The sequence below is a fragment of the Nicotiana sylvestris genome, chromosome 2, assembly GCF_000393655.2.
Source record: "Nicotiana sylvestris chromosome 2, ASM39365v2, whole genome shotgun sequence".
NCBI classification, from domain to species: Eukaryota; Viridiplantae; Streptophyta; class Magnoliopsida; order Solanales; family Solanaceae; genus Nicotiana; species Nicotiana sylvestris.
Genome location: NC_091058.1, coordinates 198329487 through 198401575, shown reverse-complemented (window position 1 = coordinate 198401575; position 72089 = coordinate 198329487). Strand labels below are relative to the sequence as shown.

The following is a 72089-nucleotide window of genomic DNA, read 5'->3' as shown; positions in this document are numbered from 1 at the left end:
GAAAAAACGGTAATTTCTAGACTTTTGACACATCTAATACCTAAGGAGGCTAAATAGAAGTTAGAGAAGCAAGAGCACAAGGATTTCATCATTCAATCCTCACTCAATACTCGAGTTTAGATCGTTCTATGTTTTCCTTTAACTTAAACTTATTTGTGATGAATTACTCCATATTTATGGAGTAGTTCTCTTTAGGTTTGATGGATTTAGTGTCTTGATATTTGTTTGTGGATTATAACTCTAGTTTATGTATTGAATCGTTTTGGATGTTTCAATTATTGCATCTATATTCACTAGTTCATGTAATCGAGAGAGGCATAACTTGTGAGGTTGAAACTTAATAGAGAGAAGAGTTTTTGCTAAATGTGTGAACAAATAATTGAGTGAATTCAAGAGACTCACTTAATATTTGAAGTGAATTATCTAGAGTTAGATTCGAAATAATTGTCTTGCACATATCCTATCAACCCTTATTTTCTCCCATAGACGTCTTTTCTTGCTCATTACTTGCGTCGATTGTCATTTGTAAATAGTTTAGACACTTAGTTAATTTTAGTTTTTAAGATTATAAATCTAAATTGTTGATAATCTTGGATAGCAATCTAGTTACAAACTTCGACAATATTGTTTAACTCAATCCTTGAGGATACGATATTATATTATATTATATTCGACTAGCGAGCATATTTAAGTGTTTATTTTGCGCTCGTCAGGAAGATCATGAGCAACACCTGAGGATCGTGCTTCATGCCTTGAGAGAAAAGAAGTTCTATGCAAATTTTTTAAAGTGTGAATTCTGGCTTGATTTGGTGCATTTTTGGGTCATGTGGTGTCGAGTGAGGGGATCAAGGTAGATTCGAAGAAGATTATAGCAGTGCAGAGTTGGCCCAGACCATCTTAACCTATTGAGATCTGGAGTTTCCTTGTGCTACCCCTTAGGATTGGTATTGTTTGATTCAATTGTGCTAAGTGAAATCCGTATACGCAAGGTGACGAATGGGTACACGGATTGTATGTGGTATTTGACCGGTTTAGACTACTTAGATTATTTTCATGCTTTAATTGAAATACCATATCACATCCTAAACTCTCCTAGTTAATCTATTCTTACTTTTATTAGTCTATCCTTACATGTCTTAAATGATTTCGTTAACACTTGTTCTACCTCCTAATTGATAAATTGCTCTCATGCTTTAGTTGAACTTATTGCCTCTTTTGTTATTACATGCTATCTCTTCATTATTGATTATCATTATTTGAAGTCATTATACATGTTACCTCTTTCATTGTTGATTGTCATTATTTGAAGTCATTATACATGTAATCTCTTTCTTTGTTGATTATCATTAGTTGAAATCATTGTTCATGTTATCTCTTTCATTGTTGATTATAATTATTTGAAGTTATTATTGATGTTATTTCTTTCATTATTGATTTCCATTATTTGAAGTCATTACTACACGTTATCTCTTCCATTGTGAATTATTCTTATTTAACATCATGGTTATACATTGTTTCTCATTGTTGAATTATTTGTGTTGAAGTTGTGAAAGTCATTATCACGTTGAGGCGAGATTGTGATTGTTGAAACATCTTCCTTTATGAACATTTTATATTCGTCGTTGTTGTTGATATTCTTGTACCCACTGTGGTAGAGTCGTGGGCTATTGTTGTGGAAATATTAATATTGTGGATTATTGACAAATTGTGATATGTGGGCACTTGTGGTACAAGTTGTTATTGTAATGTGATATTGACGTGCATGCGGTGGTATAAGGCTTGGGGTTAATGTACATGGGGTTAAGGTGGGACTTATGTGTGTGTTGCTTGCAGGGGAACTACCCAAAGTCATGCGGCGTCATAAGGGGGCTAAAGTGCGTATCGCTATTTTGAAAAAAAAATTCAAAAACTATTTCAAATATAAGGCTCACACATCGGTATAAGGAAAGATTGTGATTGAAATTGTGTAATGTGAAAACGAGACGTTACCTTAGTGGTGATTCTTATTGTACACGAGGCGGTACCTCGCTATGTTATTTTGTTGTTCATCTCATGCTGCAAAGAGCTTTTGACAGGAGTATTCTTGTTGTTTTGTTCTTCTTTGTTCTAGCAGTTGTTGTCCGTATATGATCATTTTGGTTCTCGTCAGTTGCTTCTTTTATGTATTCTCATGTTTAATTTCTGATATTAGTTTATGTTATTATCTTGTTTTTTATTAGTTATTTATTCACTTCCATTAATTATCCTTATTACTTTTCCATACTGTTTATTTATATCCTAGTAGGTCTCTTGACCTGGCCACGTCACTACTATCGAGGTTAGGCTTGACACTTACTGGGTACCACTATGGTATATTCATACTACGGTTCTACAAAATTTTTATGCAAATGTAGGTACGTCTGCCCATGCCGGATGCTAGAGTTGATTTGAGTTGCAGCTATGAAGACTTCAAGTTATACCTGCTCTACGTCCGCAGGCCTCGGAGTCACCTTCCTTATTTTGCTTCCTGTTGTATTTCTTTCGGACAATGATGTATTAAATATCATAGTTTTGTTCTATAGAGCTAATGACTCTGTTCCACAGTTCTTGAGGATTGTATGGTTGAGATTTTGTTTTTTAGAAGTTTATATTAGTTATTCAGCTTTGAATTAATAGATATTTAATGATAAGTGTATGTGGATTAGATATTCAACTCTAAGTTACTATATTATTTGTTTATGACGTATCTTTGAGTTGCATTTGGGAGAAATACCAGAAAATACCAAAAAAATCAATTTTTATGGAGATAAGGTAGTGGGATCCACAGGGGTTTGCGAGAATGTTGAACAAACATGTAGCAACTCAACTAATTTTTGTTAGAAATTTACCGCCTCTTCTAGAGACTTCTAGTGTGGCCCACATATTAGATAATAAACTATTTACCTTGTCTCCCAAGTAAATAATATATTAGATAATATTATGTAGTTATGCATACATGGTAGTTTCTTTGATGGAAGGAAACTATTAATTATGAGTCCCTAAGGTAACCGTATTCTATGGAAGAAGTTCTTAAGGCTAAAATATTTGCCTAAAAGTCCCTAGCCTACCTATAAATACGCCTGTAACTCTATCAGCCTGGAATCCAATAATAGGTAGAGGCTAGAAAGATCTCTAGGTTTTTTGCTAAAGATTTCAAGGGCGATTCCTTGCAACGCTTGAACAATATGGTTGAAGGTATGTTCCTATTAATATTCCGTTGTGCTAGCTCTGTGTGTGTATTCGAATTTCAACATGTGGTATCAGAGCTTACCTTTAGCTGTGGGTTCAATGTCTAGTTTTGTTGACGGTAGTTAAAAATATAATTTACCATCCTATACTATCACATTTCTGCAACAACTAGTTCGTAATATGGAATCAAACTTTTGTCGATAGATTAACCTTTAACTTTGGTTATGAGAATATTTTTGTTAACTGCCTTATGTATGAACTTTTGATTTCACGTTTTAAGAACAAGGGGGGGGGGGAATCTTTGCTTATTCTGGTGATCCAAGATAGATCCAGATGATTTATTTGGTGGGTGCTTCCGTCAGTTATGATCGATCTATACATGTTTTAGTTGTTCTCTTTTCTATAATAGCAGTTACTTGGTTACAATATGTCTTATATAATAAATATTGACAATTAATTGAATTGTCATATTAGTTCACTATTTTGAATTGCAAAGTATTAGATCTGTTGTAAGAATATTTCCTATAAGTTTGGATGAACTTTGTGCATTTGTATGACAATTAGAGATCAATTAACGTAATTTAAATAGAAGAGGTTGGTAAACCCACGTGATTAGACAATGAAACAATTGATGTTGTCTCTATAGTTATCATAAGAGCTTTTGATGCTTGTGTATTTGCATATTTGGCTATAAGGAAATAATTTTGACATTTAAATTATGGAAGCGTTTTGTTTTTGCTTGCCATAAGTTCTTGTTTACATATGGTTATCATGTGTTTGGTGTTTAGCGAGATCGTGCACTCCATATTATATTAGTATTAAAGTTTAACAAGTTATATATTGAAAACATTATATTTTGATGAAATATGTTGCTATTGTTTCGCTGCCTCTTTTACTTGATTCTTATAAATTCTGAATTAATTATAAGAATCATATTCTAGCGTTGGGATTCTGATAAGCATTATGCTTATGTAACGTGTATATCCATAATGATTCTGATCAACATTCAGTTTAGTTGAATGTATTGATAAATCATTGCGTGATGTCATTTTTTGACATGGCTTTTATTTGATGTACTTAGTAGTATCTACTGCATCTTATGTACTTGATATAAAAGGAACTAAGTTATTTTATCACATAAAGCTTGGTGATTAAAATTAAAATTATAGTGACATCTATTTAGTCCAGTTATCTTATTGAAATGGTAACTCGGCCCTAAAGGAAAGTAATCATTTTTATGAGATTAATTGGAATGCGATAGTAAACCTTTAAGTTAAAAATTATCTTATGCCCACAGGTACATGTTAATTTCTATATATTTTGGTTTACTAGTCTAATAAAGTAAAGTAATAACTTTGCATGCGTTGCAACCTCTGCCCACATGAGGGTCTAGAATATACTTAGAATTGGTATTTTATGCGATTCACCTTTGTTGGATTATACTTTATAGCTTATGTATGTTTATTCTTATTTTGCAGTCTTTACAGCTTTTCCTATTGCTATTTTTAATGAGAATGCTCGAATTCCAATGCTTTCTGGTGACAATTGAGCTGAATGGAAGGAGAAAGTACTTCTCACTTTAGGGTGCTCTGATCTGAACCTGGCACTCCGTGTGGAAGAACTATCTATTGTAGACATGAGATTTTTGACTCTTCTCGAGATTTTTCATATTTTAGCACGTAAATATTTAATTTAGGCCTAATATAGTTATTTCAACTCGTTTTTACTCTGTTACTTTATTTTATTACAAGAAAATTAAAAATTACAAAAAAATAGTTTCATTGATGTTGTGTAGTCATTTTTAATCTTGAAAATACCAAAAATAGTTTTGTTTTAATGGTCAGTCTTATTTTAATAGTTATTTTACTTAAGTAGAATTAATTAATAAATGAGATCGCATTTTTAATCTCGTTCGCGGGAAAAAAATAGAACTTGGGCTCGAGCAACTCATTTTTAGGCTTAATTTTTGGACCTAGTCCATAATTACCAAGCCCATAATTCCTAGGCCCATACCCCTAACCTAATCCCTACCTCTATATAATAGTACCTGCACCTAAAATATAGACCAAGAAAAAACAAAGAATAAAAGACCATCGTCTCTAATGACAAAAACAGAGAAGAGGAGCTAACCTAAAATTGAGAGCTTAAAGCGGCCACCCGGCTTTTCTAATAAAAAAGGAGCTCTCTCACCGTGACTTCCTTAATAGAAACGACAACATTTGGTTGTTTGGTAATTAGCGGAAAAGAAAAACACAAAGGGAACTAAGAGAAAGCTTTTGCTCTCATCAGTTTGGCTACAACCAATTCTAAGCCGTTTGAGATCGCCGACGAGTTTTGATTCCGGTGCTGTTTCGAGCTTTATTCTTCAATATAAACTTTGAGCCACTTCATAAGACTTTCCAGGTTTTTCTTCTAATTTTACTTTCAATATTTTGCAAATTTATGATTTGCTCTATATTTGAAAAGTGTTATGATTTCCTGGATTTGACCTGGCTAATTCTTGATTTTGGTTTATTAAATTATGTCCATAAATCTCATTTTTCTCTATTTTGATTGCTAGTTAATCAATGCCAAGTCAAAAAGTTTGTATCTTTCTTGCACTTTCAACTTAAGAAATTCTGGTTTCGGTTTGTTGGCCAAATTGCAAACGATTTGCAATATAATTTTTGCTTGTTGCTTTTATTTCTTCTTGGTGGTGGGCTAATTATGAATTAGGATGCATTGACTTAATTGGGTTCTAAGTGCAAGGATCAAATTAATTGGTTTTATATAATAATGGTATCATGCATTTCGCTTTGCGCCACCAAGTCCAATAAAGCCGTAATATATGTTCATGTATTGGTGGAGCTCATTTTCACAATTAACTGAGACTTGTGCACCCTCTCGATTCTGGGTTGCTCCAAGATTAGTCCTTGCTATTGAAGATGGTTTTCGCGATAATATCTTGTCCATAACTCATGGCCTTTACAATAATCTCAAATTAGCTTTTAAGAAAAATAATTATGAATATTCATAGCTTAATATAGGCGCGATTAAATAAATCATCGTTACTATGAGTACGGTTCTCGTGGCATGACCACGATACATAATCCCTAATTCGGGTGCGCATTTATGTGACACAAATCTAAATTTCAACAATGTTGGATAAAATATATTGCGGACCACGAGTGAATTTATGTGACGTGGTTGAAGACATGTTTTAGATGACATTGAACCTTTCCTAAAAAAATAATTAAATAAAAGCGATTAAAAAGTTAAAATTGAACCATAGGTCGAAACATGTATTAAAATCAGATAATTAAGCCGAATATAACAGTTGAGCGACCGTGCTAGAACCACGGATCTCGGGAGTGCCTAATACCTTCTCCTAGGTTAACAGAATTCCTTACCCGGATTTCTGGTTCGCGGATTGTAATACAGAGTCAATCTTTTCCTCGATTCGGGATTTCAACCGGTGACTTGGGACACCATAAATTATCCCAAGTGGCGACTCTAAATTTTTAATAAATTAATCCCGTTTCGATTGTCACTTTAAGTTGAAAAAAAACTCCCTATTTATACTCCCTTCTCGGGGGTGTAGTGAAAAAAGGAGGTGTGACAGCTCTGGCGACTCTGCTGGGGAACGAACCCAGAATCTCTGGTTTAGGGTTCAAGAATTCGAGCTTAGATGAATTGTTACATTTGGTTTTATCTGTTATCTGATTTTATTACATGTTTGAGCCTAATGTGCTAAATGTTGCTTTTTACCGCTTTGATATTATCTGAAATGTATATAAATTGCTACGAAACCCTTCTCTTCTCATCTTCGGGGATGTGCACGCTGGTCGTGACTCCCTATTCTGTTAGTGTCATACCTTGAAATAAGAAAGAGGCTCGGACAAGTTACTAAGCCGGATGGCCTTTTGGTTCCCGGTACATATCCCCCTCCTCGGCTCAAGTTGTCCGCTCGGGTACACAGTCTAGAACACATACCTAGGTTTTGAACCTAGAATAACTTAGCCTCATGCCGGATCCCTAGTAGGAACGTTTGTTTGCATCATGTGCATTTGACTTTAGAGACTCAACACAGGAGTTGGGTCTGTCTAGGACAGGTGTACCCGAAATGAAAAGACTACCCTGATGCATCTTACGTGCTACTTGCGTATCTGTCTATTTCGGCGTGCATGCTGACTGGCTTCTAGAATAAGTAAAGAAAATGAAAAAAAAAGTGAAAATCAAAAAAAAAAGAAAAGAAAAGAGAGTGAGAGGTACGTATTTGAATTACCCTGAAATTCTGTTGAAAGTTTGAAGAAAAAAGAAAAGTCATTTCAAAATAAGTCATATTTTCTTTTGTTCCGTCAAAACTGGGCAAACTATGCGGGTCCGATTCTTACCGGATGTGAGATACGTAGGCAAACCTCATCCGTTCCGACCCATAATTTTCAAAAAATCCAAACATATTTTCCTTTACTTCCTCTCTAGAAAAGTCTTTTTTTTGAGACCCCAATTTTCAAAAAATCCAAAAATATTTTCCATTACTTGCTTATTTAGAAAGCCTTTCTTTTAGACCCTAATTATTTTTTTTAAAAAATTATACAAAAATATTTTCTCTTAATTTCTTCCAAAAATCCAAAAATATTTTCATTCTTCTTTCAAAATTGAAAAGAAAATTAAAAATTCAAAAATATTTCCTTTTTAGAAGCATTTCTTTCATAAATTCAAAATAAAATTCTAAAAATATTTTCTTTCTTCTTTAGAAGTTTTTCTTTCGAAATTCCAGAAAAAAAAATCTTTCTTCTTTAGAAGTCTTTCTTTGCAAAAATGCTGAAGAAATATCAAAATCCAAAAATATTCCCTTTCTTCTTTATAACTATTTCTTTCGAAAAATAAAATAAAAAATTCAAAAACAAAAAAGTTAGTTTATTTACTTTATTCATGATCTCCCCGAACTACGCACTGATTCATGTTCCCACATGATATGTAGGCAACCCATATCAGGTTCGATCAACCATTAAAAAGAAAAATGAAAAATGAAAAATGAAAAACAAAATGAAAAATGTTGATAATAATAAGGACCGACTGAGTCCATTCTAACATGTTTTGTTTTGAATTGTGAAGAAAGTTGAGGTGGTCGGTTTGTGGTAAGCTAGAAACACAAGATCTGGGGAAAAATGATAACTGACATCGAAGCTGTTACAAGTGCTCAAGAGACTCAGGGTCAGAGGGTTCAACAAGAGTCTACTGTGTTTGAGAAAAATAGAATGCTGAAACAGCAAATAACCGAAATGTGTCAAGCATGGGCCAGTGGTCAAGGACAACCTCGTCATGAGTCACAATTTGCTACACAACAAGAGCAATACCACTCTTCTGAGTACCACTCGTACTCGTTTGATCTTCCTACAAACATTGAGAAGCCTTCCCGAAAGATGGTACAGGAAGAAATAACCCAAAGAGTGAAAAGCTTAGAACAACGGTTGAAAAACATGCAAGGGTTGGCAAGTCAAAAGAGTGTTGCCTTCAAAGATCTATGTATGTTCCCCGATATCCACTTGCCGCCTGGTTTCAAGACTCTCAAATTTGAAAAGTATGATGGACATGGAGATCCCATAGCTCACCTGAAAAGGTATTGCAATCAACTGAGAGGTGCAGGAAGAAATGAAGAATTGTTGATGGATTATTTTGGGGAAAACCTTACGGGAGTAGCCTCCGAATGGTTTATGGATCAAGACACGTTTCACTGGTATGTCTGGGATGACATGGCACAGGCCTTTGTCAAACAGTTCCAATACAACATCGACATTGCCCCAGACCGCATTTCCCTTTCAAACCTGAAGAAGAAACCAACTGAAAGTTTCAGGGAATATGTCATTAAATGGAGAGAGCAAGCAGCTCGAGTTAAGCCACCCATGGATGACCACGAGCTAATCACTGTCTTCCTTCAAGCGCAAGAGCCATATTACTTTCAAAACATGATGTTCGCAGTTGGCAAATCCTTCTCGGAAGCAATCAAAATGGGAGAAATGGTAGAGAATGGTCTTAAGACAGGCAAAATTATAAGTCAAGCAGTTCTTAAAGCCGCAACTCAGGCTGTCCAGGTTGAATCTGATAATTTTAGTGACACAAATGAGAAGGATGAAGAAATCATGATGACAACAGGGTCGAGAAGAGGTCACAAAAGAGCACCTCAAAGGTATGCGCAACCTCATCAGGTTTTCCATGACTCCCTTGAGCACTAGTATCTACCTCAGAACTCACAATAACTTATTGCTCCACCTCAGTATGTCATCCAACCACCAAAACACCCCAGAAGGCAAGCACGAGCATCACAAAATCTCTATCAGCCTCCACAAAATTTTCAAGTGCCTTATAACCCACATCCCTGCCCGGGGTATAGAAGGGAACAAACGTTGAAAGATAATTTTACACCAATAGGAGAGTCCTATGCAAGCTTATTTGAGAAGTTAAAGAGTCATGACATGATTGCACCCATTCCTCCAAATCATGTGGACCCACGTGCAAGGAGCTTTGACCTATCTAAAAGGTGTGAATACCATTGTAATGCCCATGGGCACAATGTTGAAAGTTGTCGGGATTTGAAAAGAGAAATAGAAAGGATGATGCAGGAAAACCTGATTGTGATCCAAGGTAGTGACATCCAGAATATCGCGCAGAATCCTTTACCTACACATCATGATGCACACTTTGTGGGGATGATGCCTGGTGACATGGAGTATGAGAATCCTCTCGGGAACTTGCTAACTAAAGTTAATGATGTTGAAATTGGAGAAGGCTTTGCTGATTCTGATGAGCAAATTTGTGGCTAAATGCCAAGCCTAACAATTGAAAAGTCATTCCCTCCGCACTAGGAAGGAATCTTGGTAGTTTTTTCTATTATTTGGGTTATTTTATGGTTGTGATCCAGATTTTATTTGCTTTATTAAATCAAACCCTTCTATCTCTCCATTATATTTGTGTGAGTCTTATCTGTTTATTCCATTGCTATTTTCATTATTCGGGTTATTTTAGGGTTGTAACTCGTATTTTAGGTTGCTTGTTTAGTTGTAAAACCCTTTCATCCTTTACTCAATAAAATACTGTTTGTCCTTTTGTGTTATTCTGTTCCTAGTTCTTTTCTCACTAGTTCTAATGACATGACATGCATGCGGAAATTTTGGCCAGATCTTAGGAACTGATTTAATCTGGAATTAGATAACTAAAAAAAGTAGTTTTGAGTATGAATAAAGAGTTGGAATACTTTGGAACTAAGGTCGAGTAAAATTCACCTTCAAATCATTATGAAGATCGGGCCTGATGATGTTTAATCAATTGATGTTTGTTGGAGAGTTTGTCACTAAGGGATGAAAAAATGTCTTGTGACCATGGCACACCAAGAAGACAGACATGTTCGTCAATGCTGTGATCATGAAAAGATACCATGTTTGACGTTCTTGAGGTTGGGAGGCCCTTTTTCTGTTACCCAAACACTTTATATCCTTTGCTACCCCTTTTAAGTCTGTGTTATTTTTCTTTGATTACCCTCTTTTGGAATCAAGTTTAGAGGCCAAAAAAAAGTCCATGCCCCAAGAGTACAAACTGGGGCAGCTTTTAGAAAGCTCAAGTGTAAAAAAGAAGAAAAGAATTGTCAAAGGTCCATGCCCTCAAAAATAGAAGCTGGGGCAAACAAAAAAAGAAAAAGAAAAGAAAAAAAAAGAGAAAAAAAAACAGAAAGAAAGATAAAAACCAGTTTAGGCCAGATGTTTGAACTACGTTCGACCTGACTCCTTAAAAAAAGGATACGTAGGCAGCCTCACGGTCTGGTCCAACCAAATAAGAATTCAAAAAAAAAAATCCAAAAAATCCCTAATAGCTGAAACTGGGGCAGAGATTTTTATTTTACTTGTAAAAGAGTCGGTTCCAAGAGTTGTAAGTCCATAACCCCTCATTTTGAGTTTACTTTGAGCCTTCATGCCGACCTTTCTTTCCAACCCTATCCAAAATCCTTCCAAATAAAGACCTCCCGATATGTCTTCAAGAATGCCAAGAGAAGCATGCAATGAGCAATGGTTGTCACATGACGTAGAACACCGTCGAGTTTCTCACAAAAAGGGAAAGAAAAAGAAAAGAAAAATGAGAGAGTCTTATTAGTGAAAACCCTCACGGGCACTGTAAGACGACGGTAAGCAGAGATGAATAAATGAGAGAGACTTGTTGGTGAAAACCCCTCGGGGCACCACTAGTCGAAAGTGAGTCGCGAAGCTGATGCAAAGAATTGGCACGAATAAGCCCGACTTCAAAGCTCATAAGAATGACAAAATGGAAGATTGGATTAGTTTGATAGATCAGGCCGTTGAGTCCAAAATGCATGTCATGACCATTAAGGCTAGTTATTGAAAAAAAAAAAGAATAAAACTCTTCCTTCTGTCCTTTCGACAGGGGCATTTCTTGTTAATATTGTTTCTTTATAGCATTGTGTCCTTCCCTCTAAGTCAGTCCTTGTCAAAACAAGCAAGAAAAGATTTCAAAATCTGCTACCAGCTTTTCAATTGCACAAAGTAAATTTGGCCAGCACACTCGGTTGTTACTGTTAACATGCCTTGAGGATTCATGCAAAGGCTCCCCCCAAAAGACTCTCATCATCCTACTTGGCACAAGTAAAGACACCTCGTGATTCTCTCTGACGGACAAATTGCTCAAAAGTAGGAAGTCGTTTCAAGATATCAGAAAATGTCACCTAAGAAAATATCTCTAGTTGAGATAAGGCTGATTGAGCCACAAATACAAATAGTACTGGATGTGAAACAATCAGGGTTAATGCAGAGCAAAAGTCTCTTGAGATCGACTCGAGCAGAAGCCAAGCTGCCCAAGACTCAAGGCCACAAAATTGACCACCATTTTCAAAACTGACAAATTTTTCTTTGCGTGAAACAGGAACAAAGCAGTGCAAGGAAAGTGGTTCAAAAAAAAAAAAGAAGAAGAAAAAAATATAAAATAAAGGAAAGAGAAGAAAAAGAAAAAAAGAGAAGAGACTACAAAGGGAAGTTTCTCAAATCTTTGCCTTTATTTGTCTTGCTATGTGCATAAAACCTTGCCATTGATCTTTACATTTTCCTCCTAGGATAAAAAGTCCTAGTCTGATGGATTTTCCTCCCAATATAAATCTTAGTCTGATGAATCTTTCTCCTAAGATAACAAAAAAGAAGACCTAGTCTGATGAATTTTCTCCTAGGATCGAAATCTTAGTCTGATGAATCTTTCTCCTAAGATAGAAAACCTAGTCTGATGAACTTTCTCCTAGGATAACGTCTTAGTCTGATGAATTTTTCTCCTAAGATAGAAAACCTAGTCTGATAAACTTTCTCCTAGGATAAAATCTTAGTCTGATGAATTTTTCTCCTAAGATAGAAAACCTAGTATGATGAATTTTCTCCTAGGATCAAAATCTTAGTCTGATGAATTTTTCTCCTAAGATAGAAAACCTAGTCTGATGAATTTTCTCCTATGATAAACGTCTTAGTCAGATGAATCTTTCTCCTAAGATACCAAAAACAAAAAAAAAAAGAGAAAAAAGGACCTAGTCTGACGAATTTTCTCTTAGGATAACGTCTTAGTCTGATGAATCTTTCTCCTAAGATAGAAAACCTAGTCTGGCGAATTTTCTCCTGGGATATTTTGAAAAAAAAGGGAAGTTTGGATTTGAAAAAAAAAGGGGTCAATTTTTAGTTTTCTTGAGTTATCAATGTTTAGTTTTCTTGAAAAAGGGGTTTTTACTTTAGTCAAGCTTAGTTTATTGTTTTTCGCAAGCTCAATCACATTTAGGAGACGTACATCCTAGTGTAGTCTTTAGTTTACTCATCATTGCATCAATAATATAAGTGGTTTACAATATTGCTAACAACTCACAAATCTTCCTAGTGCAAACTGGGGCAGAAAATTTCGTTTGTTTTGTTGGTTTTGATTGCAGGCACTCACATAGAAAACAAGGGAACATAGAAAGTTTTAGCAGTCAGGCGCCCACCTGGAGAACAAGGGAAAACGGTTCAAGTTTCAAAGGAAGACATGTCAAGTTCAGCAATCAGGCGCCCACCTGGAGAACAAGGGGAGACAACTCAAGTTTCAAGGGAAAGCAGTTTCGAAGGAAGACAACTCAAGTTTCAAGGGAAAGCAGTTTCGAAGGAAGACAACTCAAGTTTCAAGGGAAAGTAGTTTCGAAGGAAGACAACTCAAGTTTCAAGGGAAAATGGTTCAAGGTGCAAGGGAAAACAGTGTCAAGTAACAAGAGAAGACGGTTCAAGTTCAGCAATCAGGCACCCGCCTGGGAAATAAGATAATTCAATTCAGAATGCAATTCAGGTCAGTAACAAGAGAAGCTCGCGTCAAGAAAGCGAGTCAGCAGTCCGAGATGATCAACAAAAGTGAGTCACAATCCAAAATAAAAAGAAAAAAACAAAAGAAAGATAAGAATTGAATCCAAATGCAGAAGTTAATGAAAGATGTGAGCTGCTCAAGACATGGCTGAGGTAACAAGCTCTGCATGTCCCGTCTTGATTTGAAAAAGCTGAAGAAGATTGAACCAACACCTGCAGCTAACAAGCATCAAGATTTAGATCAGAGTCCGCATGAAGAACCAACCAAGACTCAATATCAAGCTTCAGAAGACTCGTAGATAGGAATCTTGTAACTCGTAGCTGATAGACTTAGTTAGTCTTTTTCATTTTTGATTTTGATGTAATAACGGAACCGCGGACCGGAACCTCGACAGCACCTCAATCGGCTCTCCACCTCGGCATACTCCATCACCTTATTCACTTCTGAACTACATGTGGCCTGATTCCTTTATAGTCAAGGATATGTAGGCAGCTCAAATACCAGGGCTCGGTCACATTCTCCTTTCTCTTAGTTTTTGGTCTCCTTAAATAAGGGTCAGGTAAAAAAAAACCCTGTCTAGTCGTTCTTTGTCTGAAAACTCTTCGTGTTTTTAGTCAAAGAGGGGCAGCTGTAGACATGTGATTTTTGACCCTCCCCGAGATTTTTTATATTTTAGCATGTAAATATTTAATTTAGGCCTAATATAGCTATTTCAACTCGTTTTTACTCTGTTACTTTATTTTATTATAAGAAAATTAAAAATTACAAAAAATAGTTTCATTGATGATGTGTGGTCATTTTTAATCTTGAAAATACCAAAAATAGTTTTGTTTTAACGATCAGTCTTATTTTAATAGTTATTTTACTTAAGTAGGATTAATTAATAAATAAGATCGCATTTTTAATCTCGTTCGCGGGGAAAAAATAGAACTTGGGCTCAAACAACCCATTTTTAGGCTTAATTTTTGGACCTAGTCCATAATTACCAAGCCCATAATTCCTAGGCCCATACCCCTAACCTAATACCTACCCTATATAATAGTACCTGCAACTAAAATATAGACCAAGAAAAAACAAAGAAACAGCAGATACCAAAAGGGAATAAGAGACCATCGTCTCTAATGACAAAAACAGAGAAGAGGAGCTAACCTAAAATTGAGAGCTTAAAGCGGCCACCCGACTTTTCTAATTAAAAAGGAGCTCTCTCACCGTGACTTCCTTAATAGAAACAACAACATTTGGTTGTTTGGTAATTAACGGAAAAGGAAAACACAAAGAGAACTAAGAGAAAGCTTTTGCTCTCATCAGTTTGGCTACAGCCAATTCTAAGCCGTTTGAGTTCGTCGGCGAGTTTTGATTCCGGTGCTGGTTCGAGCTTTATTCTTCAATATAAACTTTGAGCCACTTCATAAGACTTTCGAGGTTTTTCTTCTAATTTCACTTTCAATATTTGCAGATTTATGATTTGCTCTATATTTGAAAAGTGTTATGATTTCCTGGATTTGACCTGGCTAATTCTTGATTTTGGTTTATTAAATTATGTCCATAAATCTCATTTTTCTGTATTTTGATTGCTAGTTACTCAATGCCAAGTCAAAAAGTTTGTTTCTTTCTTGCACTTTCAACTTAAGAAATTCTGGTTTCGGTTTGTTGGCCAAATTGCAAACGATTTGCTTTATAATTTTTGCTTGTTGCTTTTATTTCTTCTTAGTGGTGGGCTAATTATGAATTAGGATGCAATGACTTAAATGGGTTCTGAGTGCAAGGATCAAATTAATTTGTTTTATATAATAATGGTATAATGCATTTCGCTTTGCGCCACCAAGTCCAATAAAGCCGTAATATATGTTCATGTATTGGTGGAGCTCATTTTCACAATTAACTGAGACCTTGTGCACCCTCTCGATTCTGGGTTGCTCCAAGATTAGTCCTTGCTATTGAAGATGGTTTTCGCGATAATATCTTGTCCATAACTCACAGCCTTTACAATAATCTCAAATTAGCTTTTAAGAAAAATAATTATGAATATTCGTAGCTTGATTTAGGCGCGATTAAATAAATCATCGTGATTATGAGTACGGTTCTCGTGGCATGGCCACGATACATAATCCCTAATTCGGGTGCGCATTTATGTAACCTAAATCCAAATCTCAACAATGTTGGATAAAATATGTTGCGGACCACGGGTGCATTTATGTGACGTGGTTGAAGACATGTTTTAGATGACGTTGAAACTTTCCTTAAAAAATAATTAAATAAAAGCGATTAAAAAGTTAAAATTGAACCATAGGTCGAAACATGTATTAAAATCAGATAATTAAGCCGAATATAACAGTTGAGCGACCGTGCTAGAACCACAGGACTCGGGAGTGCCTAACACCTTCTCCCAGGTTAACAGAATTCCTTACCCGGATTCTGGTTCGTGGATTGTAATACAAAGTCAATCTTTTCCTCGATTCGGGATTTGAATCGGTGACTTGGGATACCATAAATTATCCCAAGTGGCGACTCTGAATTTTTAATAAATTAATCCCGTTTCGATTGTCACTTTAAGTTGGAAAAAACTCCCTATTTACACTCCCTTCTCGGCGGTGTAGTGAAAAAAGGAGGTATGACAGCTCTAGCAACTCTGCTGGGGAACGAACCCAGAATCTCTGGTTCAGGGTTCAAGAATTCGAGCTTAGATGAATTGTTACATTTGGTTTTATCTATTATTTGATTTTATTACATGTTTGAGCCTAATGTGCTAAATGTTGCTTTTTACCGCTTTGATATTATCTGAACTATATATAAATTGCTACGAAACCCTTCTCTTCTCATCTTCGGGGATATGCACGCTGGTCGTGACTCCCTATTCTGTTAGTGTCATACCTTGAAATAAGAAAGAGGCTCGGACAAGTTACTAAGTCGGATGGCCTTTTGGTTCCCGGTACGTAGCCCCCTCCTCGGCTCGAGTTGTCCGCTCGGGTACACAGTCTAGAACACATACCCAGGTTTTGAACCTAGAATAACTCAGCCTCATGCCGGATCCCTAGTAGGAACGTTTGTTTGCATCATGTGCATTTGACTTTAGAGACTCAACACAGGGGTTGGGTCTGTCTAGGATAAGTGTACCCGAAATGAAAAGACTCTTCTGATGCATCTTACGTGCTACTTGCGTATCTGTCTATTTTGGCTTGCATGCTGACTGACTTCTAGAATAGGGAAAGAAAATGAAAAAAAAGTGAAAATAAAAAAAAAAGAAAAGAAAAGAGAATGAGAGGTAGGTATTTGAATTACCCTGAAATTCTGTTGAAAGTTTGAAAAAAAAAGAAAAGTCATTTCAAAATAAGTCATATTTTCTTTTGTTCCGTCAAAACTGGGCGAACTACGCGGGTCTGATTCTCACCAGATGTGAGATACGTAGGCAAACCTCATCGGTTCCGACCCATAATTTTCAAAAAATCCAAAAATATTTTCCTTTACTTCCTCTCTAGAAAAGTTTTTTTTTGAGACCCCAATTTTCAAAAAATCCAAAAATATTTTCCATTACTTGCTTATTTAGAAAGCCTTTCTTTTAGACCCTAATTGTTTTTTTTAAAAAAATGATACAAAAATATTTTCTCTTAATTTCTTCCAAAAATCCAAAAATATTTTCATTCTTCTTTCAAAATTGAAAAGAAAATTAAAAATTCAAAAATATTTTCTTTTTTTAGAAGCATTTCTTTCATAAATTCAAAATAAAATTCCAAAAATATTTTCTTTCGAAATTCCAGAAAAAAAATCTTTCTTCTTTAGAAGTCTTTCTTTGCAAAAATGCTGAAGAAAAATCAAAATCCAAAAATATTCCCTTTCTTCTTTATAACTATTTATTTCGAAAAATAAAATAAAAAATTCAAAAACAAAAAAGTTAGTTTATTTACTTTATTCATGATCTCCCTGAACTACGCAAGATCTGATTCATGTTCCCACATGATATGTAGGCAACCCACATCAGGTTCGATCAACCATTAAAAAGAAAAATGAAAAATGAAAAATGAAAAACAAAATGAAAAATATTGATAATAATAAGGACCGACTGAGTCCATTCTAACATGTTTTGTTTTGAATTGTGAAGAAAGTTGAGGTAGTCGGTTTGTGGTAAGCTAGAAACACAAGATCTGGGGAAAAATGATAACTGACATCGAAGTTGTTACAAGTGCTCAAGAGACTCAGGGTCAGAGGGTTCAACAAAAGTCTAATGTGTTTGAGAAAAATAGAATGCTGAAACAACAAATAACCGAAATGTGTCAAGCATGGGCCAGTGGTCAAGGACAGCCTCGTCATGAGTCACAATTTGCTACACAACAAGAGCAATACCACTCTCCTGAGTACCACTCGTTCTCGTTTGATCTTCCTGCAAACATTGAGAAGCCTGCCCGAAAGATGGTACAGGAAGAAATGACCCAAAGAGTGAAAAGCTTAGAACAACGGTTGAAAAATATGCAAGGGTTGGCAGGTCAAAAGAGTGTTGCCTTCAAAGATCTATGTATGTTCCCCGATATCCACTTGCCGCCTGGTTTCAAGACTCCCAAATTTGAAAAGTATAATGGACATGGAGATCCCATAGCTCACCTGAAAAGGTATTGTAATCAACTGAGAGGTGCAGGAAGAAATGAAGAATTGTTGATGGCTTATTTTGGGGAAAGCCTTACGGAGTAGCCTCCGAATGGTTTATGGATCAAGACACGTCTCACTGGTATGTCTGGGATGACATGGCACAGGCCTTTGTCAAACAGTTCCAATACAACATCGACATTGCCCCAGACCGCATTTCCCTTTCAAACCTGAAGAAGAAACCAACTAAAAGTTTCAGGGAATATGTCATTAAATGGAGAGAGCAAGCAGCTCGAGTTAAGCCACCCATGGATGACCACGAGCTAATCACTGTCTTCCTTCAAGCGCAAGAGCCAGATTACTTTCAAAACATGATGTTCGCAGTTGGCAAATCCTTCTCGGAAGCAATCAAAATGGGAGAAATGGTAGAGAATGGTCTTAAGACAGGCAAAATTATAAGTCAAGCAGTTCTTAAAGCCGCAACTCAGGCTGTCCAGGTTGAATCTGATAATTTTAGTGACACAAATGAGAAGGATGAAGAAATCATGATGACAACATGGTCGAGAAGAGGTCACAGGAGAGCACCTCAAAGGTATGTGCAACCTCATCAGGTTTTCCATGACTCCCTTGAGCACTCCTATCCACCTCAAAACTCACAATACCCTATTGCTCCACGTCAATATGTCATCCAACCACCAAAACACCCCAGAAGGCGAACACGAGCATCACAAAATCTCTACCAGCCTCCATAAAATTGTCAAGTGCCCTATAACCCACATCCCTGCCAGGGGTATAGAAGGGAACAAACGTTGAAAGATAATTTTACACCAATAGGAGAGTCCTATGCAAGCTTATTTGAGAAGTTAAAGAGTCATGACATGATTGCACCCATTCCTCCAAATCGTGTAGACCCACGTGCAAGGAGCTTTGGCCTATCTAAAAGGTGTGAACACCATTTCAATGCCTAGGGGCACAATGTTGAAAGTTGTCGGGATTTGAAAAGAGAAATATAAAGGATGATCCAGGAAAACCTGATTGTGATCCAAGGCAGTGACATCCTGAATATCGCACAAAATCCTTTACCTGCACATCATGATGCACACTTTGTGGGGATGATGCCTGGTGACATGGAGTATGAGAATCCTCTCGGGAACTTGCTAACTGAAGTTAATGATGTTCAAATTGGAGAAGGCTCTGCTGATTCTGATGAGCAAATTTGTGGCTAAATGCCAAGCCTATCAATTGAAAAGTCATTCCCTCTGCACTAGGAAGGAATCTTGGTAGCTTGTTTTGATGTTTTTTCTATTATCTGGGTTATTTCAGGGTTGTGATCCAGATTTTATTTGCTTTATTGAGTCAAACCCTTCTATCCCTCCATTCTGTTTGTGTGAGTCTTGTCTGTCTATTCCATTGGTATTTTCATTATTCGGGTTATTTTAGGGTTGTAACTCGTATTTTAGGTTGCTTTTTTAGTTGTAAAACCCCTTTCATCCTTTACTCAATAAAATACAATTTGCCCTTTTGTGTCATTCTGTTCCTAGTTCTTTTCTCGCTAGTTCTAATGACATGACATGCATGCGGAAATTTTGGCCAGATCTTAGGAACTGATTTAATCTGGAATTAGATAACTAAAAAAAAATAATTTTGAGGATGAATAAAGAGTTGGAATACTTTGGAACTAAGGTCGAGTAAAATTTACCTTCAAATCATTGTGAAGATCGGGCCTGAGGATGTTTAATCAATTGATGTTTGTTGGAAAGTTTGTCACTAAGAGATAAAAAAATGTCTTGTGACCATGGCACACCAATAAGACAGACATGTTCGTCAATGCTGTGATCGCGAAAAGATACCATGTTTGACATTCTTGAGGTTGGGAGACCCTTTTTTCTGCTACCCAAACACTTTATATCCTTTGCTACCCCTTTTGAGTCTGTGTTATTTTTCTTTGATTACCCTCTTTTGGAATCAAGTTTAGAGTCAAAAAAAAGTCCATGCCCCAAGAGTACAAACTGGGGCAGCTTTTAGAAAGCTCAAGTAAAAAAAAAAGAAGAAAATAATTGTCAAAGGTCCATGCCCTCAAAAATAGAAGCTGGGGCAAACAAAAAAAAGAAGAAAAAGATAAGAAAAAAAAGAGAAAAAAAGAGAGAAAAAAAATAGAAAGAAAGATAAAAACCAGTTTAGGCTAGATGTTTGAACTACGTTCGACCTAATTCCTTTATAAAAGGATACGTAGGCAGCCTTACGGTTCGGTCCAACCAAATAAGAATTCAAAAAAAAAATCCAAAAAATCCCCAATAGCTGAAACTAGGGCAGAGATTTTTATTTCACTTGTAAAAGAGTCGGTTCCAAGAGTTGTAAGTCCATAACCCCTCATTTTGAGTTTACTTTGAGCCTTCATGCCGACCTTTCTTTCCAACCCTATCCAAAATCCTTCCAAATAAAAACTTCCCGATATGTCTTCAAGAATGCCAAGAGAAGCATGCAATGAGCAATGGTTGTTACATGACGTAGAACACCGTCGAGTTTCTCACAAAAAGGAAAAGAAAAAGAAATGAAAAATGAGAGAGTTTTATTAGTGAAACCCTCACGGGCACTGTAAGACGACGGTAAGCAGAGATGAATAAATGAGAGAGACTTGTTGGTGACATGTATGCAAAAATTAAAGTCAATCAGACGTGATTTGATAGGTTTCGGCATCGTTTGAAGTTGGATTTTCTTAGTTTTTATTTGGCTTGAGTTGGGGTGCGATTCATGTTTATGATATTGTTTGATATAACTTGAGGCTCGACTAAGTTTGTATCATGTTTCAGGAGTTGTTGGTGTGTTTGGTTTAAGTCCCGAGGGCCTCAGGTTGATTTTAGATGGTTAACGGATCAAAAATGAAAATTAGTGCATTGCTGAAGCTGGGATTTTTCTGGTGTGAATATACATGCGAGGGGTTGGCCACAGGTGCTGCTGGAGTGGCACATAAGTGGGATTTGGTCTGTCCTTGGGTGTATTGAAGGTGCAGAACGAGGAGCGCACCTTCGAGTCCGCAGAAGCAAAAAGAGTGGTTGCATGTGCAGAAATTGGGACTTGGATCTGGTCCGCAGAAGCAGATGCTTTGTGCAGATGCATAGCCGCAAAAGCGGGATTTACGATCGCAGAAGCGGTTGGCCGGACATAAGTGGCTTGTCCATATGCTGATGGTTGACCGCAAAAGTAGTACCGCATAAACGGATTTTTGGACCTCAGAAGCGAGAAGGCATGGGCAGACTTAAATATTTCAAAACAAAATGAGGGTTTGAGTTCATAACACAAAATTGATTTTGGGAGCTCGGTGGGAGGAGATTCTTTGAGAGATTTTCAAGTGGGTGATCGAGGTAAGTGATTCCTACCTAGTTTTGGTTAATTTCCATGTTTATGTATTTAATTTCATTGATAAATTAGTGATATGGGGTGTTAAAATTGAGGAAAATAGAGGAAAGTTCTTAGGACGAAATTTTGAGGTTCTGATCGAAAAGTTCTTAGTGATATGGGGTGTTTAATTTCATTGATAAAGTTCTTAGACTATGTGTTGGTACTGTAGGGATCCACATAGGCCGTGTTACCTATTGAATTATCTAATAAATTGTTGTTTTGTTCTTAATCATAGTTTTACTTGCATATTATATCTCAGTCTCTATTATTTTTTTATTGATACATTATATCATTGCTTTTGGGCTGATTATCATGATTATTGACAGCCCATTAGATTGGAGAGATTGATGACTGAGTGAGGCCGTGAGACTGATTGTGAGGATATTTGTAGGAGCGGGATACACGTCGCGACATGTTTTATTGATTTATACCACGATTGGCTTGCTATAGCACTTGGGCTGAAGGAGCCCCTCTAGAGTCTGTACACACCCCCGATGAGCATAGGTACCTACTGAGTGCGTGTGCCGAGTGCCGTGTGCCGTGTGCGAGTGCCGAGCGAGTGGGGGAAAGGAGAGACTGTGAGGAATGAGTGATTGTGAGGTTGGAGTGAATGGGAGGACTGAGTGACTGATGCTCTGGGATTATTCACTTGATTTCATTATTGTTGTACTCTAGCTGGCATATATCATTGTCATGTAATTTTCTGAGAGATATTATATCCTATTTTATTGAACTTGACATAAATTAACTGTTTGGCCTTAACTGTCGAACTTTAAATCATGCGTATCTTCCTATGCTGTGATTTCTATGACTGAACTATATCTATGAAGCTCGTCACTACTTATAGCCCATTATTTAGTCTTGTTACTTATTGAGTTGGTTGTATTCACGCTACACCCTGCACTTTGTGTGAGATCCAGGTGTTTCTGGACAAGGTCGGTGTTGATTATCTACACAGCTTGTTCATTTGGAGATTTCAAGGTAGTTGTCCAGCGTTCACACACCTTGATTTTCCATCCCTATCTTTCAACTTTATGTACTTAGTTTCAGCTTTTCATAGAAAATATTTTTCAGACTTGTGTTGTATAGACGCTCATGTACTTAGTGATACCCTGGTTTTGGGGATTTCCATATTGTGTTTTGACTTTCTATCTAGTTTATAAGAGTTTTAATGTTTTAAACCAGTGTTATTTCATTTTTCATTTAAATGTGTTGGAAAGGTTTTGAGGTGTCAGCTTGCCTAGTACCATATTAGGTGCTATCACGATAGGCTAAGTTTTGGGTCGTGACAAGTTGGTATCAGAGCCTAGGTTACATAGGTCTCATGAGTCATGAATGGGTTTAGTAGAGTCTTGTAGATCAGTAAGGAGGCATCTGTGCTTATCTTCAAGAGGCTGCCAAACCCTTAGGAAACTTCACATTCTTGTATTCTTGTCATGCGGATTTGTTTATTCTGACAACTAAAATTTCTGTTATTCTATTCTTTCACAGATGGTGAGGACATGTGCTATCGAACAGGACGAACAACCACCAATAGCATCGGTTAGGGCCACAAGAGGTTGAGGTCGCGGTAAGGGCAGAGGTGCAGCTCGTACAATAGTTAGAGCAGTGCCTGCAGATCCACCAGTTGCTTCAGCTCTAGAGCAGGTACCAGATAAGGTTGAGCCAGTGGGGCCAGCTCAGGCACCAGCTACGCACATTGTGATTCTAGGCCTTTAGGAGGCTTTGGTTTAGATACTAACTGTTTGCACTAGCCTTGCTCGGGTGGTCTCTATTCCGATCGCAGTAGTCATTTCTCAGGCCGAGGGAGGTATTAAGATTCCCGCCGCCCGTGCGCCAAAGAAGGTAATGCAGGGACTTCAGACACTAGGGTACTACCAGCCCAGCCAGTTACAGTTTCTCAGACCCATGTGGGTCCCATTATGAGTGATAATAAATAGAGGAGACTAGAGAGATTTGGGAGGCTTCAGCCTCCATCATTTAGCGGGGCTAAGTCAGAGGATGCCCATGGTTTCTTGGATAAATGCTAGCAGATTCTTTGCATGTCAGGCATTCTAGAGACCAGTGGGGTCTCGTTCATTACCTTTCAGTTTACTGGGGCTACCTTTAGATGGTGGGAGGATTATGAGAGGCGTAGGCCGGTCAGTGCAACACCACTCTTATGGCAGGAGTTCTCTATTCTCTTCTTGGAGAAGTTCATGTCGTAGTTTCGTAGGGAGGAGCTACGCAGACAGTTTGAGCAGCTATGTTAGGAGGGCATTTCTATGACCCAGTACGAGATGAGGTTTTTAGAGTTGGCTTGTCACGTAGTTTGGTTGGTTCCCACAGATAGGGAGAAGATTAAGAGGTTCATTGATGGCCTCACATATCAGATGCGGTTGCTTATGACTTGGGATAGGGTATCTGGCGCTACTTTTGACGAGGTGATTGATATTGATCGGCAGATAAAGATGGTCTGTAGTCAGGAGCATGAAGAGAGGGAGGTCGAGTAGCCTCGAGGTTCGGGTGGTTCTGATGGTGTTCCTTCTGGTGGGCAGTCCTACCACAGCAGGGGTCGTCTTTATAGGCCCGCTCAGATGGGTCGTCTAGTTCACAGTGGTGAATCATCCAGTCATGGTTCATATAGTGCTCCTCAAGGTCAGTCATCTCTCAGTGCCCTTCTAGCTTAGAGTTCATCTCGTGCTCCATCGGTTCAGGGTTCATCTATACCACGTTCTTCTAGCAATTATCATGGTATGCAGGACCCCCCTTCAGTCTCCACCACCATCATCGGGGAATTGCTTCGCGTGCAGGGAGTTTGGGCAGTGGAGGCAGTTTCCTAATCGCTCGGGAGGTCTAGTGCAGTAGAGGAGTCAAGCTCCAACTTCTGTGGCAGTTACTTCACCACATACCCACCCAGCTCGGGGTGGGGCCCAAGCAGTTAGAGGTTTCCCTAGAGGGGAAGGCCGATTAGGTGGCGGTCAGGCCTGATTCTATGTTATTCCTGCCTTGACAGAATTTGTTGCTTCAGATGCAGTGATCACAGGTATTGTCTCAGTATGCTACAAGGATGCTTCTATATTTTTTGACCCCGGTTCTTCTTATTTGTATGTATCATCATATTTTTCTCATTATCTAGATATGCCCTATGATCCTTTAGTTTCATCTATTCATATATCTACGCCAGTGGGCGATACTATTGTTGTGGACCATATGTATCGGTCATGTGTAGTGACTATTGGGGGATTGGATACTATAGTGGATCTCTTACAGCTTAATATGGTTAATTTCGATGTGATATTGGTTATGGATTGGTTGTCTCCATGTCATGTATGCTGGATTATCATGCTAAGACCATGACGTTGGCGATGCCGGGGTTGCCAAGGATTGAATGGAGAGGTTCTCTAGATTATGTTTCCAGCAGAGAGATTTCAAATTTGAAGGCCAAACGGATTGTTGGGAAGGGTTTTTTTTATCTTATTTGGCCTTTGGGAGGGATGTTGGTACTGATACCCCTACTATTGATTCTGTTCCAGAGGTGCAAGATTTTCCATATGTGTTTCCTACAGACCTATCGGGTATACCGCCCGACAGGGATATTGACTTTGGATTGACTTGGTGCCGGGCACTCAGCCCATTTCTATTCCTCCGTATCGTGTGTCACCGACTAAGTTGAAGGAATTTAAAGAGCAGCTTCAACAACTTCTTAATAAGGGGTTTATTAGCACTAGTGTGTCGCCTTGTGGTGCATTGGTTCTGTTTGTAAAGAAGAAGGATGGTACCATGCATATGTGCATCGATTATAGGTAGTTGAATAAAGTTACAATCAAGAATAAGCATCCTTTGCCGCGAATTAATGATCTATTTAACCATCTTCACGGAGCGAGGGTGTTCTATAAGATTGACTTGAGGTCTGGGTATCACCAGTTGAAGATTCAGGACTCGGTTATTCTAAAGACAACATTCAGGATCGGTTATGGTCATTATGAGTTCCTTGTGATGTCTTTTGGGTTGACCGACGCCCCAGCAACATTTATGCATCTGATGAACAGTATATTTCAACATTATCTCGACTCGCTTGTCATAGTATTCATTGATGATGTCCTGGTGTACTCTCGTAGCTAGGAGGAGCATGCCCGACATTTGAGGATTGTGTTGCAACAACCGAGGGAGGAGAAGTTCTATGCCAAGTTTCCAAGTGTGAGTTTTAGCTTAATTCGTTGGCGTTCTTGGGGCACGTGGTGTCCAGTGAGGGGATTTAGGTGGATCCAAAGAAGATAGAGGCGGTTCAGAGTTGGCCTAGACCGTCCTCAGCTATGGAGATTCAGAGCTTTCTCGGCTTGGCCAATTATCATCATCTCTTCGTGCATGGTTTCTCATCTATTGCATCACCTTTGACCAAATTGACCCAAAAGGGCGCTCCTTTCACGTGGTCGGATGAGTGTGAGGAGAGCTTTCAGAAGCTTAAGACTGCCTTGATCACAACTCCAGTTCTAGTATTGCCTTCAGCTTCAGTCTCTTATACAGTGTACTGTGATGCTTCTTGGATTGGTATTAGGTGTGTCTTGATGCATGAGGGTAGAGGGATTTCTTATGCTTCGCGCCAGCTAATGCACATGAGAAGAACTACCATGTCCACGATTTGGAGTTGGCTGCCAATGTTCATGCATTGAAGATTTGGAGACATTATCTCCATGGTGTGTCTTGTGAGGTATTTACGGATCATCAGAGTCTCCAGCACTTGTTCAAGCAAAAGGATCTAAACTTGAGGCAGCAAATATGGTTGGAGCTACTAAAAGACTATGATATTACTATTGTGTATCATTCTGAGAAGGCCAATGTGGTGACTGGTGCCTTGAGTAGGACGGCGGTGAGTATGGGTAGTCTTGCATTCATTCCTATTGGTGAGAGACGACTTGCAGTTGCTTCAGGCCTTGGCCAACCAGTTCGTGAGGTTAGATATTTCGGAGCCCAGTTGGGTTCTAGCTTGTGTGGTTTCTTGGTCTTCCTTATATGATCGCATCAGAGAGAGCTAGTCTAATGACCACCATTTGCTTGTCCTTAAGGACACGGTTCAGCACGGTGATTCCAAAGATATTACTATTGGGGGTGATGGGGTGTTGAGGATGAAGGGTCGGATTTGTGTGCCCAATGTAGATGGGCTAAGTGAGTTGATTCTTGAAGAGGCCTACATTTTGCGGTATTTCATTCATTTGGGTGCCACGAAGATGTACCAGGACTTGAGGCAGCACTATTGGTGGAGGAGAATGAAGAAGGACATAGTGGGATTTGTAGCTCGGTGCCTAAATTGTCAGCAGGTGAAGTATGAGTATCAGAGTCCGGGTAGATTGCTTCAGAGGCTAGAGATTCTAGAGTAGAAATGGGAGCGGATCACTATGGATTTTGTAGTTGGGCTCCCACGGACTTCGAGGAAGTTCGATGCTATTTGGGTGATTGTGGATCGGCTGACCAACTCCGCGCACTTCATTCTAGCTGGGACTACTTATTCCTCAGAGCAGTTGTCTGAGATTTACATTCGCGAGATTGTTCGCCTTCACGGTGTGCTGGTGTCCATCATTTTAGATTGGGGCACGCAGTTTACAACACAATTTTGGAGAGCAATATAGCAAGAGTTGGGCACTCAGGTTGAGTTTAGTACAAAATTTCACCCTCAGATGGACGGGCAGTCAGAGCACACTATTTAGATATTAGAGGATATTCTACGCCCTTGTGTCATTGATTTATGGGGTTCTTGGGATCAATTTTTGCCGCTCGCAGAGTTTGCCTACAATAACAACTACCAGTCGAGCTTTCAGATGGCTCCGTATGAGGCTTTATATTGGAGGCAGTGTCAATCTCCAGTGGGTTGGTTTGAGCCGGGTGAGGCTACGCTATTGGGTAATGACTTGGTTCAGAATGCATTGGACAAGGTTAAATTGATTCAGGATTAGCTCCGCACGACGTAATCTAAACAGAGGAGTTACGCCGATAGGAAGGTTTCTGATGTTGCTTTCATCATTGGGGATATGGTACTTGTGAGCATGTGATTTTTGTCTTACGCGACAATCACTCCAAAAGAATTAAAAAAATAATAACAAATGGTCCTGCTGTACAAATTTGGATTTTTACATGACACTTTGTTAATTATTTATGATTTTTGCCCATTTTTTTTTATTAAAACAAAATACAAAATGTATGTGTCGTGCGTAATGTGAACCGTAATCCGATTGTTAAATAGGAAATCACAAAAATACGCACTTCTTTTGTCCTGATTTGTTGCTTTGTTTAAGTTTACCTACTTTTAACATTTTATACGCGTTAAATAAATATGTTAAGCGTTAATTAATGGCGTCTAGTTTTATTTAATTAGGTTGTGTATTTAGGAAATTAGAAATAAATAAAAAGAGGGAAAAATTTGTTTTAAAATGAATTTGGGCTACAAACATTATAAAATCTGAAGCCCAAATGAACGGCCCAATCCACCAGTCCGCACAGCCCACCCCCAGGCCGCAAAACGACGTAGTTTAACACCAAAACTACGTCGTTTCAATGCCGATCCATCTCAACCATTCAAACCAAACTGATCCAACGGCCAAGATCCCACACCCCGTACCCACTAATAGACCCGACCCGTCTCACCCGGACCGACCCAACCCCTTTTAGTCTAAAACGACACCGTCCCCCATCAGCCAAGAGATCCCGACCCTTCATCGCACCCCATCCAACGGTTAGGAATCAACCCCTTACTAACTATATAAACCCATAACCTTACCCTGCCCCCTATCCGAACCCCAGCCTTAGGTCACCTTCGTCCTCATCCCCTTCCCCTCCAAAACCCTAGCCGCCCCTGTATCCTTCACCATGAAAGCCGGCGGCATGGACGCCGGTGACCCCACCCTTAACACCATAGAACCCCCTTGCCATCCTGAACATGGATCTGTTAACCACTTAACTCGAATCCCTTCCCACCTTCTCGAATCTTCGTTTGAAGATTCGAGTCGGAACTTGACTTACACCGTTTAACCCCAGTTTCACACCAGACACTCCCTAGAGTTTGGTCCGAATCTGACCAGGGAAGCACGAATTCCGGATCTAATTTTTGGAACCTTAAGGTTCCTCGTCACTGGTCCGTATCTTGTTCAAGCCGAAGAGATTAAGGTCTAATGGACCTTAATCGAATTAAAGTCCGTTCAGCCTTAAGAAAGGTCTGTTTGAGTCCAAGCTAGGGTCTTTTGATTTTTCGGGGTTTAAGGTGAGTTTTGCTTTCTTTTCTTTATTTGTTTTAGTCCATGTGATTGTTTTAAAGGCTGTTCATGTTTTGTGAAAATTTGTGTTTTGAGTTTTATCAACTGTGTCCTGTCCACTTTGTTTGAACCTACGTGTTTGATTAGGTCCCTCTCCTGTTCTGATAATGCGTATGTATGTATGTGTTGTGCAATTAACTGAATCTCAAATTTGAACCGATTAACTGATTCCTCGAGTACAATTCTGTTTGGTCAGTACAATTCAAATCATGTGTCGATACTGTTAAATGTCTGATTTTTGGCACGATTGTGCATGTTATGATTAATATAGTCGAGTCGACATGTGTCGTCAATTAGTTTCAACTGCCTGAACAATAACAAATCGATTTGCTTCTGGACACATTTGTTTGAATCAATTAGGAACTGAGTTTGTTTACTTATAGTTGTTAATTTGAATCAGAAATGTAAAAGGAATGTTTGTTTAAGTTCTGAATTGGAGGGCATGTGCACTTGTGCACAACATGTGCATTTGTGCACCACAGGTGCATTTGTGCACAGCCTGTGCCCTGCATAAGGGCTTTTGAATAAAATAGTTGACAGCACATGCTGTCAGATCACATTCTGCTGCCCATACACTGCTTTAGTTTCAGAAATAATAAACCTTACTAAAAAGTAAGTTTGCCAGAGAATGTCATGGGGTTTGTTTTTATTTAAATGGTAAGTGGAAACTGAAAAGAAGGCAGCACATGGGAGGGTGTTCTGATTTGTCTAAAACAGGCTGTTAAAGGGGTGATGGGAGGCTGATAAAAGGGGGAGGATACAGACACACATAGGGATATAGATCTGAGAAGAGAGGACTGGGGACATACATAGATACACATATATACATAGAAATAGAAAGAGAGCAAAAAAAAAAACAGATAGGAAATCAGAAACTTGGTTTTTGTTTGTCTGAAGTTCATCTGTTGTCAATCTGTTAGGTAGTATTGCTTCTTCTAAGTTTCAATCGAGATTACTGATAGTGTTTGTTGCATTTGGTTTATCTCGGAATTGGATTGTCTGGAGTTCTGTTTCTACTACACTGTGTGCTGCTATCATTTGGCTACTTTCCCGTCAACTATAGTTCCATTCCTTGCAATAGAACCTGCTCTGCTGTGTTGCTTTGATTGCTGCTGTTACTCTGATTCCTGCTGCTGCTGATCTTCCCTGCTATTCTCCTCTTCTTCTTTGCATTTCTGCATTCCAGGTACACACTTCGAGTCCCATATTGATGTAACTGAAACAGTTCGAAAGCATGAAATGAAAAAGGTTGAAGAAGTTCAAGTATTTGTTGTAATATTCATGGTACATTAACGGGTCTGTAAAAATTGATTAGTTTATAATCAATAGTATGAAAGTATGTATTGATACTCGACTGAGTTTAGCCCTTTGTGTTTTAGTTCGGTAGTTGTTTGTTAGTAAGGGGTATGTATACTCCGACCTTATACAATGTTGTTTCTGTTTCATTTTAGTCCCTTTTTTCGGGTTCCGTTAGGCAGTACATAGGGTCACGTTCAAGTCCCATTAGTAACAATGTCTAGTAGCTAAATCCTTTAATCTAGCCTAAATAAGTTTAGTTAAGTTCAACTCAAGAAATGTTCGGAGTAGTTGTAGCGTTTCACCAGCTTGTATGTAATTTTCATTAAAATTAGAAGCAGGTTCCACGAGATACTACGTTCTTCATCTTGCAAACAATTAACCAAATGAATCAAACGATTGACAGGAAATCCGGATTTAGTTAAAAGGCATGCAGGTAAATTAGCACGTACCTTTTCCCTTTCTATTTTAGAAACAAACATAATAGAAAATGTAGCCACTTTAGGATATCTCTTTTAAAATAACGAGATGAGCCCCGTTTAAAGAAAGATACACATTGCGGGGCCCTCAATAATTAATCATAATAAACATTTAGAATTTGGAGATGGGCGGTCTAGTGAATTTCCCTGCCTTCTCCGAAGACAATAACACGTTAGACTCTTTAGGTGCGGCTTAATTAAATCATATTCTTAATTTCGGGTGCACATTGATGTGACCCAAATCCAAATCTCAACGAAGTCAAAAGGTGTTGACGATCACGGGCGCATTGATTGTGACGTGGTTCGAGATGCATTTTCACGACGTTGCAATTCTATAAAATAAATGATAATAATAAAAGCAGTTTAAACTTAATAAAAGCACGTAAGTCACAACATGTATTTAAATCAGATATTTAGCCATTATAACAATTTAAGCGACCGTGCTAGAACCACGGGATTCGAGGGTGCCTAACACCTTCCCTCGGGTCAACAGAATTCCTTACTTAGAATTTCTGGTTCGCAGACTTCATTTGGAAAAGTCGAAAATTTCCTCGATTTGGGATTCAAGATAAACCGGTGACTTGGGACACCAAAAACCAAACCTTTCCCAAGTGGCGACTCTGAATTAAATAAATAATCCCATTTCGAATATTGTCACTTAAATTGGAAAAACTCCCTCGCGCATTTAACCCTTCGGGGTGGGCACGCAAAAAGGAGGTGTGACAGCTCTGGCGACTCTGCTGGAGATAATTAACCCAGAACCACTGGTTCAGGGTTCAAGAATTCGAGCTTAGAATAATTGTTATATTTGGCTTTATTATCTGATCTTTATTACATGTTTTTGCATAACGTGCTAAATGTTATTTTTTTACCGCTTTGATATTATCTGAACTGTATATAAACTGTGCCGAAACCTTTCTCTTCTTACCTCCGGGGAGAAGCTCGCTGGTCGAGACTCCCTATTCTGTTAGTGTCGATACCTGAAATAAGAAAGAGGTCGGACAAGTTACAAAGCCGGACGATCTCGCGGGTCCCCGGTACGTAGCCCCCTCCTCGACTCGAGTTGTCTGCTCGGGTACACAGTCTAGAACAAATGCCCAGGTTATAAACCTAGTATAACGAAACTTCATGCCGGATCCCTAGTAGGAACGTTTATTTGCATCATTTTGCATTTGACTTAGGGGGCTCAACACAGGGGTTGGGTCCGTCTAGGGCAGGCAACCTGAAATGAAAAGACCATCCTGCTGCATTCCTATATGTTTTGCGCATTTATTTGCTTCAGTTCCGCATGCTGACCGGTTTCTAAAAAAAGAAAATAACAGCGTAGGGAGATAATTACTTATTTTGGAAAAATAAAACCAATGTCCAAGTAGTGTCAAAACCTCGCCGGAATTTTTCTAAAAAAAGAATAAAAACAAAATTTGTCTTCTTAGTTTGAGTTATTAAAAAAAAAATAATATAAAAATCTTTTTTTTATCACTTTCAAAAAAAAAAAAAGAAGGTATTTATTTAAAAGAAAAAAAAAACGGAAAATTCATAATTCAAAAAATGTTGTTTCTTTCGTAGTACCCCTTTTATAAAATCAGACTAATAGTCCAAATATTTCCTAAAAAAAAATATATATTTTCTTTAGTCTTTATCTCTTTTCAAAAAAAAATTATAAAAAAATATATTCTTGTTTTCTAGGTTTATTTGATTTTCTCTATTCACGATATTCCCGAACTACGCCGGTTTGATTCTCACCGGATGTGAGATACGTAGGCAACCCTCGTCGGGTTCAACCCCATTTTGCTAAAATAGCCAAAATCAATAAATAAATAAAAAAAGAAGAAAAAAAGATGTGTCAAATTTTAAAAGAGTCATAAATAAGTCAGGTGATGCTGTTTTGTCATAAATAGCCGAATGTTCCCGAAAAGGGACGCCGGAAGGCTGACTTTGCATAAACAGCCACCTTTGGGTCTTGTTTAGCATTTTTGTCCAGTTGACCCACACAGCCTTAAAATCTTCGTCCCCGAAGTGTTTAAAGGCCGTGTTCAAAACTTGATCCCCTTTGTAAAATATTTTTGAGTCAAGTCATTTTGTTAAAATCACCTTAATAAATGTGCAGGATGAGCACGATGCAAAATGAACATTTTTCAATAATGACCAAAATCCCTGTCAAGTTACGGCTATGGTGGAATGATCTAGGTGCTGAAGGACAAAATGAGGTCAAGAAATATCTGAAAGGTCTCGTGGGTTTGTTGGAAATCCAGCCTCGGGGAGATATCATAAGAGCTTTGGTTACCTACTAGGACCCGGCGCACAATGTTTTCCATTTCTCTGATTTTGAACTCACCGCGACTTTGGAAGAAATGGCCGGATACATCGGGAATGCTGAACTTCCCTTGAGGCAAAAATACTTGGTCGCCCCAAGAGTTGTCATGGTACATAGGTTCCTAGATTCATTGAAGATACCTAGAACAGTCCACAACCCGGATCTGGCAGCCGGATTTTGTACTCCATGCTTCATATATGATAGGTACGGTCATGAGGGGGGATTCAATAATCCAATCAACAAACTGTGCAGCAAAGGAGTTCGTCAGAAGTGGGACAAGCACAGACGGGTAGCGTTCATGATGATGTTCCTGGGCCTTCTGGTATTTCCAAGGAAAGACGGAAACATTGATTTGAAGATATCCGGGGTCGTCAGCACTTTACTCACGCAAAGTGACAGTACTCTCGCGCCTATGGTGGTATCTGACATCTTTCGAGCTCTTACAGCTTGTAAAGCTGGGGGAAATTTCTTCGAAGGTTGTAACTTGCTCCTACAGATATGGATGACCGAGCACCTCTGCCATCATTCCGAGATTTTGAGCCATGGTTCCCCGGAAAAGACTTGCATAGAAGAATCTTACACGAGAACCAAAGAGATCAGTTTGCCCAAAGGAGTCCTGGCATGGACCTCGTTCTTTCAAGCTCTTACTGCCAGCCAAATACAATGGACGCTAGGATGGTTGCCTGTTGATGAGATCCTATATATGTCGGCAGCTAAAACTTATTTCTTACTGATGGGGCTTAAGAGCATTCAACCTTACGCACCCTGCCGAGTTTTGAGACAGTTCGGAAGATGCCAGACAGTACCTCATGAGGAAGATCTTAGCACTCAAGCAATTGAGATAAGTCCTAACGGACAATTCCCAGAAGCAAAGATTCGCCAAATCTGGAGTGAGTGTCAATATTTGAAATCAGATACTTGCGTGCGGGATCGAGCCAAAGGAGAGACAGCGCCAGGTTACCTTGCATGGTATAGAAGGGAATTTGAGCATGAAAGGCCGGCTAAGAGACCCCACATCCGGAATTTCACCGAATCATCGCAAAGGCAGTGGGATTGGTTAGCAAAGGAAAGAGGCTATTGCGCCGAAATCAGCAGGTTAAAGCAACAAGTAGAAGGCTTGAAATATGAGCACAACGTGCAAGCTGCTACCAATCTGGGAGAGCGGAACAGGTTAATTCAGGAAAACGAAATGCTCAGAGCCCAGATCAAACAGATAAGGGTGGATGCAGATAAACAGCCAAGGCGTCGATCAGACGAGCAGCTGATAAAAAGGTTAAAAAGTGAAATCAGGGAATGGCAAGATGGTTTGGAGAAATCTGAAAACGTCATAGCGGAGCTCAGGGCACAGTGGGATACAAGAACAGATAAGCATCGCCGATACCTGAATCAATTGGAAGGCGACCACGAGAAAACTGTTGCTAAAATAAAGAGAGAGATGGCTGCACTTGAGATCAAAGCAGTTAATCAGGCCAAGGATTTCCAAATTGAGAGCAGATACTGGTACGACTCAATAGCCCAGATGAAGTTGGAAGTACGGCGACTGAAGCATCAGCATATACAGGATACTCAAGTATTCAAGATATGTAGCGATCAGATAAAACGCCTACTCGTAGAGAAGAAGCAAACCAGAGATAGGATCAAGGCCATTGCCCATGCCATCACCAGACGATGTCTACGATGTGAGAACATGTCCAGCGTTACCGTCCTCTCGGCAGTGATGGGTTATGTCAAGCAGACTATGCATGAGCTGGAGCAACTTGAGAGGGATATCACGCCTAGGACCGCGGCGAGGCCGAACGATGCCCCGCGGACACCAATTTTCAAAACCATAATGCACTCATAAGTCAAGCCTGTATCTTAGCATCTTCTGCCTGTTTTTCCATCAGGGTGATTTTTAGTCTATTTTGAGTCTAGGTTTATTTTCAAAGTTTGCTCTTTCTTTTGCAAAATGTAGTTTGTAATAGACCATTTCAACAATAAAGAGGTTGCTTCTTTTACGCTCATTTGTGTTTTTCGAACTACGTAATGATCTGATTCACGTAGGCATCGTGATACGTAGGCAATCCTCATCGGATCCGGTCGCATTTCTTTTACTGCAAATAATAAAAATAATAAAAAAAAAAGAAAAAAAGGGAAAAACTAATAAGAAGAAAATGCCGGAATGACGCATGCTCTCGTAGCAAACATGTAGTAATCCACTTAACTGTATAGGTGCATCATGCCCAACGTGAGATTGACTATATGTTATTTGCTGCAAATTAACAGTGCGTTTGTCGTTGAGTACCTCAGGGTTTTGAAAAGACGGTTGGTTTGGTGAAAGTCTGGCCTCGCACTCATACTTCACGAGGTCAAGGAGAAGTGTTCAACTACCTGTTGTTAGGACCAGAAGCAGTACTCACACTTACTTCACCAGGTCAAAAGGAAGTGTGGAAATGTCTTCAGAAATTCCATTGCAAACAATCCCTGTTTCTGAGGAGAGCTCAATCTCAGCCGTCCTCACACCTGAATCCGCAACTGCGGAGGAAAATAGAATCCTACGGCTCCGCATGTTGGAAATGTTGGACGACTGGAATAATGGGAAAGAACCGCCAAATGTCATCCCCGGATTCCCTGAATTATTCTCCAGGTCGAGTGGGACTTCTAATGTCCCCATAAATTATCCCGCTACCCCATTCGGGTACCCAACCACCTCAGCCTTCTCTGCTGGATCGCCTTCTGAGCCTCATCCCCGAATGTCATCCACTGATGCAAGTATGAACATCTTTACTACATCGCCTTGCCCGATTACGGCACAACCTACCACGTACAAGCCAAGCTTTGACTCATCCTCTTTTACATTCCAAGCACCATCGTTCTCAATGGAACCAACTACCAGCACTAATCCTCTACCACCTCAGTGCGAGCTTGCACCTGGGCAGGATCAGAACCCCAGAATTGCAGAACAAAATGAGATTGCCAAGAGAATGAGAAGCCTTGAACAAAGTTTGAAGAATATGCAAGGATTGAGCGGACAAAAGAGCGTCTCTTACGCCGACCTGTGCATGTTCCCTCACGTGCACCTGCCAACGGGTTTCAAGACCCCAAAGTTCGAGAAATACGATGGGCACGGTGACCCCATTGCACATCTTAAGAAATACTGCAACCAATTGCGGGGAGCCGGCGGAAAAGAAGAACTGCTAATGGCATATTTTGGGGAAAGTCTAGTAGGGATAGCCTCGGAATGGTATATGGACCAGGAAATGTCCCGATGGCATATATGGGATGATCTCGCCAGAGATTTTGTGAAACAATTCCAATAACATCGACATTGCGCCAGACCGAAATTCTCTGTCGAATTTGAAGAAGAAACCTTCAGAAAGCTTCAGAGAATATGCTATTAAGTGGCGTGAACAGGCGTCAAGAGTAAAGCCTCCCATGGATGAAGTGGAAATGGTCACTACCTTTCTCCAGGCTCAAGAGTCTGACTATTTCCAAAACATGATGTCAGCCATGGGTAAGCCATTCGCGGAAGCGATCAAGATTGGAGAGATGGTGGAAAATGGTTTGAAAACAGGTAGGATTCTGAGTCAAGCAGCCATAAGGGCGACCTCCCAGGCCGTCCAAAGCGGGTCCGGAGGAACGACAAGAGGGAAAAAGAAGGAAGAAACGACTATGGCAGCCTCGGAAGCAAGGGAGTATCGTCATCCCAGGCCCCGTTTTCCGGAAAGAACCTCACAACACTACTACCCCCACTCAAATTTGGCATATGCTCATCAACCTTATATGATCATGAATGCACAACCTTATACCCATCCACCACAACAAGCCAACCGAGGACCAGCTCCACCTCCTAGAAATCAGCCTCCTTACTGCAACCACTATAACCCACAACCCCCGCAGAATAACTTCCGCCCTCAGGAGCCACCCAGAAGGCGGACTTTCACGCCCATCGGTGAACCATACTCAACTTTGTTCCCAAAGCTGGTCCAGTTGGGTTTCTTGCAACCAATCCCTCAAACAAGGCAAAACCCGACGTCACCTTCTTACAAAGCTGGAGTCAGATGCGCCTATCATTCAGGGGCCGAGGGACATGATACAAATGACTGCTGGTCGTTGAAAAGAGTGGTCGAAAATTTGATAGAGCAAGGGAAAATAGTGCTAAGGGACGAGGAGATCCCGAATGTAACTAACAATCCATTACCTGCTCACAATAATGGGCCGCTGATCGGAATGATTTGTGAAGACAAAGAGTTCGACCCCGCTCTGAAAGCCATAATTGCCATTGTCGACACGGGGAAGAAGCCCGAAACAGACCAGAAACCAGAAAAGGGGGAGGAGGCCAAGGCTATAAAGAAAGATCTTGAAAAGAAAGTGGAGAAGAAAGTGGTACCGGTAGAGGATGGAGTTCTTTACATACCACGAGGTCGAGCTGAGAAGACGCAGAACTTCGGAATCAAAAAGACAAAACCTATGTACGTGCCGAAAGGGGCCTATGTGGTCCGGGGGACGATTCAACCACCTCGGCTGAATGAGCCAGTGGTTATCGGACGCGTGCCACAAAAGCCAATGACCAACCCATCCACAGTGCCGTGGAATTATCAAAAGACTTTGGTAATGTACAAAGGTAAAGAGGTCATAGGAGAACTCCCAGAAAATAATTTCATTGGAAGGTATTCAAATACCCAAGAACTGAACAACGCCACACAAAGGCGCTTCCCGCCAAAGAAGCCCGTAAGTGTTGAAGAAGCGGAAGTGTTCTTCCAACAAATGAAAATGCCGGATTACGAAGTGATAGATCAACTGCGCAAGTACCCCGAGCAAGTGTCCATGCTGTCATTGTTAATGAGGTCGACTGAGCATCAAAAGATCTTACTGAAGACCCTGAATGAAGCATATGTGCCAGTTGAAACCTCGGTAGAATAATTAGAGCGGATGACAGAAAGATTCTTCGCCGTCAACCAAATCTCTTTCAGCAAGAACGATCTACCCCCGGAAGGAGCGGCACACAACAAGGCTTTGCATCTAACAGTTAAATGCGAAGACTATTATGTCAAGCGGGTAATGTTGGATGGGGGCTCAGGCGTTGACATTTGCCCGCTCTCCACGCTACAAAGAATGGAAATTGGGACCGGAAGAATCCGACCCAACAATGTCTGCGTAAGGGCTTTCGACGGCATCAAGAGAGATACCATGGGAGAAATAGACCTATTGTTGGTCATAGGACCAGTCGAATTTCAAGTAACCTTCCAGGTGCTCGACATGGATACATCCTACAATTTTCTCCTTGGCAGACCTTGGATCCATGCGGCAGGAGCCGTGCCTTCCACTCTTCACCAGATGGTGAAGTTCGAGTACGAAGACCGAGAGATCGTGGTCCATGGGGAAGATGAGCATGCTATTTATCGGGACCCATCCATTCCATATCTGGAACCGAGAGAAGGGAGCGAACATACGGTCTATCAAGCTTTTGAGATTGTACTGGCAGAGCAGCACGAAGAGGGGATACCCTGCCCCCAGCCTTTCTTGTCTAACGCCTCGGTTATGGTGGCCAAAGAGATGATCCGGCACGGATTTAGGCCAGGGAAGGGGCTTGGACGAACCCTTCAGGGAATAACAGAACCCATTACCTTGCCAGTCACCAAGAAACCTTTTGGACTAGGTTTCAAACCTACTTCAGCAGACGAAGAGTGGGCAAAGAAAAGAAAAAATGAGGGTTGGAAGTTACCTCGACCACTGCCAGATTTATATGCAACTTTCATCAGGCCAAGGTACGCCGAAGAAGAAGATGATGAGGTCTTCACAGCTGAGGAAATCGAGGAGATATGTGGAGCGATGAGAGAGATGCTCTACGAGATCCACATGGTTCAACCAGGTGAAGGCACAAGCACTGCTGAGATGATGTACGTGGGGCCGAACGCCGAACTTCAAAACTGGGAGGCCACGCCATTCCCGACTAGACGGAAGTCCGGGTAGACCTGTCCTGCCACCTTTCCTGTGTCACAAGTTATCTCCAGGACATAACTTGAACGTTTTCTTCCTTTCCATTGTTTGTTTTGTACTCCTGAGTTGTAAACATTGTTGTCTTCCAACTTTCCAAAGAAAATAAAAAAAATCATCATTGCTTTCCCATTCTTTCTTTTGTTCTGATTTTTGTTATTTTTCCTTTTATCTTTCTTTTCAGTTATAATAATGCGGCTTTAAATATGACATGCTTGCGGACTTCACGCCCAGATCACAATGAGCTATTTAACTGCGAATTAATGAACCCAGAACCAGAATATGATGCGGAAGAAGCTTTTAGGGAAATAAACCGAGAGTTGGAATATTTTGAGAATAAACCTAAGCCAAATCTGAATGACACCGAACCGGTTAATTTAGGAACTCCTGAAGAAATCCGGGAGACCAAAATAAGCATTCACACGGACAAGAAAACGCGAGAGGCGATAATTCAACTTCTTTTTGAATTTAAAGACGTGTTTGCTTGGTCATATGATGACATGCCGGGTCTAGGTGTTGATCTAGTGGTTCATAAATTGCCGATTCATCCTGATTGTCCTCCAGTTCAACAAAAGCAACGAAAGTTCAAAACTGAGGTCAGCGACAAGATTAAAGAGGAGATCACTAAACAACTGAAAACGAGAGTGATTCGGGTAGTCCAATATACAACATGGTTGGCGAATGTGGTTCCGGTACCGAAAAAGGACGAGAAGACTCGGGTATGTGTAGATTACCGAGATTTGAATAGAGCAAGTCCCAAAGATAATTTCCCACTTCCCAACATCCACATCCTCGTCGATAATTGCGCCAAACACGAGATACAGTCTTTCATAGATTGTTACGTTGGGTATCATCAGGTACTAATGGATGAAGAGGATGCCGAGAAAACTGCCTTCACCACGCCTTGGGGCACCTACTGTTATCGGGTTATGCCATTCGGTTTGAAGAATGCTGGGGCTACTTACATGAGGGCCATGACTGCCATTTTTCATGACATGATGCATCAGGAAATAGAGGTGTACGTGGATCACGTGATAGTCAAGTCCAGGACGCAGGATAATCACATCCAAGACTTGAGGAAATTCTTCGAGAGACTAAGGAAGTATGACTTGAAGCTAAACCCAGCCAAATGTGCTTTCGGAGTTCCGTCGGGCAAACTTTTGGGCTTCATCGTAAGCAGGAGAGGTATCGAGCTAGATCCAACTAAGATAAAATCCATCAGAGATCTGCCTCCCCCAAGAACAAAGAAAGACGTGATGAGTCTTTTGGGCAGGTTGAACTACATCAGTCGGTTTATTGCCCAGCTGACAAGCACGTGTGAGCCCATATTCAAGCTGTTAAGGAAAGATGCGGCGATTAAATGGACAACTGAGTGTCAAGAAGCCTTTGATAAAGTCAAAGAATACCTTTCGAATCCCCCAGTCTTGGTCCCTCCAGAACCAGGGAGGCCACTTTTCTTGTATCTAACAGTCCTGGAGAACTCTTTCGGTTGCGTCCTCGGGCAACACGACATAACCGGAAAGAAGGAGCAAGCAATCTACTACTTGAGCAAGAAATTCACCAGCTACGAGGCCAAATACACTCTGCTGGAAAGAACATGTTGCGCTTTGACGTGGGTTGCTCAAAAGCTGAGACATTATCTCCAAGCCCACACTACTTTCCTTATAAGCAGGCTGGATCCTTTGAAGTATATATTTCAGAAACCGATGCCTACCGGGAGACTGGCCAAGTGGCAAATCCTGCTTACCGAATTCGACATAGTCTATGTCACTCGCACGGCAATGAAAGCCCAGGCGCTAGCAGATCATTTGGCCGAAAATCCGGTCGATGAGGAATTCCAGCCATTGAGTACCTACTTTCCAGATGAAGAAGTAAACGCCGTAGAGGTGATCTCGGAGGACGCTCATGTTTGGAAGATGTTCTTTGATGGAGCCGTGAATGCCAAAGGTGTAGGAATTGGGGCAATTTTGATCTCGCCCTCCGGTCAGCATTATCCCGCCACAGCTAGACTGCGTTTCTTTTGCACAAATAATACAGCTGAGTATGAAGCCTGCATCATGGGCATGCATATGGCAATCGATCAGGATGTCGAAGACTTATTGATTATGGGAGATTCTGACCTGATTATCCGACAAGTCCAAGGTGAATGGGAAACTCGGGATGTCAAACTTATCCCATACCGACAGCATGTGGAGGACCTCAGCAAGCGCTTTACATCAATAGAGTTCAGGTATATCCCGAGGTGTCACAATGAACTGGCAGATGCACTTGCTACTTTGGCTTCAATGCTACCCTACCCGGGCAATGCCCACGTCGATCCTTTGGAAATCCAAATCAAGGAAAGACACGGTTACTGCAATGTAATCGAGGTAGGATCAAATACGCAACCTTGGTACCAGAACATCAAGAGGTTCCTGAAGACACAAGAATACCCCGAGCACGCTATTGGAGATCAAAAGAGGACCATTAGGCGACATGCAAGTGGTTTCTTTCTGAGCGGTGAAGTGTTATATAAGAGGACCCCAGACCTCAATCTCCTAAGATGTGTCGATATCAAGGAAGCGAGGAAGATCATGCACGAAGTACACGCAGGTGTGTGCGGACCTCACATGAACGGGTATGTCTTAGCGAAGAAAATCCTTCGAGCAGGTTATTACTGGATAACCATGGAAAAGGATTGCTTTAGCTTCGTTCGGAAGTGTCATCAGTGTCAGGTGCACGGTGATCTGATTCATGCAACTCCTACAGAACTGCATCCCATGTCTGCGCCTTGGCCATTTGTCGCCTGGGGCATGGACGTCATTGGACCAATCGAACCAATGGCTTCGAATGGACACAGGTTTATACTGGTTGCCATAGACTACTTCACAAAATGGGTAGAGGTTGTCACTCTCAAGTCGGTCACTAAAAAAGCTGTAGTAGATTTTGTACACTCAAATCTTATCTGTCGTTTCGGTATTCCTGCGACTATCATTACAGATAACGCAACAAACTTGAACAGTCACTTGATGGGAGATGTATGCGAGCGATTCAAAATAACGCATAGGAATTCTACTCCTTATCGGCCAAAGGCCAATGGCGCTGTAGAAGCGGCAAACAAAAACATCAAGAAGATTTTGAGGAAAACGATCCAAAGTTCCTAACAATGGCATGAGCAGTTACCATTTGCATTATTGGGGTATCGCACTACGGTACGCACATCGGTGGGAGCGACTCCTTATCTTTTGGTTTATGGGACCGAGGCTGTAATACCGGCAGAGGTAGAAATTCCTTCGCTTCGAACCATTGTCGAAACGGAAATCGAAGACAGCGAGTGGGTCAGGACTCGGTTAGAGCAATTGACTTTGATTGATGAAAAGCGAATGGCCGCGGTTTGTCACGGACAGTTGTACCAATGAAGAATGGCCCGTGCTTACAACAAGAAAGTCCAGCCCAGGAATTTCGAAGTAGGTCAGCTGGTACTGAGGCGTATTCTGCCGCATCATGAGGAAGCCAAAGGGAAGTTTGCTCCAAATTGGAAAGGCCCATACATCATAAGGAAGATATTGCCAAGAGGAGCGTTGTATTTAGGTGATATCGAAGGAAATGACCCCGAAACAGCAGTAAATGCAGATGCAGTCAAGAGATACTACGTCTAAATTATACTCCAGTGGTCCTGACACATTTGAAATGACGAAGGTTTTATTCCCCACTACTCCCAAACACTGCCCAATTCTCTCTACAAGCCTTTGGGCCGCTTACAAAACAAAAAAAAAAAAACAAAGCATTGATTGAGCCTGAACTACGTTTGACTTGATTCCGAAAGGATACGTAGGCAGCCTCTCCCTGAGGTTCAGTCACACCAACAATAAAATCCCATTCACCCTGAAATTGAAACCGGGGCACGTCGAGCAGTTTAGAAGTTAGTATCATCTACCTCTCTTTACCAAGCACAAGCCTTCAAATCAATTACCAAAGATAGTGGGAAACCAATAAGCATCACAAGTGGAGACCGGCACACTCCGAATTAAGAGAGATAAAATGAGAGAGTCTCGTCGGTGAAAACCTTCGGGCACCACGAGGCGACGGGAGTAGAGAAACAAAAATGAGAGAGCTTGTTTAGTAAAAACTCACAAAGAGTGCTATCAAGCGATGACAGGAAGAGAAATGAGAGAGGTCAGCCAGCGAAAACCCGCGAAGGGCGCTGTTGGCAGAAAAGAATGACTCCACCCCAAAGAGGTCTCGGCAAAGCTCCACCGGTTTGGAATCACAGATCCGTTCTGGTTAAGGGAAATGCAAGTTCATGGAAGGTCAGGCGTCCAGTCGAAAGAGCATGTCATGTCATTTAAAGCCAGCGTTATCTTCCTTAGATAAGTCTTTCTCGTCACGAAAGAGACATTCCCTTCCTGAAATTTGTTTTCTCCTTTCTTTGTTTCTCTTTGAATCCCGTTTTATGTTTTAACCCCAAGTTCAGGATACACCGGAAAGGGCAGGTGGCAGGTTTGTTTTCACGGAATTCCGTTTCATGAAGGAAAACACCCCGTTTCGTTGGTACGTCTGTCCAAACTTGATAAATCATGATGTTTGATGGCGTTCAAAGTAAAGAGGAAAAGAGAAATTTCCCCAGCAAGTCCGCCTTTGGACGAATCCCACAGAGTCTCTCCTTGTACAATCCCCTACAAATTCTCCCCGATATAAATTAAAAAAAAAAAATCCCCGTTGGAATTTCCCCAGCACATCCCCAACGAGTCCCTTTGTAAATATTCCCCCACAGAGCTTCCTTTTGTACAAATCCCCACAGAATACCTCCGATAAAATCCCCGTTGAGAACCTCCAAGCAAAACGGGACAAAAAAAAGAGAGAAAAGAAAAAGAGCCTTACGAGGCAAATCATCACAGAATCTGGAAATACAAGCCTGAGCGGTCTAAAGGGTTTCGGCATATGAATCAAATCAATGGCGGGACTTCACAACAGAAATGAAGACGCAACAAAGCAACCGGGAACGATCAAGGTCACCAAACCGACCGTCATTTCCGAACTAACAATTGTTCTTTGTCTGAAAAGTTGAAACAGGTGTAATCCAAGACAACCGTGCAAGAAGCAGGTGTCGCCCAAAGAAGAAGGTACGTGGGTACAAGAAATATTTTGGTAATAAGGAATTCACTCGAAAGGTAAGTTTCCACGGAACTCCCTTTTATCTTTACTAAAACAAGAAAATTCAAAAAAAAAAAAAAAAGTCAGTTGTTGTTCTCGAATTTTGTCCCCAGCCATCAGCATTAGGGTTTTAAACCCTAAACTGAAATTTTCCCATTTAGCCAGCATTAGGGTTTTAAACCCTAAACTGAGCTTTTTCCACGCAATCAGCATTAGGGTTTTAAACTCTAAACTGAATTTTTTCTTTAGTCAGCATTAGGGTTTTAAACCCTAAACTGAACTTTTTTCCATTCAGCCAGCATTAGGGTGTTAAACCCTAAACTGAGCTTTTCCATGCAATCAGCATTAGGGTTTTAAACCCTAAACTGAATTTTTCCTTTAGTCAGCATTAGGGTTTTAAACCCTAAACTGAACTTTTTTCCCATTCAGCCAGCATTAGGGTTTTAAACCCTAAACTGAGCTTTTCCATGCAATCAGCATTAGGGTTTTAAACCCTAAACTGAATTTTTTCTTTAGTCAGCATTAGGGTTTTAAACCCTAAACTGAACTTTTTCCATTCAGCCAGCATTAGGGTTTTAAACCCTAAACTGAGCTTTTCCATGCAATCAGCGTTAGGGTTTTAAACCCTAAACTGAATTTTTCCTTTAGTCAGCATTAGGGTTTTAAACCCTAAACTGAATTTTTTCCCATTCAGCCAGCATTAGGGTTTTAAACCCTAAACTGAGCTTTTCCATGCAATCAGCGTTAGGGTTTTAAACCCTAAACTAAATTTTTCCTTTAGTCAGCATTAGGGTTTTAAACCCTAAACTGAACTTTTTTCCCATTCAGCCAGCATTAGGGTTTTAAACCCTAAACTGAGCTTTTCCATGCAATCAGCGTTAGGGTTTTAAACCCTAAACTGAATTTTTCCTTTAGTCAGCATTAGGGTTTTAAACCCTAAACTGAACTTTTTTCCCATTCAGCCAGCATTAGGGTTTTAAACCCTAAACTGAGCTTTTCCATGCAATCAGCATTAGGGTTTTAAACCCTAAACTGAATTTTTCCTTTAGTCAGCATTAGGGTTTTAAACCCTAAACTGAACATTTTTCTCATTCAGCCAGCATTTGGGTTTTAAACCCTAAACTGAGCTTTCCCATGCAATCAGCATTAGGGTTTTAAACCCTAAACTGAATTTTTTCCATTCAGCCAGCATTAGGGTTTTAAACCCTAAACTGAGCTTTTCCATGCAATCAGCATTAGGGTTTTAAAACCCTAAACTGAATTTTTCCTTTAGTCAGCATTAGGGTTTTAAACCCTAAACTGAACTTTTTCCATTCAGCCAGCATTAGGGTTTTAAACCCTAAACTGAGCTTTTCCATGCAATCAGCATTAGGGTTTTAAAACCCTAAACTGAATTTTTCCTTTAGTCAGCATTAGGGTTTTAAACCCTAAACTGAACTTTTTCCATTCAGCCAGCATTAGGGTTTTAAACCCTAAACTGAGCTTTTCCATGCAATCAGCATTAGGGTTTTAAACCCTAAACTGAATTTTTCCTTTAGTCAGCATTAGGGTTTTAAACCCTAAACTGAACTTTTTTCCATTCAGCCAGCATTAGGGTTTTAAACCCTAAACTGAGCTTTTCCATGCAATCAGCATTAGGATTTTAAACCCTAAACTGAATTTTTCCTTTAGTCAGCATTAGGGTTTTAAACCCTAAACTGAATTTTTTTCCATTCAGCCAGCATTAGGGTTTTAAACCCTAAACTGAGCTTTTCCATACCACCAGCATTAGGGTTTTAAACCCTAAACTGAATTTTTCCTTTGGTCAACATTAGGGTTTTAAACCCTAAACTGAACTTTTCCCCAATTGGTCAGTATTAGAGTTTCAACTCTAAACTGAACCTTTCCCCAACTAGTCGATATTAGGGCCCCAACCCTGAACTGAACATGCATATCCTCTTTCATCAAGTTTATGAACTTCCTGGCGAATAATTCACGAAATTTTCCTAGTGAAACTGGGGCAGAAAATTTCGTTCATTTGTTTTTTCCGCAGGTCTAACCTCGAGCCACACGGATCGAAACGACCCACAAGATGAGTCTCAATTCAGAATCTAAGAAGAAAAAGAAAAAAAAGAGATGTCCCGAGACACCGGAGAAAATGGAAGGCGGATCGCTCCAAGGTTTGATCAAGGTCTCGAGTTCTACCAACCCCGTCCTATTCAGTATCGCAGAAATAAATAGGCGCCTACAACTCGCAAGCATCAAGATTCAGATCGGAGTCTACAAACAGAATCAGCTAAGACCCAAGATCAAGTCGCAAAAGAATCATAGATAGGAATCTTGTAACTAGCAGTTGACATGCATATAAGTGTTTAGTTCAGTTTCAATTTTTCTATGGTTGTAATAAGGCGGTCAGTAAAGCAGCGGTGACAACAGCAACAGCAGTAACAGCAATCATTGCAATCCCATGGTAGTCCCAGCTACCAAAATTTCCCGAACTACATTGACCTGATTCACGTTTAGCCCGGGATATGTAGGAAATCTTTGAAGCAAGATTCGGTCAAAACTTTCAAAACATGCTTCACACGGAGTAGTCCATAGGCAAAAATCTCTTATATCCGCTCACTTTATCTTTGCACGAAAACTCTTCGTGTTTCCGAACAAAGAGGGGCAGCTGTGAGCACGTGATTTTTGTCTTACGCGACAATCGCTCCAAAAGAATTAAAAAAATAATAACAAATGGTCCTGCTGTACAAATTTGGATTTTTACATGGCACTTTGTTAATTATTTATGATTTTTGCCCATTTTTTTATTAAAACAAAATACAAAATGTATGTGTCGTGCGTAATGTGAACCGTAATCCGATTGTTAAATAGGAAATCACAAAAATACGCACTTCTTTTGTCCTGATTTGTTACTTTGTTTAAGTTTACCTACTTTTAACATTTTATACGCGTTAAATAAATATGTTAAGCGTTAATTAATGGTGTCTAGTTTTATTTAATTAGGTTGTGTATTTAGGAAATTAGAAATAAAGAAAAAGAGGGAAAAATTTGTTTTAAAATGAATTTGGGCGACAAACATTATAAAATCTGAAGCCCAAATGAACGACCCAATCCACCAGTCCGCACAGCCCACCCCCCAGGCCGCAAAACGACGTAGTTTAACACCAAAACTACGTCGTTTCAATGCCGATCCATCTCAACCATTCAAACCAAACTGATCTAACGGCCAAGATCCCACACCCCGTACCCACTAATAGACGCGACCCGTCTCACCCGAACCGACCCAACCCCTTTTAGTTTAAAACGACACCGTCCCCCATCAGCCAAGAGATCCCGACCCTTCATCGCACCCCATCCAACGGTTAGGAATCAACCCCTTACTAACTATATAAACCCATAACCTTACCCTGCCCGCCCCCCTATCCGAACCCCATCCTTAGGTCACCTTCGTCCTCATCCCCTTCCCCTCCAAAACCCTAGCCGCCCCTGTATCCTTCACCATGAAAGCCGGCGGCATGGACGCCGGTGACCCCACCCTTAACACCATAGAACCCCCTTGCCATCCTGAACATGGATCTATTAACCACTTAACTCGAATCCCTTCCCACCTTCTCGAATCTTCGTTTGAATATTCGAGTCGGAACTTGACTTACACCGTTTAACCCCAGTTTCACACCAGACACTCCCCAGACCCCCTCGTGACCAAACCATGCTTGGTTTGGTCCGAATCTGACCAGGGAAGCACGAATTCCGGATCTAATTTTTGGAACCTTAAGGTTCCTCGTCACTGGTCCGTATCTTGTTCAAGCCGAAGAGATTAAGGTCTAATGGACCTTAATCGAAGTATTTCTCATCTGAGAAACACTTCGATTAAAGTCCGTTCAGCCTTAAGAAAGGTCTGTTCGAGTCCAAGCTAGGGTCTTTTGATTTTTCGGGGTTTAAGGTGAGTTTTGCTTTCTTTTCTTTATTTGTTTTAGTCCATGTGATTGTTTTAAAGGCTGTTCATGTTTTGTGAAATTTGTGTTTTGAGTTTTATCAACTGTGTCCTGTCCACTTTGTTTGAACCTACGTGTTTGATTAGGTCCCTCTCCTGTTCTGATAATGCGTATGTATGTATGTGTTGTGCAATTAACTGAATCTCAAATTTGAACCGATTAACTGACTCCTCGAGTACAATTCTGTTTGGTCAGTACAATTCAAATCATGTGTCGATACTGTTAAATGTCTGATTTTTGGCTACGATTGTGCATGTTATGATTAATATAGTCGAGTCGACATGTGTCGTCAATTAGTTTCAACTGCCTGAACAATAACAAATCGATTTGCTTCTGGACACATTTGTTTGAATCAATTAGGAACTGAGTTTGTTTACTTATAGTTGTTAATTTGAATCAGAAATGTAAAAGGAATGTTTGTTTAAGTTCTGAATTGGAGGGCATGTGCACTTGTGCACAACATGTGCATTTGTGCACCACAGGTGCATTTGTGCACAGCCTGTGCCCTGCATAAGGGCTTTTGAATAAAATAGTTGACAGCACATGCTGTCAGATCACATTCTGCTGCCAATACACTGCTTTAGTTTCAGAAATAATAAACCTTACTAAAAAGTAAGTTTGCCAGATAATGTCATGGGGTTTGTTTTTATTTAAATGGTAAGTGGAAACTGAAAAGAAGGCAACACATGGGAGGGTGTTCTGATTTGTCTAAAACAGGCTGTTAAAGGGGGAGGATACAGACACACATAGGGATATAGATCTGAGAAGAGAGGACTGGGGACATACATAGATACACATATATACATAGAAATAGAAAGAGAGCAAAAAAAAAAACAGATAGGAAATCAGAAACTTGGTTTTTGTTTGTCTGAAGTTCATCTGTTGTCAATCTGTTAGGTAGTATTGCTTCTTCTAAGTTTCAATCGAGATTACTGGTAGTGTTTGTTGCATTTGGTTTATCTCGGAATTGGATTGTCTGGAGTTCTGTTTCTACTACACTGTGTGCTGCTATCATTTGGCTACTTTCCCGTCAACTATAGTTCCATTCCTTGCAATAGAACCTGCTCTGCTGTGTTGCTTTGATTGCTGCTGTTACTCTGATTCCTGCTGCTGCTGATCTTCGCTGCTATTCTCCTCTTATTCTTTGTATTTCAGCATTCCAGGTACACACTTCGAGTCCCATATTGATGTAACTGAAACAGTTCGAAAGCATGAAATGAAAAAGGTTGAAGAAGTTCAAGTATTTGTTGTAATATTCATGGTACATTAACGGGTCTGTAAAAATTGATTAGTTTATAATTCAATAGTATGAAAGTATGTACTGATACTCGACTGAGTTTAGCCCTTTGTGTTTTAGTTCGGTAGTTGTTTGTTAGTAAGGGGTATGTATACTCCGACCTTATACAATGTTGTTTCTGTTTCATTTTAGTCCCTTTTTTCGGGTTCCGTTAGGCAGTACATAGGGTCACGTTCAAGTCCCATTAGTAACAATGTCTAGTAGCTAAATCCTTTAATCTAGCCTAAATAAGTTTAGTTAAGTTCAACTCAAGAAATGTTCGGAGTAGTTGCAGCGTTTCACCAGCTTGTATGTAATTTTCATTAAAATTAGAAGCAGGTTCCACGAGATACTACGTTCTTCATCTTGCAAACAATTAACCAAATGAATCAAACGATTGACAGGAAATCCGGATTTAGTTAAAAGGCATGTAGGTAAATTAGCACGTACCTTTTCCCTTTCTATTTTAGAAACAAACATAATAGAAAATGTAGCCACTTTAGGATATCTCTTTTAAAATAACGAGATGAGCCCCGTTTAAAGAAAGATACACATTGCGGGGCCCTCAATAATTAATCATAATAAACATTTAGAATTTGGAGATGGGCGGTCTAGTGAATTTCCCTGCCTTCTCCGAAGACAATAACACGTTAGACTCTTTAGGTGCGGCTTAATTAAATCATATTCTTAATTTCGGGTGCACATTGATGTGACCCAAATCCAAATCTCAACGAAGTCAAAAGGTGTTGACGATCACGGGCGCATTGATTGTGACGTGGTTCGAGATGCATTTTCACGACGTTGCAATTCTATAAAATAAATGATAATAATAAAAGCAGTTTAAACTTAATAAAAGCACGTTGTGAGCACGTGATTTTTGTTTCACACGACAATCGCTCCAAAAAGAAATAAAAACAAATATAATTGGCCCTGCTGTACAATTTCGGATTTCTGTGCGGCACTTTGTTGATTTATTTATGACTTTGGCCCATTTTTATTTATTTACTTTATTAAAATAAAATTCAAAAAATATGTGTCCTGCATAATTCAAACCGTAATCCGGTCGTTAAATAGAAAATCGTGATTAGGCATTTTCGTCCGTGATTTTATTTGGTTTGACCTTACCTGTTTTGAAATATTTTAGTATGTGTGCAAATAATTGTATTTGAGTGTGTATTTAATTTTAATTTGATTTTTGGCTTAGTTTTGTTTTAAAATAAATAAGAAAAAGAAATAAAAAAATAAAAAGAAAGAAAAGACCCCTTCCCTTTCGGACTTGGGCCAATTTTAACAAAATTGGCCCAAACAAACAGCCCAAGACCCAGGCCTGCCCGGCCCAGGTCACCTGATGCCCAGGACGTCCAAACGACGTCGTTTGAGTCGTGCCTGATCTGGGCCGTTGATCTCAGAGTGATCAACGGCCAAGATCAATCCCCATAACCCACCAATAAACCCGACCCGTCTCACCCGGACCGACCCCAACCCTCAACACCTGAAACGACACCGTTTCACTTAAGACCCTCAGATCCAAACCGTAGATCTAGATTGATCTAACGGTTGAGATCAACCCACCCACTAACTATATAAGCCTAGATCCTTACCCTACCCCCCTATCCAATACCCCAGCCTCGTCGTCTTCACCCAAACCCACAAACCCTAGAGCCGCCCCTGTACTCTTCACCATGAAGACCGGCGGAATGAACGCCGGTGGCCTAGCCCTGAACACCATAGAACCCCCATGCCATCCTGAACCCAAATCTACCAACCCCATGGTTCGAATCACCCCCCAGGTCCTCGAATCTTCATTTGAAGATTCGAGTCAAAACTCGATCTAACCCAACCAACCCCAGTTTCATACCAGACACTCCCCAGACCCTCCTCGTGACCAAACCATACTTGGTTTGGTCCGAATCTAACCAGGGAAACACGAATCCCAGATCTAAGTTTTTGAACTCTAGTTTTCCTGTGCATGTTCCGTCACTGGTTCAACCGAAGAGATTAAGGTCTAATGGACTTTAATCAAAGTGTTTCTCATCTGAGAAACACTTCGTTTAAAGTCCGTTCAGCCTTAAGAAAGGCCTGACCAAGTCCGAGTTAAGGTTTTGATCTTTTTGCGGTTGAGGTAAGTTTCTTTCTTTCCTTTATTGTTTTAGTCCGTTTGATTGTTTAAAAAGTCTGTTCATATTTGTTTTGATTTTATCAACTTTTGTTTGTTCACTTTACTTAAACCTCCGTGTTTGTTTAAATCCCCCCTTCCTATTCTGATAAGGCAAGTGTAATGTTTGTGTTTCGAGTTTGGACTGACTAGTTAACTCCTCGAGTGCATTTCTGTTTAGTCAGTATAACTCAAACCATGTATCGATATTGTTCAAATGCTTGATTTTTTTGGCTACGATTGTGTATGTTAATGCTAATATAGTCGAGTCGACATGAGTCGTCAATTAGTTTCAACTGTCCGAACAATAACAAATCAACTTACTTCTGCTAAGCATGTGTTGGGTCAATTAAGAACCAGTTTTTGTTTACTTATAGCTTGTTTGAATTGATCAGTAATGTAAAAAGGATTATTTTGTTTAAAGTTCTGAAATGGAGGGCATGTGCATTGGTGCACCTCATGTGCCTTGTGCACAGCCTGTTTTCTCCTGCATAAAAGGGCTTTCAATTTTCAAATTGGTTTGACAGCATATGCTGTCAGATATATTCTGTTGCCCACACCCTACTTTAGTTTCAGAAATAATAAACATCACAAAAGGTAAGCATGCCAAGAGAATATGATGGGAACTTTCTAATACTTAAGTAGCTAAGTGGAACTGAAAAAGGGCAGCACATGGGAGGGGTATCTGATTAATTTAACAGGCTGTAAAAGGTTTGATGTTGAGGCTTATAAAAGGGAGGCACATTAAGAGATAGAGAGATCCATGAGTTGAAGGGGAGGGATTTTTTTGGATAATAGACAAAGGGGATAATACACAGGGAGACATTGATAGATACACAGACATTTGGGGAGAAAGAAAACACACACACACTGTGAAGATAGAAAGAAAAGAGAGAGTTGACAAGAATAGAAAGAGAGCAAGAAAGAGAGAAAACAGACTAAGAAATCAGAAATTTGGTCTTGTTTGTCTGAAGTTCATTTATTGTCAATACGTTAGGCAGTGTTCTTTCTTCAATCGAGATTATTGTTAGTGTTCTGCTGCATTGGTATATTCCGGAATTGGACTGTCTGGAGTATCGCACTGTGTGCTGTTTCATCGAGTTGTTCTCCTTCAACTCTAGTTCCATCTCGCAACAGAATCCTTTCTGTTGTGCTGTTCTGATTGTTGCTGCTATCTTGCTCGCTATTGCTGCTGCATTTTGTCCTGCTGCTACTGTTAATTCTGCCTTTTGGCTGCTGCTGATTCCCATCTTCTTCTCCTTCTCCTTTGCACTTTCAGCATTTTCAGGTACACATTTCAAGTCCCATATTGATGTAATTGGAACAGTCTGAAAGCATGAAATGAAAAAGGTTGAAGAAGTTCAAGCATTTGCTGTAATATTCATAGTACATTAACAGGCCTTGTGGAAATTGATTTAGCTTATGTTTCAATAGTTCAAAAGAGTATACTGATAGCCGACTGAGTTTCACCCTTTTTGTATTTGGGCTCGATAATTGTCTGTTTAGTATAAGTATGCATACTTCGACTTTACACAATACCATTTTCTGTTTCATTTAGTTTTTTTTAAGACTAGCCCATATAAGTTTGGTTAAGCTCAATACAAGAAATGCTCGGATTAAACGTTGTATTTCGCTAACTCGTATATGATAAATTAAAGCATTTTACTGCGCCAGTTATCCTTTAACCCAGTTCAAATAAGTTCAGTTAAGTTCAAATTAAGAAATGTTCGGATTAAGTATTGCATTTCATCTTATCTCATATGTAATCTTTTATTCGACCAAATCATTTTCGTAAAAGGCATGACGTCCTTTTTACCTTAAAAGTAATCAATCAAAATTGACAGGAGTTTGGTTTAAGCTGAAGTATATACTTCAATTAGCACACACACTTTCTTTTCTTCTATCTCTGGAAATAAAAATAATAGAAATGTAGTCACTGTAGGATACCCTTCTAAAAATAATAAGACAAGCCTCGCCAAATAAAAAAAAAACAATTGCGGGGCCCTCAACAACTGACGATAATTATTTAGAATTCAAGATAGGCCATTTAATAAACTTCATGGCCTCCTACAAAGATAATAACGCGTTAGGTTCTGTTGGCGCGGTTTAATTAAATCACATTCTTAAATTCGGGTGCACATTGATGTGACCCAAATCCAAATCTCAACGAAGTCCAAATGTGTCGACAATCACGGGTGCATTGATTGTGACGTGGTTCGAGACGCATTTTCACGACGTTGCAATTCTGTAAAATAAATGATAATAACAAAAGCGGTTAAAACTTAATAAAAGCACATAAGTTACAACATGTATTTAAATCAGATATTTAGCTATTATAACAATTTAAGCGACCGTGCTAGAACCACGGGATTCGAGGGTGCCTAACACCTTCCCTCGGGTCAACAGAATTCCTTGCTTAGAATTTCTGGTTCGCAGACTTCATTTGGAAAAGTCGAAAATCTCCTCGATTTGGGATTCAAGATAAACCGGTGACTTGGGACACCAAAAGCCAAACCTTTTCCCAAGTGGCGACTCTGAATTAAATAAATAATCCCATTTCGAATATTTGTCACTTAAATTGGAAAAACTCCCCGCGCATCTTAACCCTTCGGGGCGGGCGCGCAAAAAGGAGGTGTGACAGCTCTGGCGACTCTGCTGGGGAATCAAACCCAGAACCACTGGTTCAGGGTTCAAGAATTCGAGCTTAGAATAATTGTTATATCTGGCTTATTATCTGATCTTTATTACATGTTTTGCATAAAAGTGCTAAATGTTGTCTTTTACCGCTTTTGATATTATCTGAACTGTATATAAACTGTGCCGAAACCCTTCTTTTCTTACCTCCGGGGAGAAGCTCGCTGGTCGAGACTCCCTATTCTGTTAGTGTCAATACTTGAAATAAGAAAGAGGTCGGACAAGTTACAAAGCCGGACGATCTCGCGGGTCCCCGGTACGTAGCCCCCTCCTCGACTCGAGTTGTCCGCTCGGGTACACAGTCTAGGGCAAATACCAAGGTTTAAACCTAGTATAACGAAACTTCATGCCGGATCCCTAGTAGGAACGCTTATTTGCATCATATGGCATTTGACTTAGGGGACTCAACACAGGGGTTGGGTCCGTCTAGGACAGGCAACCTGAAATGGAAAGACCATCATGCTGCATTCCTATCTGTGTTATGCATTTATCTGCTTCGGTTCCGCATGTCGACCGGTTCTTAAAAAAAAAAAAGGGAAAATAGCAGCGCAGGGGAGATAATTACTTATTTTTGGAAAATAGAACCAATGTCCAAGTAGTGTCAAAACCTCGCCGGAATTTTTCTAAAAAAAAACTGTTTTGTTTATTGAGAGTTGTTAAAAAAAAATATATACAAAAATTTTTCTTTTATCACTTTCAAAGATAAAAAAAAGGGGTATTTATTTTAAGAGTAAAAAAAAAAATCGAAATTCATAATTCAAAAAAAAATGAGTTGTTTCTTTCGTAGTACCCCTTTTATGAATTCAGACTAATAGTCCAAATTTTTCTTAAAAAAAAAATAATAATGATATATAAAAAAAAATATATAGTTTCTTTAATCTTTATCTCTTTTCAAAAAAAAAAATGTAAAAAATACGCATTCCTGATTTCTAGGTTTATTCGATTTTTTTCCCTATATTACGATACCCCGAACTACGCCGGTTTGATTCTCACCGGATGTGAGATACGTAGGCAACCCTCGTCGGGTTCAACCCCCATTTTGCTAAAATAGCCAAAATCAAAAAAAATATGTTTCAAATTTTTAAAGAGTCATAAATAAGTCAGGTGATGCTGTTTTGACATGAATAGCCGAATGTTCCCGAAAGGGACGCCGGAAGGTTGACTTTGCATAAATAGCCACTTTTGGGTTTTCCTTAGCATTTTTAGACCCACACAGCCTTAAAATCTTCTTCCCCGAAGTGCTTAAAGGCCGTGTTCAAAGCTTGGTCCCCTCTGTAAAATATTTTGAGTCAGTCATTTTTGTTAAAATCACCTTAATAAATGTGCAGGATGAGCACGATGCAAAATGAACATTTTTCAATAATGACCAAAATCCCTATCAAGTTACGGCTATGGTGGAATGATCTAGGTGTTGAAGGGCAAAATGAGGTTAAGAAAAATCTGAAAGGTCTTGTGGGTCTGTTGGAAATCCAGCCTCGGGGAGATATCATAAGAGCTTTGGTTACCTATTGGGACCCGGCGCACAATGTTTTCCATTTCTCTGATTTTGAGCTCACCCCAACTTTGGAAGAAATGGCCGGATACATCGGGAATACTGAACTTCCGCTGAGGGAAAAATACTTGGTCGCCCCAAGAGTCGTCACGGTACATCGGTTCCTGGATTCATTGAAAATACCTAGAACAGTCCACAACCCGGATCTAGCAGCCGGATTCTGTACTCCATGCTTCATATATGATAGATACGGTCACGAGGGGGGATTCAATAATCCAATCAACAAACTGTGCAGCAAAGGAGTTCGTCAGAAGTGGGACGAGCACAGACGGGTGGCGTTCATGATAACGTTTCTGGGTCTTCTGGTATTTCCCAGGAAAGATGGAAACATTGATTTGAAGATATCGGGGGTCGTCAGCACTTTACTCACGCAAAGTGACAGTACTCTCGCGCCTATGGTGGTATCCGACATCTTTCGAGCTCTCACAGCTTGTAAAGCTGGGGGAAATTTCTTCGAAGGTTGTAACTTGCTCCTGCAGATATGGATGACCGAGCACCTTTGCCATCATTCCGAGATTTTGAGCCATGGTTCCCCGGAAAAGACCCGCATAGAAGAATCTTACGCGAGAGCCAAAGAGATCAGTTTGCCCGAAGGAGTCCTGGCTTGGACCTCGTTCTTTCAAGCTCTTACTGCCAGCCAAATACAATGGAAGTTGGGATGGTTGCCCGTTGATGAGGTCTTATATATGTCAGCGGCTAAAACTCATTTCTTGCTGATGGGGCTTAAGAGCATTCAACCTTACGCACCCGGCCGAGTTTTAAGACAGTTCGGAAAATGCCAGACAGTACCTCATGAGGAAGATCTAAGCACTCAAGCAATTGAGATAAGTCCTAACGGACAGTTCCCAGAAGCAAAGATTCGCCAAATCTGGAATGAGGGTCAATATTTGAAATCAGATACTTGCGTGCGGGATCAAGCCAAAGGAGAAACGGCGCCAGGTTACCTTGCATGGTACAGAAGGGAACTCGAGCATGAAAGGCCAGCTAAGAGACCCCACATCCGGAATTTTACCGAATCATCACAAAAGCAGTGGGATTGGTTAGCAAAAGAAAGAGGCTATTGCACCGAAATCAGCAGGTTAAAGCAACAAGTGGAAAAATTGAAATATGAACACAACGTGCAAGTTGCTACCGATCTGGGAGAGCGGAACAGGTTGATTCAAGAAAATGAAATGCTCAGAGCCCAGATCAAACAGATAAGGTTGGATGCAGATAGACAACCAAGGCGTCGATCGGACGAGCAGCTGATAAAAGGGCTAAAAGGTGAAATCAGGGAATGGCGAGATGGTTTGGAGAAATCTGAAAACATCATAGCAGAGCTCAAAGCACAGTGGGATACAAGAACGGATAAGCATCGCAGGTACCTGAATCGATTGGAAAGCGACCATGAGAAGACTGTTGCTAAGATAAAGAGAGAGATGGCTGCACTTGAGATCAAAATAGCTAATCAGGCCAAGGATTTCCAAATTGAGAGCAGATACTGGTATGACTCAATAGCCCAGATGAAGTTGGAAGTACGACGACTGAAGCATCAGCATGTACAAGATGCTCAAGTTTTCAAGATATGCAGCGATCAGACAAAACGCCTGCTCGTAGAGAAGAAGCAAACCAGAGATAGGATCAAGGCCATTGCCCATGCCATCACCAGACGATGCCTACGATGTGAGAACATGTCCAGCGCTACCGTCCTCTCGGCAGTAATGGGTTATGTCAAGCAGACTATGCACGAGCTAGAGCAACTTGAGAGGGATCTCACGCCTAGGACCGCGGCGAGGCCGAACGACGCCCCGCGGAAACCAATTTTTAAAACCATAATGCATTCATAGGTCAAATCTGTATCTTAGCATCTTCTGCCTGTTTTTTTTTTTTCATCAGGGTGATTTTTAGTCTATTTTTGAGTCTAGGTTTATTTTCAAAGTTTGCTTTTTCTTTTGCAAAATGTAGTTTGTAATGGACTGCTTCAATAATAAAGAGTTTGCTTCTTTCACGCTCATTTGTGTTTTCGAACTACGTAATGATCTGATTCACGTAGGCATCGTGATACGTAGGCAATCCTCATCGGATCCGGTCGCATTTCTTTTACTACAAAAATAAAAAATATATATATATATAATAAATAAAATAAAAGGGAAAAACTAATAAGAGAAAAAAAAAATGCCGGAATGACGCATGCTCTCGTAGCAGACATATAGTAATCCACTTAACTGTATAGGTGCATCATGCCCAACGTGAGATTAACTATCTGTTATTTGCTGCAAATTAACCGTGCGCTTGTCATTGAGCATGTTTCCAGGGTTTTTGAAAAGACGGTTGGTTTGGTGAAAGTCTGGCCTCGCACTCATACTTCACGAGGTCAAGGAGAGGTGTTCAACTACCTATTGTTAGGACCAGAAACAGTACTCACACCTACTTCACCAGGTCAAAAGGAAGTGTGGAAATGTCTTCGGAAATTCCATTGCAAACAGTCCCCGTCTCTGAGGAGAGCTCAATCTCAGCCGTCCTCACGCCTGAATCCGCAACTGCGGAAGAAAATAGAATCCTACGGCTCCGCATGTTGGAAATGTTGGATGACTGGAACAATGGGAAAGAGCCGCCAAGTGTCGTCCCCGGATTCCCTGAATTATTCTCCAGGTCAGGTGGGACTTCTAATGTCCCCATAAATTACCCTGCTACCCCATTCGGGTACCCAGCCAACTCCGTTTTCTCCGCAGGATCACCTTCTGAGCCTCATCCCCGAATGTCGGCCACTGATGCAAGCATGAACATCTTTACTGCATCGCCTTGCCCAGCTACGGCACAACCTGCCACATACAAGCCAAGCTTTGACTCATCCTCTTTTACATTCCAAGCACCATCGTTCTCAATGGAACCAACTAGGTTCGCTACCAACAATAATCCTCTACCGCCTCAGTGCGAACTCGCACTGGGACAGGATCAGAACCCCAGGATTGCAGAACAAAATGAGATTGCTAAGAGAATGAGAAGCCTTGAACAAAGTTTGAAGAATATGCAAGGGTTGAGCGGACAAAAGAGCGTCTCTTACGCCGACCTGTGCATGTTCCCTCACGTGCACCTGCCGACGGGTTTCAAGACCCCCAAGTTCGAGAAATACGATGGGCACGGTGACCCCATTGCACATCTTAAGAAATACTGCAACCAATTGCGGGGAGCCGGCGGAAAGGAAGAACTGCTAATGGCGTATTTTGGGGAAAGCTTAGTAGGGATAGCTTCGGAATGGTATATGGATCAGGAAATGTCCCGATGGCATATATGGGATGATCTCGCCAGAGATTTTGTAAAGCAATTCCAGTATAACATCGACATTGCGCCAGACCGAAACTCTCTGTCGAATTTGAAGAAGAAGCCTTCGGAAAGCTTTAGAGAGTATGCTATTAAGTGGCGTGAACAGGCGTCGAGAGTGAAGCCTCCCATGGATGAAGTGGAAATGGTCACTACCTTTCTCCAGGCTCAAGAGTCTGACTATTTCCAAAACATGATGTCAGCCATGGGTAAGCCATTCGCGGAAGCAATCAAGATAGGAGAGATGGTAGAGAATGGGCTGAAAACGGGTCGGATATTGAGTCAAGCAGCCATAAGGGCAACCTCCCAGGCCGTCCAAAGCGGGTCTGGAGGGACGACAAGGGGGAAGAAGAAGGAAGAAACGGCTATGGCAGCCTCTGAAGCAAGGGAGTATCGTCATCACAGGCCCCATTTTCCGGAAAGGGCCTCACAACACTACTACCCCCACTCAAATGTGGCATATGCTCATCAACCTTATATGGTCATGAATGCCCAACCTTATAACCATTCACCACAACAAGCCAACCGAGGCCCAGCTCCACCTCCCAGAAATCAGCCTCCTTACCGCAACCACTATAACCCACAACCCCCGCAAAATAACTACCGCCCCCAGGAGCCACCTCGACGGCGGACTTTTACGCCCATCGGTGAACAATACTCCACATTGTTCCCTAAGCTAGTCCAGTTGGGTTTCTTGCAACCAATTCCCCAAACGAGGCAAAACCCGACATCTCCTTCTTACAAAGCCGGAGTCAGATGCGCCTATCATTCAGGGGCCGAGGGGCATGATACAAACGACTGCTGGTCATTGAAAAGAGTGGTCGAAAATTTGATAGAGCAGGGGAAAATAGTGCTAAGGGACGAGGAGATCCCGAATGTAACAAACAACCCATTGCCCGCTCACAATAATGGGCCATTGATCAGCATGATTTGTGAAGACAAAGAGTTCGACCCTGCCTTGAAAGCCATAATTGCCATTGTCGACACGGGGAAGAGGCCTGAAATAGACCAGAAATCAGAAAGGGGGGAGGAGGTCAAGGCTGCGGAAAGCAAGCCTGAAAAGAAGGTGGAGAAGAAAGTGGTACCGGCAAAGGGTGGAGTTCTTTACATACCGCGAGGTCAAGCCAAGAAGACGCAGAACTTCGGGATCAAAAAGACAAAACCTATGTATGTGCCAAAAGGGGCCTATGTGGTCCGGGGGACGATTCAACCACCTCGGCTGAATGAGCCAGTGGTTATCGGACGCGTGCCACAAAAGCCAATGACCAACCCGTCCACAGTGCCGTGGAATTATCAAAAGACTTTGGTAACGTATAAAGGTAAGGAGGTCATGGAAGAACTTCCAGAAAATACTTTCGTTGGAGGATACTCAAATACCCAAGAACTGAACAACGCCACACAAAGGCGCTTCCCTCCAAAGGAGCCTGTGAGTGTTGAAGAAGCGGAAGTGTTCTTCAAGCAGATGAAGATGCCGGATTACGAAGTGATAGACCAGCTGCGCAAGCACCCTGAGCAAGTGTCCATGCTGTCACTATTAATGAGGTCAACCGAGCATCAAAAGATCCTGCTGAAAACCCTGAATGAAGCATACGTACCGGTCGAAACCTCGGTGGAGCAACTGGAGCGGATGACAGAAAGATTCTTCGCCGTCAACCAAATCTCCTTCAGCAAGAACGATCTACCCCCGGAAGGAGCAGCACACAACAAGGCATTGCATTTAACAGTCAAATGTGAGGACTACTATGTCAAGCGGGTGATGCTGGATGGGGGATCAGGTGTTGACATCTGCCCGCTCTCCACGCTGCAAAGAATGGAAATTGAGACCGGAAGAATCCGACCCAACAACGTCTGCGTGAGAGCTTTCGATGGTATCAAGAGAGACACCATGGGAGAAATAGACCTGTTGCTGGTCATAGGACCAGTCGAATCTCGAGTCACTTTCCAAGTGATCGACATGGACACATCTTACAATTTCCTCCTTGGCAGGCCTTGGATCCATGCGGCAGGAGCCGTGCCTTCTACTCTTCACCAGATGGTGAAGTTCGAGTATGAAGACCAAGAGATCGTGGTCCATGGAGAAGATGAACATGCCATTTATCGGGACCCATCTATCCCGTATCTTGAACCAAGAGAAGGGAGTGAGCATACGGTCTATCAAGCTTTCGAGGTGGTATTGGCAGAGCAGCACGAAGAGGGAGTACCTTGCCCCCAGCCTTTCTTGTCTAACGCTTCGGTTATGGTGGCCAAAGAGATGATCCGACACGGATTTAGGCCAGGGAAGGGGCTTGGACGAAATCTTCAGGGAATGACGGAACCCATTACTTTACCAGTCATCAAGAAACCTTTTGGACTAGGTTTCAAACCTACTCCAGCAGACGAAAAATGGGCAAAGAAAAGGAGAAATGAGGGCTGGAAGTTGCCTCAACCACTGCCGGATTTACATGCGACTTTTGTCAGGCCAGGGTACACTGAAGAAGAAGAAGATGAGGTCTTCACAGTTGAGGAAATCGAGGAAATATGTGGGGCAATGAGGGAAATGCTCTACGAGGTCCACATGGTTCAACCAGGCGAAGGCACGAGCACTGCTGAGATGATATACATGGGGCCAAACGCCAAGCTCCAAAACTGGGAGATCACGCCATTCCCAACTAGACGGAAGTCCGGGTAGACCTGTCCTGCCACCTTTCCTGTATCACAAGTTATCTCCGGGACATAACTTGAACGTTTTCTTCTTTTCATTTGTTATTCCGAATTCCTAGTTGTAAACGTTGTTGTCTTCCAATTTTCAAAAGAAAAAAAAAAAATCATCATTGCTTTCCTATTCTTTCTTTCGTTCTGATTTTATTACTTTTCCTCTTATCTTCCTTTTCAGTCCTAATAATGCGGCTTTAAATATGACATGCTTGCGGACTTCACGCCCAGGTCACAATGAGCTATTTAACTGCGAATTAATGAATCCAGAACCAGAATATGATGCGGAAGAGGCTTTTAGGGAGATAAACCGAGAGTTGGAATATTTCGAGAATAAACCTAAGCCAAATCTGAATGACACTGAACCGGTAAATTTAGGAACCCCGGAAGAAATCCGGGAGACCAAGATAAGCATTCACACGGACAAGAAAACGCGAGAGGCGATAATTCAACTTCTTCTTGAATTTAAAGACGTGTTTGCTTGGTCATATGATGACATGCCGGGACTAGGTGTCGATCTAGTGGTTCACAAATTGCCGATTCATCCTGATTGTCCTCCGGTTCAACAAAAGCAACGAAAGTTCAAAACCGAGGTCAGTGACAAAATTAAAGAGGAGATCACCAAGCAACTGAAAACAGGAGTGATCCGGGTAGTCCAATACACAACATGGTTGGCGAATGTGGTTCCAGTACCGAAAAAGGACGGGAAAACTCGGGTATGTGTAGATTACCGAGATTTGAACAGAGCAAGTCCTAAAGATAATTTCCCGCTGCCCAACATCCACATCCTCGTTGATAATTGCGCCAAACACGAGATACAGTCTTTCGTAGATTGTTACGCTGGGTATCATCAGGTATTGATGGATGAAGAGGATGCCGAGAAAACTGCCTTCACCACGCCTTGGGGCACCTACTGTTATCGGGTCATGCCATTTGGTCTAAAGAATGCTGGGGCTACTTACATGAGGGCCATGACCGCCATTTTCCATGACATGATGCATCAGGAAATAGAGGTGTACGTGGACGATGTGATAGTCAAGTCCAGGACGCAGGATAACCACATCCAAGACTTGAGGAAATTCTTCGAGAGGCTAAGGAAGTATGACTTGAAGCTAAATCCAGCCAAATGCGCTTTCGGAGTTCCGTCGGGCAAACTTTTGGGTTTCATCGTAAGCAGGAGAGGTATCGAGCTAGATCCAACTAAGATAAAATCCATCAGAGATTTGCCTCCTCCAAGAACAAAGAAAGACGTGATGAGTCTGTTGGGCAGGTTGAACTACATCAGTCGGTTTATTGCCCAGCTCACAAGCACGTGTGAGCCCATATTCAAGCTGTTAAGGAAAGATGCGGCGATTAAGTGGACAACAGAGTGTCAAGAAGCCTTTGATAAAGTCAAAGAATACCTTTCGAATCCCCCAGTCTTGGTCCCTCCAGAACCAGGGAGGCCACTTTTCTTGTATCTGACAGTCTTGGAGAACTCTTTCGGTTGCGTCCTCGGGCAACACGACATAACCGGAAAGAAGGAACAGGCGATCTACTACCTGAGCAAGAAATTCACCAGCTACGAGGCCAAATACACTCTGTTGGAGAAGACATGCTGCGCTCTCACATGGGTTGCTCAAAAGCTGAGGCATTATCTCCAAGCCCACACTACATTCCTCATAAGCAGGTTGGATCCCTTGAAATATATATTTCAGAAACCAATGCCTACTGGGAGACTGGCTAAATGGCAAATCTTGCTTACGGAATTCGACATAGTTTATGTCACTCGCACGGCAATGAAAGCCCAGGCGTTAGCAGATCATTTGGCCGAAAACCCGGTCGATGAGGAATACCAGCCATTGGATACCTACTTTCCAGATGAAGAGGTAAACACCGTAGAAGTAATCTCAGAGGAAGCTCATGTTTGGAAGATGTTCTTTGACGGAGCCGTGAACACCAAGGGTATAGGGATTGGGGCAATTTTGATCTCACCTGCCGGTCAGCATTATCCCGCCACAGCTAGACTTCGTTTCTTCTGCACAAATAATACAGCTGAATATGAAGCCTGCATTATGGGCATACATATGGCAATCGATCAGGATGTCAAAGACTTACTGATTATGGGAGATTCTGACCTGATCATCCGGCAAGTTCAAGGTGAATGGGAAACTCGGGATGTCAAACTTATCCCATACCGACAACATGTGGAGGACCTTAGCAAGCGCTTTACCTCAATAAAATTCAGGTATATTCCGAGGTGTCGCAATGAACTGGCAGATGCACTTGCTACTCTGGCTTCTATGCTACCCTACCCGGGCGACACCCACGTTGATCCTTTGGAAATCCAAATCAAGGAAAGACACGGTTACTGCAGTGTAATCGAGGCGGGATCAAATACGCAGCCTTGGTACCATGACATCAAGAAATTCCTGAAGAAACAAGAATACCCCGAGCATGCAACTGGAGATCAAAAGAGGACCATTAGGCGACATGCAAGTGGTTTCTTTTTGAGCAGTGAATTGTTATATAAGAGGACTCCGGACCTCAATCTCTTAAGATGTGTCGATATCGAGGAAGCGAGAAAGATCATGCACGAAGTACACGCAGGTGTGTGTGGACCTCACATGAACGGGTATGTCTTGGCAAAGAAAATCCTTCGAGCAGGTTATTACTGGATGACCATGGAAAAGGATTGCTTTAGTTTCGTTCGGAAGTGTCATCAGTGTCAGGTGCACGGTAATTTGATTCATGCACCTCCCACGGAACTGCATCCCATGTCCGCACCTTGGCCATTTGTCGCTTGGGGCATGGACGTCATTGGACCAATTGAACCAAAGGCTTCGAATGGACACAGGTTTATACTGGTTGCCATCGATTACTTCACAAAATGGGTAGAGGCTGTCACTCTCAAGTCGGTCACCAAGAAAGCTGTAGTGGATTTTGTACACTCAAATCTTATCTGTCGCTTCGGTATTCCTGCGACTATCATTACAGATAATGCAGCAAACTTGAACAGTCACTTGATGGGAGATGTGTGCGAGCAATTCAAGATAACACACAGGAATTCCACTCCTTATCGGCCAAAAGCCAATGGTGCTGTGGAAGCTGCAAATAAAAACATCAAGAAGATTTTGAGGAAAACAATACAAAATTCCCGACAGTGGCATGAGCAGTTGCCTTTTGCATTATTGGGGTACCGCACTACGGTACGCACATCGGTGGGAGCGACTCCTTATCTTTTGGTTTATGGGACCGAGGCCGTAATACCGGCAGAGGTAGAGATTCCTTCACTTCGAATCATTGTCGAAGCAGAAATCGAGGACAGCGAGTGGGTTAAGACTCGACTGGAGCAATTGACGTTGATTGATGAAAAGCGGATGGCTGCAGTTTGTCACGGACAGTTATACCAACGAAGGATGGCCCGTGCTTACAACAAGAAAGTCCGACCTCGGAATTTCGAAGTAGGACAATTGGTACTGAGGCGTATTCTGCCGCATCATGAAGAAGCAAAAGGAAAGTTTGCCCCAAATTGGAAAGGCCCATACATCGTAAGGAAAATATTGCCAAGAGGAGCATTGTATTTAGGTGATATCGAAGGAAATGACCCTGACACAGCAGTGAATGCAGATGCAGTCAAGAGGTACTATGTCTAGATCATACTCCAAGTGGTCCTGACACGTTGAAAAGGGCGAAGGTGTTTATTCCCCACTACTCCCCAAACACTACCCAATTCTCTCTACCAACTTTTGAGCTGTAAAAAAAAAAAAAAAAAAAAAAAAACAAAAACAAATTTGATTGAGGCCTGAACTACGTTTGACTTGATTCCGAAAGGATACGTAGGCAGCCTCTCCCTGAGGTTCAGTCACACCAACAACAAAATCCCATCCACCCTGAAATTGAAAACCGGGGCATGTCGGACACTTGAGAAGTTTAGTATCAGCTACCTCTCTTTACCAAGTACAAGCCTTCAAATCAATTACCAAAGATAGTGGGAAACCAATAAGCATCACAAATGGAAACCGGCACACCCTGAGTTGAGAGAAATAAAATGAGAGAGTCTCGGCGGTGAAAACCTTCGGGCACCACGAGGCGACGGGAGAAGAGAAACCAAAATGAGAGAGCTTGTTTAGTAAGAACTCGCAAAGAGTGCTATCAAGCGATGACAGGAAGAGAAATGAGAGAGGTCAGCCAGTGAAAACCCGCAAAGGGCGCTGTCGGCCGAAAAGGAATGACGCCACCCCAAGAAGGTCTCGGCGAAGTTCCACCGGTTTTGGAATCACAGATCTGTTCTGGTTCAGGAAAACGCAAGTTCATGGAAGGTCGGACGTCCAGTCCAAAGAGCATGTCATGTCATTTAAAGCCAGCGTTATCTTCCTCAGATAAGTCTTTCTCGCCCCGAAAAGGGTATTCCTTTTCTGATTTGTTTTCCCCTGCTTTGTTTCTTTTCGAATCCCTTTTGCATTTTTACCCCGAGTTCAGAACACACCGGAAAGAGTAGGTGGCATGGTTTGTTTTCACGGAATCCCGTCTCATGATGAAAAGCACCTCATCTCGTTGATATGATTACCCAAGCATGACGTTTGATGGTGTTCCGGAGTAAAGGAAAAAGAGAGAAATCTTGAAATCTTCCCCAGCAAGTCCACCTTCGGACAAATCCCCACAGAATCTCCCCCTGTACAAATCCCAACAGAGTCTTGTACAATCTCCCACAGAATCTCCCCAATATATAGAAAAAAAAAAAAAAAAATGGAATCTCCCCAGCACATCCCAGCGAGTCCTTTTGTAGACATCCCCAACAAGCTTACCCCAACAAATCCTAGAAATCCCACTTTGAAGTAAATCCCCAGCATGCCCATTGTACAAAATTCCACACAAAGAATCCACTTTGTAAATATTCCCCACAAAGCTTCCCTTTTGTACAAATCCCCACAAAATACCTCCAATAAAATCCCCGTTGAGAACCTCCAAGCAAAACGGGACACAAAAAAAAAGAGAAAAGAAAAAGAGCCTTACGAGGCAAATCATCACAGAATCTGGAAATACAAGCCTGAGCGGTCTAAAGGGTTTCGGCATGTGAATCAAATCAATGACGGGACTTCACAACAGGAATAAAGACGCAACAAAGCAACCGGGAACGATCAAGGTCACCAAACCGACCGTCATTTCCGAACTAACAATTGTCCTTTGTCTGAAAAGTTGAAACAGGTGTAATCCAAGACAACCGTGCAAGGAGCAGGTGTCGCCCAAAGAAGAAGGTACATGGGTACAAGAAATATTTTGGCAATAAGGAATTCACTCGAAAGGTAAGTTTCCACGAAACTCCCTTGTATCTTCTACTAAAACAAGAAAATTCAAAAAAAAAAAAAGAGGTCGCTTAGTATTCTTGAACTTTGCCCCCAACCAATCAGCATTAGGGTTTTAAAACCCTAAACTGAATTTTCCTTTTAGTCAGCATTAGGGTTTTAAACCCTAAACTGAACTTTTTCCTTTCAGCCAGCATTAGAGTTTTAAACTCTAAACTGAGCTTTTTCATGCAATCAGCACTAGGGTTTTAAACCCTAAACTGAATTTTTCTTTTAGTCAGCATTAGGGTTTTAAACCCTAGACTGAACTTTTTCCTTTCAGCCAGCATTAGAGTTTTAAACTCTAAACTGAGCTTTTTCATGCAATCAGCATTAGGGTTTTAAACCCTAAACTGAATTTTCCTTTTAGTCAGCATTAGGGTTTTAAACCCTAAACTGAACTTTTTCCTTTCAGCCAGCATTAGAGTTTTAAACTCTAAACTGAGCTTTTTCATGCAATCAGCATTAGGGTTTTAAACCCTAAACTGAATTTTCCTTTTAGTCAGCATTAGGGTTTTAAACCCTAAACTGAACTTTTTCCTTTCAGCCAGCATTAGAGTTTTAAACTCTAAACAGAGCTTTTTCATGCAATCAGCATTAGGGTTTTAAACCCTAAACTGAATTTTCCTTTTAGTCAGCATTAGGGTTTTAAACCCTAAACTGAACTTTTTCCTTTCAGCCAGCATTAGAGTTTTAAACTCTAAACTGAGCTTTTTCATGCAATCAGCATTAGGGTTTTAAAACCCTAAACTGAATTTTCCTTTTAGTCAGCATTAGGGTTTTAAACCCTAAACTGAACTTTTTCCTTTCAGCCAGCATTAGAGTTTTAAACTCTAAACTGAGCTTTTTCATGCAATCAGCACTAGGGTTTTAAACCCTAAACTGAATTTTTCTTTTAGTCAGCATTAGGGTTTTAAACCCTAGACTGAACTTTTTCCTTTCAGCCAGCATTAGAGTTTTAAACTCTAAACTGAGCTTTTTCATGCAATCAGCATTAGGGTTTTAAACCCTAAACTGAATTTTCCTTTTAGTCAGCATTAGGGTTTTAAACCCTAAACTGAACTTTTTCCTTTCAGCCAGCATTAGAGTTTTAAACTCTAAACTGAGCTTTTTCATGCAATCAGCATTAGGGTTTTAAACCCTAAACTGAATTTTCCTTTTAGTCAGCATTAGGGTTTTAAACCCTAAACTGAACTTTTTCCTTTCAGCCAGCATTAGAGTTTTAAACTCTAAACTGAGCTTTTTCATGCAATCAGCATTAGGGTTTTAAACCCTAAACTGAATTTTCCTTTTAGTCAGCATTAGGGTTTTAAACCCTAAACTGAACTTTTTCCTTTCAGCCAGCATTAGAGTTTTAAACTCTAAACTGAGCTTTTTCATGCAATCAGCATTAGGGTTTTAAACCCTAAATTGAATTTTCCTTTTAGTCAGCATTAGGGTTTTAAACCCTAAACTGAACTTTTTCCTTTCAGCCAGCATTAGAGTTTTAAACTCTAAACTGAGCTTTTTCATGCAATCAGCATTAGGGTTTTAAACCCTAAACTGAATTTTCCTTTTAGTCAGCATTAGGGTTTTAAACCCTAAACTGAACTTTTTCCTTTCAGCCAGCATTAGAGTTTTAAACTCTAAACTGAGCTTTTTCATGCAATCAGCATTAGGGTTTTAAACCCTAAACTGAATTTTCCTTTTAGTCAGCATTAGGGTTTTAAACCCTAAACTGAACTTTTTCCTTTCAGCCAGCATTAGAGTTTTAAACTCTAAACTGAGCTTTTTCATGCAATCAGCATTAGGGTTTTAAACCCTAAACTGAATTTTCCTTTTAGTCAGCATTAGGGTTTTAAACCCTAAACTGAACTTTTTCCTTTCAGCCAGCATTAGAGTTTTAAACTCTAAACTGAGCTTTTTCATGCAACCAGCATTAGGGTTTTAAACCCTAAACTGAATTTTCCTTTTAGTCAGCATTAGGGTTTTAAACCCTAAACTGAACTTTTTCCTTTCAGCCAGCATTAGAGTTTTAAACTCTAAACTGAGCTTTTTCATGCAATCAGCATTAGGGTTTTAAACCCTAAACTGAATTTTCCTTTTAGTCAGCATTAGGGTTTTAAACCCTAAACTGAACTTTTTCCTTTCAGCCAGCATTAGAGTTTTAAACTCTAAACTGAGCTTTTTCATGCAACCAGCATTAGGGTTTTAAACCCTAAACTGAATTTTCCTTTTAGTCAGCATTAGGGTTTTAAACCCTAAACTGAACTTTTTCCTTTCAGCCAGCATTAGAGTTTTAAACTCTAAACTGAGCTTTTTCATGCAATCAGCATTAGGGTTTTAAACCCTAAACTGAATTTTCCTTTTAGTCAGCATTAGGGTTTTAAACCCTAAACTGAACTTTTTCCTTTCAGCCAGCATTAGAGTTTTAAACTCTAAACTGAGCTTTTTCATGCAATCAGCATTAGGGTTTTAAACCCTAAACTGAATTTTCCTTTTAGTCAGCATTAGGGTTTTAAACCCTAAACTGAACTTTTTCCTTTCAGCCAGCATTAGAGTTTTAAACTCTAAACTGAGCTTTTTCATGCAATCAGCATTAGGGTTTTAAACCCTAAACTGAATTTTCCTTTTAGTCAGCATTAGGGTTTTAAACCCTAAACTGAACTTTTTCCTTTCAGCCAGCATTAGAGTTTTAAACTCTAAACTGAGCTTTTTCATGCAATCAGCATTAGGGTTTTAAACCCTAAACTGAATTTTCCTTTTAGTCAGCATTAGGGTTTTAAACCCTAAACTGAACTTTTTCCTTTCAGCCAGCATTAGAGTTTTAAACTCTAAACTGAGCTTTTTCATGCAATCAGCATTAGGGTTTTAAACCCTAAACTGAATTTTCCTTTTAGTCAGCATTAGGGTTTTAAACCCTAAACTGAACTTTTTCCTTTCAGCCAGCATTAGAGTTTTAAACTCTAAACTGAGCTTTTTCATGCAACCAGCATTAGGGTTTTAAACCCTAAACTGAATTTTCCTTTTAGTCAGCATTAGGGTTTTAAACCCTAAACTGAACTTTTTCCTTTCAGCCAGCATTAGAGTTTTAAACTCTAAACTGAGCTTTTTCATGCAATCAGCATTAGGGTTTTAAACCCTAAACTGAATTTTCCTTTTAGTCAGCATTAGGGTTTTAAACCCTAAACTGAACTTTTTCCTTTCAGCCAGCATTAGAGTTTTAAACTCTAAACTGAGCTTTTTCATGCAACCAGCATTAGGGTTTTAAACCCTAAACTGAATTTTCCTTTTAGTCAGCATTAGGGTTTTAAACCCTAAACTGAACTTTTTCCTTTCAGCCAGCATTAGAGTTTTAAACTCTAAACTGAGCTTTTTCATGCAATCAGCATTAGGGTTTTAAACCCTAAACTGAATTTTCCTTTTAGTCAGCATTAGGGTTTTAAACCCTAAACTGAACTTTTTCCTTTCAGCCAGCATTAGAGTTTTAAACTCTAAACTGAGCTTTTTTCATGCAATCAGCATTAGGGTTTTAAACCCTAAACTGAATTTTCCTTTTAGTGAGCATTAGGGTTTTAAAACTGAATTCTTCCTTTGTTCGGCGTTAGGGTTTTAAACCTTAAACTGAACCTTTCCCCAGCTAGTCGATATTAGGGCTCCAACCCTGAACTGAGCACGCATATCCTCTTTCATCAATTTTATGAACTTCCTGGTGAATAAGTAACGAAATTTTCCTAGTGAAACTGGGGCAGAAAATTTCGTTTGTTTGTTTCTTTTCTCCCGCAGGTCTGACCTCGAGCCACATGGATCGAAATGACCCACGAGATAAATCCCAGTTCGGAATCAAAGAAGAAAAAGACAAAAAAAGAGATATCCCGAGATATCAGAGTAAAGGGAAAGCAAATCGACTCCAACATTTGACTAAGGTCCTGACCTCTGCCAGTCACATTTTATTCGGTATCCCGGAGATTAAAAAACAAGTCGCCGCAACTCGCAAGCATCAAGATTCAGATCAGAGTCTACAAGCAGAATCAGCTAAGACCCAAGATCAAGTCGTAAAAGAATCATAGATAGGAATCTTGTAACTAGCAGTTGACATGCATATAAGTAGTTAGTTCAGTTTCCAATTTTCGTTTGGTTGTAATAAGGCGGTCAGTGACGTAGCAGTGACAACAGCAGCAGCAGTAGCAGCAAGCATTGCAGTCCCATGGTAGTCCCAGCTACCAAAACTTCTCGAACTACATTGACCTGATTCCTGTTTAGCCCAGGATATGTAGGAAATCTTTGAAGCAAGATTCGGTCAGATCTTTCAAAAACATGCTTCATACGGAGTGGTCCATAGGCAAAAATCGCTCATACACGCTCACTTTATCTTTGCACGAAAACTCTTCGTGTTTCCGAACAAAGAGGGGCAGCTGTGAGCACGTGATTTTTGTTTCACACGACAATCGCTCCAAAAAGAAATAAAAACAAATATAATTGGCCCTGCTGTACAATTTCGGATTTCTGTGCGGCACTTTGTTGATTTATTTATGACTTTGGCCCATTTTTATTTATTTACTTTATTAAAATAAAATTCAAAAATATATGTGTCCTGCATAATTCAAACCGTAATCCGGTCGTTAAATAGAAAATCGTGATTAGGCATTTTCGTCCGTGATTTTATTTGGTTTGACCTTACCTGTTTTGAAATATTTTAGTATGTGTGCAAATAATTGTATTTGAGTGTGTATTTAATTTTAATTTGATTTTTGGCTTAGTTTTGTTTTAAAATAAATAAGAAAAAGAAATAAAAAAAAAAGAAAGAAAAGACCCCTTCCCTTTCGGACTTGGGCCAATTTTAACAAAATTGGCCCAAACAAACAGCCCAAGACCCAGGCCTGCCCGGCCCAGGTCACCTGATGCCCAGGACGTCCAAACGACGTCGTTTGAGTCGTGCCTGATCTGGGCCGTTGATCTCAGAGTGATCAACGGCCAAGATCAATCCCCATAACCCACCAATAAACCCGACCCGTCTCACCCGGACCGACCCCAACCCTCAACACCTGAAACGACACCGTTTCACTTAAGACCCTCAGATCCAAACCGTAGATCTAGATTGATCTAACGGTTGAGATCAACCCACCCACTAA

General features: G+C 40.5%; 1 long non-coding RNA gene across 3 annotated transcripts; it reads left to right on the top strand.

Moving 5' to 3' along the window:
* Window positions 1–14598: 14598 nt before the first annotated feature.
* On the top strand, window positions 14599–30247 carry LOC138886444 (uncharacterized). Of its 3 annotated transcripts, XR_011405172.1 has the most exons (5): window positions 14599–14973; window positions 22446–22506; window positions 23017–24162; window positions 24267–24550; window positions 29995–30247. It is a non-coding gene; the product is annotated as an uncharacterized lncRNA (long non-coding RNA). The 3 variants fall into 3 exon arrangements; XR_011405171.1 differs by having other exon boundaries at window positions 23017–24550; XR_011405173.1 differs by lacking the exon at window positions 22446–22506 and having other exon boundaries at window positions 23017–24550.
* The last annotated feature ends 41842 nt before the right edge of the window (window positions 30248–72089 follow it).